General features: G+C 37.4%; 3 protein-coding genes and 2 pseudogenes across 3 annotated transcripts; 3 read left to right on the top strand and 2 right to left on the bottom strand.

The window, feature by feature from the left end:
• The first annotated feature begins 22,286 nt into the window (after positions 1-22,286).
• On the top strand, positions 22,287-28,927 carry LOC120195232 (annotated as a pseudogene).
• LOC120195234 (zinc finger protein ZAT10-like) lies at positions 26,563-43,271 on the bottom strand. The gene is made up of 2 exons (XM_039197302.1): positions 42,433-43,271; positions 26,563-26,582 (listed from the first exon to the last, which is right to left on the bottom strand). The coding sequence occupies exon 1, from the start codon at positions 43,189-43,191 to the stop codon at positions 42,493-42,495; it is 699 nt and encodes a 232-aa protein (XP_039053233.1). The 5' UTR covers positions 43,192-43,271; the 3' UTR covers positions 26,563-26,582; positions 42,433-42,492.
• Positions 30,531-32,737, top strand: LOC120195233 (annotated as a pseudogene).
• A 2,298-nt stretch (positions 43,272-45,569) lies between the features above and the next one.
• LOC120195239 (activating signal cointegrator 1 complex subunit 2-like) lies at positions 45,570-55,355 on the top strand. Its single transcript, XM_039197308.1, has 9 exons — positions 45,570-46,109; positions 46,201-46,360; positions 46,439-46,500; positions 46,636-46,730; positions 47,389-47,502; positions 47,665-47,730; positions 48,141-48,238; positions 48,537-48,955; positions 54,043-55,355. Exons 1-9 carry the CDS (start codon positions 45,671-45,673, stop codon positions 55,239-55,241), a joined length of 2,652 nt encoding a protein of 883 aa, XP_039053239.1. The 5' UTR covers positions 45,570-45,670; the 3' UTR covers positions 55,242-55,355.
• A 15,317-nt stretch (positions 55,356-70,672) lies between these two features.
• LOC120195198 (tryptophan aminotransferase-related protein 4-like) lies at positions 70,673-71,629 on the bottom strand. Its single transcript, XM_039197281.1, has 3 exons — positions 71,403-71,629; positions 71,019-71,310; positions 70,673-70,934 (listed from the first exon to the last, which is right to left on the bottom strand). Exons 1-3 carry the CDS (start codon positions 71,622-71,624, stop codon positions 70,924-70,926), a joined length of 525 nt encoding a protein of 174 aa, XP_039053212.1. The 5' UTR covers positions 71,625-71,629; the 3' UTR covers positions 70,673-70,923.
• Positions 71,630-72,089: the final 460 nt, after the last annotated feature.

Below are 72,089 nucleotides of genomic sequence, written 5' to 3'. Positions count from 1 at the left end.
CAATAATTATTAGTAGTAGTAGCAGCAGCTTTATTTGCTGAAATTTTATTTATAATGAATTAATTTTAATTCAGTTAGAATGGTTATTGTTGCTATATGTATTAGATGTTATGTTTTCAAAACTATTTAAACACAAAACCAACTTAATTAATTAAAAATATAATTATTTTATAGAATTAGTGATAACAGTGATTGTTTGCCCCAGTTTTTGTTTTACTCTTTATTATCTTTGTTCGGCTGATAATGGCATCAGTCGATGCATGTTATCGATGGTTGGACTTTCATTTTTATTCTTTTATGGTGTTTTTTAGTTTTAATAAAATTATCTTTGTAGTACAGTCTTTTGGTATATTTTTGATCTTATGTATCATTCGTCGTTATTCTCGTTTAATTTTCTCATGATTGGATTTATTATCATTTCTAAATTGGATTCGGATATACAATTTGTGTTTGGAAATAATTTTCTCACGATGCTTTATTTTGATTTACAATTGTCAATTGACTTTTAGTAGTTTGATATTATATTGTAGATTATTTATCGATGCAATCAAATCTGTTTGTAATTACATTTTGTTCGAGGGTTTTAGATGTATTCTTAACATTTTTCTTATATGATTTCAAATGATTAGTTTCTTACGTTAATTGTCATAAGAATTGTCTTATTTATATTTATGATTGTAAACCTTCATTTTAATTTTAAAATTTTTATATTTTTAATAAAATTAATGAATTTTTATTTATATAAAAATAATTAAAAGTATAAGAAAATTGTGTATAATTTACAAGTTTTTAAAATAAAACTACATTTTTTAAATAAAAAAATTAAGATACATCAAAGATAATACAATCGTAATGTAAAGAGCTCAAGGATGCGAAAAAAATAAAAATAAAACAAAAATATTTCCTTAAATATATGCTTATTTTTTATTAAAAAACTCTAAAAAAATTTCTCAATATAAATCTGATTATAATATATGATTATATAAACCATACATGATGAGATCGCTTGCTGTAGTAGCTTAAATATGGACAAATCCTTTTAAGAGTCCCAAGGAGTATTCGGATATCATCATCATTATTTATATTATCTTTATGTTATGGGCTGAAAAATTCAAAAAATAAATTAAGTTATTATAATTATTTATTTATTTATTTTTGAATGGGAAAGGAAGGCTAAAGCCTTAAGCTTCTACATGGGATCTGGTGTAGGGCAGACCCAAAACATCTCTTTCCAGCAGTGGAATGATTACATCAGGGGGTCGAGGAAAACTTGAAGTGCATCGGCAGGTGCTCCTTCTTAGCTATACTGTCGGCGACCATATTGCCCTCACGAAGGATCCAGATAAATTCAGTCATCCAGCGTCAGTTACGAATCGAGGGGATAGCTCGGACAATGGGAAGAACCTCACATGCGGCGTTCGCGTCATTTAGGAGGTGTATGTTGGAAATAAAACACTCACACAAACAACTTTTATTGAAACTCAAACAAATATTACAAGAGTACTCTCACTCAAAAACAAGAACTACAACTCACTCTTATAAGACTTTGCTTCTTCACTCACTTAGAAACTCTTAATTTTTCTTGATGCTTAAAACTAAAATGGGAAGGGGTATTTATACTACTCAAGAACAATCCTACACCACACAAATAAACTAATTTAAACCATTACAAATTCAACAAATATCTAACTCTCACCTAACTAAATTGATGTAAGCAATGACATCATTAATTAAATGATGTAAGCAATGACATCTTTAATTAAATGATGTAAGTAATGACATCAATTTAGTTTGGGTTTGGGTTTAGGCTCCCATAATGGATCAAGTTTATGATCCAACACCCTCCCTTAAACTTGATCTCGTGACCCCTAGTAGGTTCCTTAATCTTAAGAAGTCTTCGCTGGTCAGTGGCTTGGTAAAAATATCAGCAACTTGATCTTGTGACTTCACATATTCAACTTCCACATCTTTTCTTGCAACACACTCCCTTATATAGTGGTAGCGAATATCAATGTGCTTGCTTCGATCATGGAATACTGGATTCTTCGCTAAGGCAATGGCTGACTTGTTGTCGACACAAACCTTGGTAGGCTCTTCTTGTATCAAACCAATCTCCTTCAATAGATTTCTAAGCCAAATTGCATGACAAACACATGAGGTAGCAGCAACATATTCCGCTTCAGTGGACAATGTGACAATCGTTGTTTCTTTGACATCCATGTGAAGCAATATCTCCCATGAAAATACGAATCCAGTAGTGCTCCTTCGATTATCTATGTCTCCACCCCAATCACTGTCGCTATATCCAACAAGCTTGTAATCATTAGAAACTGAATAGAACAAGCCAAAGTCAATTGTACCTTTCAGATAGCGAAGAATTCTTTGCAGCTTTAAAATGGGTGGTTGTTGGGGATTCCATGTAGCGACTAACCAATCCAACGTGAAGAATATCGGGTCTCGCAAGTTAGATAGCGTAGACTTCCTACCAAACTTTTGAAGAATGTGGATCTACACTTTCGCCTTCTTCATGTTTGGTCATCTTGATCCCGTATTCTGCCGGTGTGCTTATGGCTTACAGTTCTCCATCTTGAACTTCTTCAGTATCTCCTTTGCATAGCTTTCCTGTGAAATGAAAATTCCATCATTTTGTTGCTTAACTTCAATGCCAAGGTAGTACGCCATGAGCCCCATGTCTGTCATCTCGAATTCTTTCATCATCGCATCCTTGAATTCATTAAACATGCTTGGGTTGCTTCCAGTGAAGATCAAATCGTCCACGTAGAGGCACACGATCAAAATATCTTCATCTTTGATCTTGATATATAAAGCATGCTCGTAGGGACATTTTTTGAAACCATTCTCTGGAAGTACTTGTCGATTCGGCTATTCCATGCCCTTGGTGCTGTTTAGCCCGTAAGAGCCTTCTTCAACTTCAACACCTTGTCTTCATGCCCTTTGACTTCATAGCCTGATGGTTGCTGAATGTAAAGTTCCTCTTCAAGAACTCCATTTAGGAAGACGGACTTTACATCCATCTGTATCTTCCACTTGTTTTGAGCTGCCAAAGAATGATTAGTCTGATAGTCTCCAATCGAGCAACAGGAGCAAATACCTCATCATAGTCAATTCCAGCCTTTTGACTATAGCCTTTAGCAACTAGCCTCGCCTTATGCCTTTCAATCTCTCCTTTGGCATTTTGCTTTGTTTTGTACACCCATTTGACACCTATCGCCTTATGTCCCTTGGGAAGTGAGATAAGTTCCCATGTGTCATTCTTCTCGATGGCCTTGATTTCTTCGTCCATCGCATCTCTCCATTTCTTTTCTTGTACCGCTTCTTGAAAGCTCACTGGTTCAAACCGGCAAAACAAACAAAATAAGTAAGATTATCTTGTCGTTCAGTTACCTCATAGAGATCTCTAAGGCTTCTTGTGCGTTGCACAACTCTTTCACTTTGAATCCCACTTGACGATGATGAAGGTAATGAGTCTCCTTGAGTGGTTGATGTTGGTGAAGTGGGTGGAGTTGCAAGCTCTTGTTGAGATTCATCTAGTTGGCTCCCTCATTGTCTGCTCATCTTCTTCAAACAGAGGAAAGAAATGAAGTCATCTGTATGAGTTAAAATCCCATTCTCCTTCTTCGTTGAAGACCACATCTCGACTAATCACAAACTTCTTATTGTCTGGATTGTACAACTTGTAGCCCTTCGAATTAGCATCATAGCCGATGAAGATAAAACTCTCGCTTTTATCATCAAGCTTCGTTCTTCTCTCGTCTGGTACGTGAACATGGGCTATACTTCCAAAGGTTCTCAAGTGGGAAATGCCAGGCTTTTTCACTCCAGCCTCTTACGGTCTTTCCCATACACTTCTTGTTGGAGATCGATTTGACAAGTAGACTGCATACGATACTGCTTCTGCCCAAAATTCTTTGGGTAGTTTCTTGCTTTTGAGCATGCTTCGTGCCATGTCGAGGATTGTTCTATTCTTTCTTTCTGCCACACCATTTTGATGGGGGGATCTAGGAACTGTCATTGGTCGACGAATTCCATTTGCTTCAGAACTCTTGAAACTCCCTGGAAGTAAATTCTCCACCTCGATCGGATCTCATGGCTTTGATCTTTCTACCGCTTTCTCTCTCCACTACTGCTTTGAACTTCTTGAAGACTTCAAACTTCTGACTTCTGTTTCAAGAAATATACCCAGGTTTTTCTTGAAAAATCATCAATGAAGAGAAGAAAATAGTTATTGTTACCGAGAGAGCTTGGCTTGATCGGTCCACACATCGGTAGGATGAGCTCAAGTGGCTTCTTAGCTCTTGTCTCTGACTCCTTTGGAAAGCTTTTCCTGAATTGTTTCCCGACTAGACACCCTTCACAGAGCTGGTCAGGATGGTTGAGTGAGGTAGTCCTTTCACCATCTCTTCTTAGATAATAGCTCTAGACCTCCAAAATTGAGATGCCCAAATCGAAGATGCCAAAGCCATGATGCATCTTTGTAGCAAGCTTTCAGGCACTTTACAACATCATTTTGTATGTTGATCAAGAACATTCTATTCTTTGACATCGGCACTTTAGCAATGAAGTTATTTTTATCATCTTTTATAGAAAGATTAAATATTTATATGAATATCATAACCTTTCTCTACCAGTTGCCCTAAACTTAAAATGTTACTTTTCATATTGGGCACATAGTAGACATTTGAAATAAATTGATGTCTCCCATCTTTCAAATGGATAAGAATGTTACCTCTCCCTTTCACTGCTATTGGAATCATCTCCAAACGAAACATTTCCACTTACTGATCGTCTAGCTCCACAAACATGTCTTTCCTTCCACATGTGATTGCTTGCACCACGTCAAGATACCAGGAATTTGCTTGGCCACCATCAGTTTCCTTTCGTGCTAGAAGAAGAGTTTCTTTGCCATCTGTCTTTTCCTCCACGTAATTGGCCTTCTCCTCAATTTTGTTGTTGGGAGCTCTACATTCTGAAGCATAATGCCCAAATTTTTGACAATTATAACATCGAATTTGAGATTTGTCATACTTTGAGTTTGGATTAATTCTTCCACGGCCTCGTGTTGAGCTTTCTCCTTTCTCATAGTTATTGTTGGAATTGTTATTGTTGTAATTCCAGCCTCGTCCACGACCTCGACTTCCACCTCGTCCATGGCCTCTACCTCTGCCTTGGCCACGTTGGTTTCTATCATTGCGTTGGCTCTCATGCATATCCTTGAGTTGCAGCTTGAGGAGTTGCTCAGTAAACTCATGCTTCTTTTTATGCTTCTCTTCGTATGCTTGCAATGATCCTTGGAGCTGTTCGATCTTCATTTCTTCCAAGTCTTTAGTTTCTTCAATCGTCACGACGATGTGCTCAAATTTGGGATCCAACGAACGGAGTATCTTCTCTATTATCCTCACATCGCCTAACTTTTCACCATTTCTTTTTAATTGATTAGAAACAGCTACTACTCTTGAGAAATAATCTGAAATAGACTCAGATGCTTTCATGTTTAAGGATTCGAATTCACCTCTTAATGTTTGGAGACGAACCTTCTTCACTTGCTCGGATCCTTTGTAAGAGGTTTACAGCTTCTCCCACGCTTCCTTGCTAGAGCTTGCACTTGAAATCTTTTCAAAACCATCATCATCTAATGCTTGATAGATGAGGTAGAGAGCCTTCTTGTCTCTCTTTCTTGAATCCTTCAAAGTTGTCTTTTGATCTGGTGTAAGAGTAGCAAAAGCATCATCATTCGTATGCTCGTTATAGCCTTTCTCTATGATATCCCACACATCTTGTGATCCAAGAAGTGCCTTCATTTTGATACTCCAATTGTCGTAGTTGTTGTTGTTGAGTGTCGGAACTTGGAATGGTGCCATACCATTTGCCATATCTCTCAATATAATGAGATTTTGTAAAATCCGATTGCACGGATGAATCCGGAACGATGAAAAAAAACTTTGGAGGGACTTGGACAACTCGGTCAAGGGCTCCAACTCGACTGACTCGACTCAACTCGGTGAGTCAACTCGATTTTCTGGCAGCAGTCTTCCGGCGGTGCGTGGCGGTGCGTCAGAACTCAGATTGAGAAAATTCTGGCGGCGTCGTATTCCTCTCGTCGAGACCTTCGATCTTTCCAACTCGCTCTGATACCACTTTGTTGGAAATAAAACACTCACACAAACAACTTTTATTGAAACTCAAACAAATATTACAAGAGTACTCTCACTCAAAAACAAGAACTACAACTCACTCTTATAAGACTTTGCTTCTTCACTCACTTAGAAGCTCTTACTTTTTCTTGATGCTTAAAACTAAAATGGGAAGGGGTATTTATACTACTCAAGAACAATCCTACACCACACAAATAAACTAATTTAAACCATTACAAATTCAACAAATATCTAACTCTCACCTAACTAAATTGATGTAAGCAATGACATCATTAATTAAATGATGTAAGCAATGACATCTTTAATTAAATGATGTAAGTAATTACATCAATTTAGTTTGGGTTTGGGTTTAGGCTCCCATAATGGATCAAGTTTATGATCCAACAGTGTATTGCTTGACGATTATCGGACTGAACCTGGAGAAATTCAAAATCATGGCTCCAAGCTACTTGCAACCCCAAGTAAATTGCCCATAGCTCAACATGAAGAGAAGGAGCGATTCCAATTCGTTTATTGAAGCCAGTTAGCCAATCTCCTTCTTTGTTGCGCATTACTCCACTTGCAGAACTGAGGCTTGTATTTATGTCAACTATGGCATCAGTATTTAAGCAGACCCAATTGTCTGGAGATGGCTTCCACGTTATGGCTGTGCAGCAACGAGCTGGAGGACAGTTTGAATTCAGGCTAGTAGCGGCAACGTGGGAGGTGCAGGCGAGACTTTGATAAAGAACATCTTCCATCTGTAAAGAAATGTCCGAGAATAAAAAAGAATTTTGCGTTTCCAGATATATGCCATAAGAGGATGGGGAAGAGTAAGCCCCATGAGAAATCCATGCTCGGGACTTTATCTGACCACCCGAGGTTGTGGTGAATCCAGTACGTAAGCTCCCACGAGAAAAAACCTTCGACCCGTGAGGGCGACAGAATTTGTTTCCATATTGTCGAAACCACCTGACAGTTCCTTAAGACATGTATGCCTTATTGATGCAAATTGCAAAGGAGACATAAAGAGTTTGTAGACAGCCAACGAAGAACACGCTCCAAGCTTGTCATGAGATAGTTCCTGAGAATGAGCCAAAGGAAGACTCGGATCCGCTGAGGAATACATAGGCTCCAAACCCTCTGCCATGCAGGGTCGATTGCATCCCACTGAACTCCTGCCAAATGATTATAAGTAGTGCTAACTTGAAAGTTATGAACCGAATCCCATTTCCAAGCACATCGGTCTTCTTGGATCTCGTTAGATGGAGGAACGATGCATAGGATGTGGGGAGCGATACTAGAAGGGAGCAAGAAGTGAAGTGCTTCGATATCCCAATTACCATTGCTATCAAGAAAACTATCAAGTCTTGAGATGGCGTTTGCAGCATGGGTGTTGATAAATACTGCAAAATCACACCATTAGTACTGACGGAAAAAAAATTAAATATTTGATCAATCGAAACCGTGTCGTGGTAAAAACTACTGCCTTAGAAACGAATTTGCCCTGATGTGTATAATCGCTCCAATAGTCTGAGGTTAACAGGGTTGCTTCAAATTTTGTACACCCGAAATTGGAGTGGACTGCTGGTGGTACTGCTCCTCTGATCGCTGGTAATACTCAGAAGCTTAGAAAGTTTTGAGAGAGTTGAGAGATATTTGAGTGAATTGTGAGATGAGTTGAGAAGCAAAATAAGCTCCCTATTTATAGGCCAGATATAGGGGCCTTTTCATCCAACACAAATTAGAAATAAATATGATTTTATTTCCCGAAATTAACTATGTGTAACTGTTATCTTTAAACAAATGAGAATGTTAAATTAAATAGATGAATCTGGCTCTCAAAGCGTCTAGATACATTGTATAACTCACATACATTTGTAACTCCTGCAGTTACTTCTGTAACTTTCGTAACTGGCATAATTAATAGCTCAATTCTTATCTTGAACAGAGATGTAAAATCGGCCACGTTCATTCTAACGTTTACGGATTAATTTCATAAAAATGTATGTTTAAATTTTAAATTTCAAAAATCAATACAACTAATTAAACAATTATTACTCTCTACAAATATAAAATTCGTACAAACTTAGTAGCCTATAAATACCAGACAAATTCTTTCACATTTTTTCATTTGTTCTTTTAGAGGAAAATTCCTTACGAATTTTCTCTAAAAAGATGTCGAAGACACATATTGCCACGAGCCTCGACCACGTCCACGTCCATGAGCCGAGCTGAGACGAGACGAATGGACGACGAAGGCGGTGCACGAGAAGCCCCCTTGTTCTCTATCACTCAACGAGGGAGTGGAGAATGAAAACCTTAAATACCTAATCCCAATGTATTTCCCATTCTATGTGGGATTGAGCATTACTAACATTCTCCCACTAATGCGAAAAAATTCTTTAAGTTCATTATAAGTGAACCACCCAAACTCCGGGATAAGAAGTCATTAAGAATAAATATTTAACCTCTTTAGTCGGTGAATTCAATATGTCCTTCTCACTAGGACCATCCAAACTTTGGATTTGAATTCATTAAGAGTTTTTCATAAAACTCAACATTTTCTAGTGGTAAGTTCATCTTGTCCTTCTCAATTAGGACTATATACTCAACTCTGGGTTATGAACTTATTAAGAATATATATTCAGCCAAAATCGGTAAATTCATCAAATCTTTCTCACTAAGACCACCCAAAGCTTGGGCTATGAATTTATTAAGAGCAATTAATCTCAACCTAGGCATGTACATTATTCATCATAAGGATAGATTGATAAATATACACGATGAGTCTTTTCGTGGTTTTGTTTGACCACATTGAACTTAGATAATTAAGTTGGGTATCCACCACGAATTCCTCAACCAATGGGCTTTAGACCCATCCCCCTGACGAAACTAGGACCAGCTTCCAGCTTAACCCTTTGGTAAGCGGATCTGCTAGGTTCCTTTCCGACTTCACATACTCTAAGGAGAGTACTCCATTCCTTATCAAGTGTCTAACATATTCGTGCCTTATGCGAATGTGTCTTTTCTTACCATTGTAATCTTGGTTCTTTGCCACACATATCGCAGCTTGCGAATCACACAATAAGGAAAAAGAGGAGTCGGTCTTCCCCACAATAGAATTTCAACTAGTAAATTTTTGAGCCACTCGACTTCTTGACCAGCTAAGTCAAGAGCCATAAACTCTGACTCCATAGTGGAACGAGCATTACAAGTTTGCTTTGCAGATTTCCATAAGATTGTTACTCCACCCAAAGCAAAAACATACCCCGCTCGTAAAGCTTACCTCATCATTGTCTGAAACCCAGTTGGCATCACAATATCATTCATGTACCGCAAGATTGCCAACAAACTCAAGTTTCCAATCCATTGTACACTTAAGATACTTGAGTAAGCATCTGAGAGAAAACCAATGCTCACTACTTGAATTATGGGTATATCTACTAAGTATGCTCATAACATATGCAATATCAGGTCGAGTATAATTCATTAAGAACATTAGGCTCCCGATCATTTTAGCATATTCATTTTGGGAAATACTACTTCCTTTATTCTTAAAATAGATATATACTAGGGTCATAAGGAGTTCGAACAGGGACGATGTTAAAACTTTCAAATTTCTTCAACACTTTTTCAATATATTGTGCTTGACTCAAAGAAAATCCCTTTTCAGTTTTGGTAACTTTGACTCCGAAGATTACATGGACTTCTCCCAAATTTGTCATCTCAAACTTAGAGGACAAAAAATCTTTTTTTTGTTAATGGACTTAATGTTGTTACTGAAAATCAACATGTCATCAACATATAAACTTATGATAACGTAATCAGCCCCAAACATCCTCGAATACACACATCCATCTGAACCATTCACAACAAAACCAAAACTAAGAATAGTTATGTGAAATTTCTCATACCACTGTTTAGGAGCTTGCTTGAGGCCATGAAACAACTTTTTAAGTCTGCATATTTTGCCTTCCATGCGAGATGCCTCGAAACCAAGAGGTTGCTTCATATAGACCTCCTCATCTAAGTCTTCATTCAGAAATGCAATCTTTACATCCATTTGATGTACTTGCAACTTGTGAATGGATCCTAAAGCAAATAATGCCTAGATCGTTGAGATTTTCTTTACGTGAGAGTAAGTATCGAAAAAGGCTATACCAAATTTTTGAGTGAACCCTTTGACAACTAGTCTTGCCTTGTACCTCTGAATAGAACCATCTGGCCTCAGTTTCTTCCGGAAGACTCATTTGTTGTTGATAGTTCTAAATCCCCTAGGCAAGTCAACCAACATTTCGGGTTTTTGGGGATTTTTTTAACACCCCTAGTTACATCATTATTAAAAATGTCACACCATCAGTTTTGTTTATTATTAACAGCAAGTGACCAAAATAAAACCAAAATGTAATGTTAGGTATGATTTTAAAAATAAACCATGGATGACTAAAATGGAACAGAAGCTATAATATATATACTAAGCATGTAATTTACCCTATTTACTTTCTTACGCTGCTAGTTTTTGATACTTTTCTTTTCATGTTGCTGCTGGTTTTTGGGGATTTGTTTGGACATGTTTCTTGGTTTGCAGCCGATGGTCTTTGACATGTCAGCTCTTTCTTTCATTCTTTTCTCTTTGCTGAAGATTCTTCTGAGTGTGTGATTTTAATCGGTTGTGATTTCCGAACTCGATTCAATTCTATTGATGATATAAATATGAATTTACACATTACATCTTATCCGAATAACAATTTATTCTATGGTATTATGATATAAAAAAGGTAAACTATAAGTTTAGTACTTAAACTATTAATTTTGGTCTGTTTGGTACCTAAACTTTCAAAATTTTCAAAACCATACATAACATTTAGTTTTTGTTTCATTTTAGTACTCTCGTGAAAAACTTAACGTTAAATTTTGAAAAAAAAAATAAAAGTTTAGAGACTAAAACTAATAGTTTAAGAATTAAACACATTAAGTTTTTAACGAGTATTAAAATGAAACAAAATTAAACGTTTGGTATGTTTTGAAAATATTGAAACTTTAGGTACTAAAATAGACAAAAACTGGTAGTTTAGGTACTGAATGTATAGTTTACCCTATAAAAAATAATAAAATTTTGATTATTTCTAATAAAAAATATTTTTTATTAAAAAAAAATGCTTCTAGTGATCATTTAACTCTTTGATGAAAATAGAGAGGAAACAATTGCAAAACATGAGAAAATGGTTTTGTTTCAAGTTAATTTCACTATACAACCTCAACGTATAACCCTCTTTTTAATTTGATCCCTAGACTTAAATATTCCAATTTGATCCTCAAATAACAAACCTCATTCTAAATTAGAACTTGAATTTTAAACATTTATAATTCATCCATAATCTCCTTCCAAATTGATCTCCAAACATTTACGCATTCTAATAATGCCCCTTATATCATTCAAAACTTTGGGATGAAATTAGAATATTTAAAAGTTTGAGGATTGATGTAGAATGAAAGGGTCATAGTTTGGGGATGAATTAAGAATGTTCAATAGGTGACGGTCCAATTTAGAATGGAAGTCATAATCCGAGCATGAAATTAGAATGTTTAAAAGTTTAAGGACTAATTTAAAATGATATTTATAGTTTGGGGATGTGTATTGCAATTAACTCTTTTATTTATCTATTTAAAATTCTATCATTAATGCTTAAAGTAATTGGAAATTTTCTATTAATGATTAAAAGTTGATGGTGACAGGAATAAAACTTTCTTTAATCCCATTAATGAGAAACTTGAATTCATTCGCTTCTGATGCGATTGATAATACCAAACATTAACATGGTCTTCCCTTCTATAGTACCAAACACTAACGATTACACGTGATTTTACATGGGACTAGATTAGGGATGGCAACCGGGTGGGGTAGTGTGCATATCTCTTCTTCGTCTTTATATTCACTTAATATTTTTGTATTCACTATCTATTTAACATCTATAATGAGTAAAAATTTTAAATTTATACCGGTGAATGTGAGTATATTGTCACGGGGCTAGACTTCTGCTAGTCGATTCGTGTGACACTTAGACTATTTCTAGTTCGAAATGGCGCCTAAGTCAGCCTTATCCACGTCCTTGTGAGTCTCTGGCTAACTAAGCGACGAACAAACCCTCAAGGGTTAAACAACAATGCGGAAACAACACTTAATCGGGGCTAATCCAAGCCACCTAGGTTGAAGCGGATCTATGAAGCACGAGCACTGTGAGAACTTTCTAAGTCACCAAAACATGAATCACTTTGGCAATTTGAAAAAACTCGGAAAAGAACACTCTCAAGGCTATCTCAGCCCTCACGATCGGTAACAAAAGCCACAAAGGCTTAAACACAAAGGAGAATAAGCCGACAAGGCTAGAAAACTAGCAAGCTAGAAAGAATGAACTCAGAGAGAGTAAGAGTAAATGCCTGAGTTTTATTACTCTGAAGAGAATGAATGAAGTGAATGATTACAAATGAGGGGAGGAGCTCTCTATTTATAGTTGAGGCCCTCAAGATCCAACGGTCTAGATCAAAGTACATCGACGACTTACATTGAATCCTACCTTAACCAGAACTCTATCTCTAAGGTATTTGAATTCAAATAAAACATTATCCATAATTAATTCCTTAATTAGTGGATAATATTATCCTTTCTGGAATCTTCCAAGGAACAGGCCAGGTCTGATGGTTCTGGGCAAGCCCAACACTCTGTATTATTCTTATACAGAAATCTGCACATACATGTCTCGGTCCGAATCCACGAGCCTCGACAAAATTGCCCCCATCGAACATGTAACACCCTCGTCGCTTCTCTCGGACGCCTCAGACTTGATCCTTCATGAACTCGAGCCTTTACGGACTAGTAAGCATTCTCCAAGAACCATGCCAAGTCGCCATGCCCAACAAGCCCAAAGTCTGCGCAATAGAACCCCTTCTGTGAACCTTTACGCCAATATCCATGGACCCAAAAGTTTAGTGTGTGACAATCTCCCCCACATGATCTAGCGACGCCCTCGTCGCTAGGTGAGAACACTTTGTCTTGATCACCTTGGACACTTTATCAAAATACCTTGGCTTCCTCGCCTTGGTTAACATCGTCATGTCTTATCACCATCTAGGACACCGTGGCATTCATCTCGAACGTAGGAAATTCATCATATCCGTTTGCATTCACCCAAACAAGGATACTTTTTATCCAGTGACAAAGAATTGGATACTTCGGCAACATACAACACGACAACTCAAAATTCATCGACATCACTCGCTTGTCCCTAAGAACTCTGAAAGTCTCAGATGTCCCTTCCAACCTTTGATAACTCCGCAAAAAGATGGTTAGGTCCTCGACCTATGCTCATCAATGATGGTGAATCAAACTCAACACTTGGAATGTGTTTGAGATGTCCCTCGATTTCCCTCAGCACATTTACTCTATGTGTCAGCCTTTCTTACTCCACGAAGTCTGGCACTCTACACACCAACACTTTTATCCGGAAGTCTGGTGTTTCTACTCACATCGACACTTCCTCCCTTGAAGTCCGGTACGACTTCCACCCTCTTACATGGGTGGAAAACTCTCGCTCATCATGTCTCTGGAAAGCTTGGACTTCATCAACCTCTTCTCGGTTGTCTCTTTGATGGTAGTCCCCAAAACAATATTCCTCTCACTTAGAACCTCTTCAGAATTACAGTCTTGCTCGCCCCCTTCGATGGTTCGGCTTTCAAACCAAGATTGTCGACATCCTTTTTTGACATGAATGAATAAATCAATTGATCCTGTATCTACTAAGGCAACTACCAATGGTTTGGCAACGTTGATGTTCACACACATCAATCCATTCTGCTTTCGGCCTCTACTTGCCTTGGCAGAACTCAAGTTCATTGAGCCAAGTCTTGTAGCCTCACTGACCTTGTCTTCACCCATGTCCATGGGTAACTCGATACTGGGCTTCTCCATCTTCTCGGACCACTCGGATTTATCCAGGCAAGCTTGCAACTCTTGTGACCCCTTACTTCAGTGACCCTTCGTCTGCTCCTTTCTTGCCCTTAGCGTAAGGCACTTGATCGCTTTACTTGTGCCAACATCATACATGTCTTTTCTAGACAAGTGCTCACCACTTGAACGATCAGTGCTTAAATGCTCACCATTCGAACAAACTTCACTCGAACAAGCATCACTCGAAGAGCCTTGCTCCTCATCATTGTTGGACTGACCCTCATCTCAGATACTTTTACCATTACCCCCAGCTTTCAACTTTGGCTTGGACGTCTTCTTGACTCCAAGTTCTATGATGGACTCGGTGCCTATCAAGGCTTTAGACAACTCCTTGATTCCCCTTCTCTCCATTGTCGCCTTTGCCCATGGCTTCAATCCATCTGTGAAGGTGAAGAATGCATCTTCTTCAGTTAACTCTAGGACTTGGAGCATGAGTTCATCGAACTGACTCGCATACTCCTTCAACATCCCATCATGTCTAAGATTCATCAGCTTAGACCATGCCTCACTCTCAGCATGCACTGAGCTCGATTGCTCTTGAAATGTCTCGGACTCTTTTGGTCCTTTGCCAACTCCAGCTTCCACAGTAACGACTACCTCCTCGACATTCTTGGCAATTTCCTTGGCAAAATTGGGTTTGGACAACCCGTTCTGCTTCTGGATCTAACTAACCTTGGCAGAAGTAAACACTATTGAACCAAGCTTGGCATGCTCGCTACTCTCGGCCTTGTCCTTTCCCTTGGACTGCTTGATTTGGTTTGGGCATTCCTGCACTATGTGTGGACCTTTACACCGGAAACACTCTAGTTGCTCTTGTTTCTTTACCCTTGACTTTCACACCGAGCTTTACTTCATTGGTGCAATCTCGTACCTTGTGTTTTCCTCCACACTAGAAACACTTCAATGGCTTTCGCTTCTTTACCCTTGGCTTCCCAGCTTCGCCACTTGCATTGGCACCGAGCTTTTCTACATTTTGGCAACTCCTGGCCCTATGTGCTCCTTGACATAGGAAACACTTCAGTGGATCTCGCTTGTTTAACCTCGGCTTTCCTGCACCACTAGCATTCGCACCAAGCCTTGCTCCTGGCTTGATTGCTTTGACTCCCGCAATCGCACCATCTTTGGCTACTTCCCCTTCTGACTTATCTTCTCCTCTGACAATGGCAGCAAGATGATTCTTCTCGGGACATCCTCTTATCATGTGAGGACCATCACAGAAGTAGCATTTAAGAGGCTTGCTACTCACCTTCTTCTTTGACACGTACTTGACCTTGCCATGATTCCCCGATGGCTTTATCCGACCACGATCAGTCGATGCCACTTCTTGGCTACTCGAAGAGTTTTCTCTGCCATCTATCCACTGTCCCTTATCATGGTCTCCCCCATTTTCACCACTATCTTCGGGCATGGGTCTAGATGACTCATATTTGGTTGGCTTGGCTCCTGCAAGCTCGCACATTGACTCGGTTACAACTCCGGCTTCTGAACAACTCTGGGTATCACCTTGCTCACTGGCAAGCATCACCCCTGGTCTAAGTCATTCGACGAAGGTATTGCACGCACCACCATCACTCATTGATGTTTTGCACATGAGTATCTCACTCTTGAGCCCATCCATCTCTTCCCTCAAGGCCATCAACTCGACCCTGAACGCATTACTCATCTCTATCAATGTCCAACCATGGAGTCTCTGTTGCGTCACATCCTTAAACCCATCCCTCATGGATTCTAACTGTTCAAGACGAGACTCCACAACTCCTTGGACCTCCTTGGATTCTTCTGCGAAACTCTTAAGGTTCTTGATCCTCACCTCCAACGATCCTGGGGTAACTCCCACACTTTGTTTCTATAGCTTAATCCCAACACCATGACTCTCCGCGCCATTCTCTGTGGGAACAACTCCTTTTTTGCTGTACCATCTCGTTTCCTTTCCACAACCTGTCTGGAACACTCGTTGAATCCACAACGGATTCTATCAACTCGCTAAAATGCTTCTTGTCACAAGACAAGCTTGGATCACTGTTGTATCCACAACACCTACACTCCGACTTGTTTTGACTCGCTTCCACCAACCACGTACAAAACTATCATCTGCCTCCAACGATTCGCTCTGTCACTTCTAGTAGCGAGGCTACGTACTTCGTCTATGCAACACGCTCTGATACCACCTGTCACGGGGATAGACTTCTTCTAGTCGATTCGTGCGACACTTAGACTATTTCTAGGTCGAAATGGCGCCTAAGTCAGCCTTATCCACGTCCTTGTGAGTCTCTGGCTCACTAAGCGACGAATAAACCCTCAAGGGTTAAACAAAAATGCGGAAACAACACTTAATCGAGGCTAATCCAAGCCACATGGGTTGAAGCGGATCTCTGAAGCACGAGAACTGTGGGAACTTTCTAAGTCACCAAAACTTGAATCACTTTGGCACTTTGAAAGAACTCGGAAAAGAATACTCTCGAGGCTATCTCAGCCCTCACGATCGGCAACACAAGCCACAAAGGCTTAAACACAAAGGAGAACAAGCCGACAAGGCTATAAAGCTAGCAAGCTAGAAAGAATGAACCCAGAGAGAGTAAGAGTAAATGCCTGAGTTTTATTACTCTGAAGAGAATGAATGAAGTGAATGATTACAAATGAGGGGAGGAGCTCTCTATTTATAGTTGAGGCCCTCAAGATCCAACGGTCTAGATCAAAGTACATCGACGGCTTACATTGAATCCTACCTTAACCAGAACTCTATCTCTAAGGTATTTGAATTCAAATAAAACATTATCCATAATTAATTCCTTAATTAGTGGATAATATTATCCTTTCTGGAATCTTCCAAGGAACAGGCCAGGTCTGATGGTTCTGGGCAAGCCCAACACTCTGTATTATTCTTCTACAGAAATATGCGCACACATGTCTCGGTCCGAATCCACGAGCCTCGACAAAATTGCCCCATCGAACATGTAACACCCTCATCGCTTCTCTCGGACGCCTCGGACTTGATCCTTCACGAACTCGAGCCTTTACGGACTCGTAAGCATTCTCCAAGAACCAGGCCAACTCGCCATGCCCAAAGTCTGCGCAATAGAACCCCTTCTATGAACCTTTGCGCCAATGTCCATGGACCCAAAAGTTTAGTCCGTGACAATATTCTTAAATTCACCTCATACCCACTATCCAATTGATTACACATCACCCATTTTGTACTCACATGTACTTGTTCATACTCGTTTGCCAACAACCTCACAAATTATATAAGCGACAGTCTTCGATTCAAAAAAAATGTAATACCCTAATATTTGGTTAGTTACAAGGGACTTTTGTTTGGACTAACGATCTGTATATGGACAGCTGCATATATAGCATTCATTGTTTATCTCATTTTACATGGCGATGCTTTTCCTTCCACTTGGTTCAACAGAGAACTATCCAAGCGATATTCCATCCCCGGAAGTTAGAAGAGCAAGGGAAAAGACGCAATCATGGCTACAAGCAACAATGAATTCTCTGAATCATAGAGCTTACATAGGCCTCCAAATACCTCAATAGAAAATTTTCGATACTTCGAATAGCGAAGCATTCTTTTGAACACCTATGAGCTTGTATACACGTATCCGAACCATAACACGCAGTTGGTCAAACCATCCGAGATATACATTCATGCGTTTCAAAGCTGCACAGAGTTATCTTTTATCTCATAAACCATGCAAGGATAACATTTCTAGAAATTCCCTTTATTTCTTGATGTAAGTTAGATCATGAAACTGCTTTGTTCTATATTAACAGCTTCCTGTGTACCATAAACTGCCATAGTTGCTTCCCTGAAGGGACCATACCATACACCAGGAAACGAATTTTACGATTATCATGTTGTTGGATATGTATCATACTCTATTCCAGAGTTTTGTTCTCTGCTGTCTGTTCTTTTGTTGTTTATTAAGTTGTAATCGGATGAAGACAAAAACAGAAAGAAGAAAGAAATTGAAGAAGGCAGAACGCATAGATTGAGGAAGCAGAAAATTTTCAGAAGTTCGTTCGTTTAAACATGCCCTAACACAATTTAGGGATTTAACCCCTAAAATCAAAAGGTTAAACTACACATTTAACACCTAAATTATCAATTTTGGTCTTTAGTACTTAAATTCTCATTTTTTTTCTTCAAAACCATATTTAACGTTTAATTATTGTTTCATTTTAATACCCTACCGTTAAAAATTTAATGCGTTTAGTACTTAAATTATCAGTTTTGATCTATTTTAATACTTAAACTTTTAATTTTTTTAAAATCATACTTAAAGGTTAGGATTACATCATACTTAAACACATCATATTTTCACGCTCGTTCTACAAACCGGTGCAAACACAATTATGTTAAGGGACTTTATTCCAATTCTAGGTTGATGAGTTGGAAGACATTCACGCAACGGCAATGAGTTCTTTTTCAACCCTTTATTTGTCATCCAACCTGCCATATTCGGATCCCATTCTCTCCATGCTCACCCCAGTTGTTACCGAAGAGATGAATAATCGAATGCCACAGGAATTTACAAAGGAAGAGATTCATACGACATTTCTTCAGATACACCCTCAGAAGGCTCCGCGAGTTGATGGTTTATTGGGAAGTTTTTATCGGTCTTTTTGCCCTTAACTTTTGTTTAGATCTGTTTAACTGTCATCATTCTATGGCCGATGTAAATTGCACCGTGTTGGTGCTCATTCCTAAAGTTGTTGAACCCGAGCAGATGTCGCAATTTCGCCCGATTGCACTTTGTAATGGTATTTACAAAATTGTTGTTAAAGTTCTTGTTAATCGTTTGCGCCCACTACTAACTGATTACATTGATGATAATCAGAGTGCATTTATTCCGGATAGATTAATTATGGATAACGTACTCATTGCTCACGAGTTGTTTCATTTCTTAAAGCACGACAATGGTGGTGCTTCCCGTGGTGCCGCATTAAAGCTTGACATGGAAAAGGCGTACGAAAGGGTAGAATGGTCTTTCCCTCAAGTCATGCTTCTTCGACTGGGGTTCGCGGAACAGTGGTTTACATTGATAATTTCATGCGGATGATTGTTTGTTTTCTTACGAAATTTCGATTCTGAATTCGCTCGTGTCCGCGATATCCTGGTTTTACATGAGCAGCTCTCCGGTCAGAAAGTCAATTTCACAAAGTCCAACATATATCTCTCACCTGCTACATCTCCCGAACGGCAAACACAACTTTGTTCATTAGTCGACATATCTTCTGTAGCTGATCTGGGTATATATCTTCAGATGCCTTTAATCGTCGGCCGAAATAAGAATCAGTCGTTTGGTTTTCTTTGTGATAAGGTTGCTGCGAGAGTACGAAGCTGGACCAAGAATCTAATTAACTATGGGGGTCGTGTTGTTTATATAAAAGTCGTGGGTCAAGCGATTCCAACATACATTATGGGCTGCTATTTGATCCGGATTGGGTGCTATCTGACATCACTGCTGGACGATCGTATTTCTGGACAGGTGACACCTCTTCTCGGGGATGGCCTATAGTTTCATGGCAAACGCTGTGTCAACCGAAGCGATTGGGATGACTTGGCTTCCATGATTTCCCTTCCTTTAATGTGGTGATGTTGGGCAAGTAACTGTGGGGGATAATCCAGCACCCTAATAGTTTAGTGGCTCGTATGCTTGCTGCGAAGTATTTTCCAACGGGTCATATTCTTCAAGCTTCACTTGGCAATCATCCATCTTTTTCTTGGAGAAGCTTATTTGCAGCAATCCAACATCTGAGCACATGTTTCCATTGGAGAAGTGGTATTAATAGTACCACTCCGATGTATCAAGTTCAATGGGGGGACCTATCCCGTCTACTTCCGATCATCATACGTTGATAGCACCTTGCATCCCATTTTTTGTGGTGATTTTATGATCCCTGCTACCCCACGATGGAATACCCATCTAGTTGAACGGGTTTTCACGGTTGAAGATGCCCAAACCATTCTTCATTTCCATATCTCGCCGGTCCACCATGATGAGCTTCTTTGGAGTGGATATTCTTCGGGTAATTATTCGGTGCGATCAGGGTATAAATGGCTCATACAGAAGATCATGCCCGAGGCTCAAGAATCGCGATTGTGGATCTATCTTTCGAGGCTACCTACACTACCACAGGTCCGTATGTTTGGGTGGAGAGCAGCTCATGAGCCCCTTCTAGTGGGTTATCGACTTGCTCAAGTTGGTGCTCCCGGTGTTTAGTGTTGATTGTGTGGTTCGGCTGAGGAGATTGTTGCACATGCTTTGCATGATTGTCCATTAGTCGCTCCAATTCTCTCTGAAGCAGGCTTTTAGGGACGATTTGCTTTCTAGTGCGTTTTCTTCTTTCGGTACATGGTTGGAGCATATGATGTTGTCGCTTCCTGTGCATCGTTTTATTACTCTTCTAGTCCTGCTTTGGAAGATTTGGAACCGTCGAAATCTGCTCTATCATGAAGGTCGTTTGCTCCCAGGTTGGCAACTGTTACTCTCGGCTGCTGATCTTCAATCAGCTTACAACACTGCTGTACCATCTTTGGCATCCTCAACTGCTTCCATGGTTGTCGGTCTTGTTCTTCCACGTTGGCTGAAACCACCCCGAGGTACATTCAAGATCAATGTTGACGGCGGTTGTCGACGACCACCTGCTACGTCAGCTATTGGTGTCATTCTTCGGGACAGATTCGGTGGGGTTTTTGTTGGTCGAGCTATCGCAGTTCCGCATTCGCGTCATTCTGGCATCATCGAAGCATTGGCCATCTGTCATGATATTCGTATGGCTGTGGAGATGGGTTTATCAGCAATGGTGGTTGAAAGTGGTTCCATGAATACGGTGCAACATCTTGAAAATATGTCTACTAATCGGTCAGTTTTTAGGTTTTATCTTCTTGTAGGCAGACAACTTCTTGATGATCATCCTAACATTAGTGTCTGATTCATTCGCAGGGAGGCCAATGGATCGGCTCACGCTTTAGTCGATTATACTACTATTTCTGTTGTACCTTTACGTTTTCAATCTGTAACCCCAGATTGTACTGCATCGTCGTTGCTTCTGATACTAGTTTCAGTTAATGAATGCCGTTATATAAAAAATAATAATAAAAAAATTAAATAGGATTGAATTTTTTTTAATTTATTAAAAGTGTGATTAATTTAAGAAAATATGTAAATAACATAAACTAAATATGTGATTATATCAAAATATTTAATTACTTGCCACCTAATCTATTAACTGTTAAAGACAGTTTACTCATGGTGACCACATCTTAATTAAATAAAAAAAGAAAATGGCCATATTTTAATTAACAAAAATGAAAAATGACAATATATTATTTTTTGAAATTTGTGAGAAAAAGTAGACAAAATACAAACTTAAATGATCAATAATATAATTAACCCTAAAAACAACACTTATCCTAATCTTTTCTTTATTTCCCTTGATATATTGAACAAATACAGCCCTTATTTGTGTGGTGTTGGAGCAATATTATATAAATTTTGAGAGGTTAATAAGTTATTTATTGCATAGATTTGGAGATATTAATGTATTCAAATATATTTGTGTTGTGCCTAATACCTTTAGATTTGGAGCAATATTACAATATTGTAATGATTTTTAAAGTTAAAAATTTGATCTATTATTGTGAACATTTTATGAATGGTAATTAAATATATATTTAATATTAATAAATAAAAAAATAAAATGAGTAAAATTTTTAACTCTAAAGGTGAGATTAAAATATTGTTACGTCCTTAATTGATATTTAAAAACAATAAATAAATAAGATATACAATAATTCTTTGACCTTATTAAATTAAAAATACGATTATGAAGTTGATATATTAAATGATAATCTTTTTAATATTTAATTCATATAAAATAATTTTTTTAATTTTAATTTGTGTAAAAAATTAAAAGAAATTGATTTATACAAAATCTTATAATTGTAAATCTACTTTTTTAGTATACCTTCATAATAAAATTTACTGTTTGAGTAAACATACGTGGTTAAGTGGATTTTTGTGATTGGATAGAACTATAACAAGAATAATAGTAGTGAGCATATTTCCCATTTTGAAAGGGGGGTGCAATCTATGTATCGGGTCATTTGTTTACTTACAGTGGTCTGTCGTCGTTGACCCCATTCCATAACTCGCCATGGCTCCAACCTTTCTTCACCTAACATCCTCCTTTCTATTTCTCAACGCCGTGATCTGCTTCAGTCTCTTCTCCGTCGATGCAAAACATCACCACCGACGGCCGATGCTCCTCCCTCTACAACTATCCTCACGCAATCATTCACAGCAACGGCACTTGGGCAACATCCGCCGTCATCTCCTGCAATCGGGACTCTCTCCTTCCACTCCAAACGCTCTTATGAGACTCTACGATGATCTCCTCTCCAACGGGTCCCTCTCCTATAAATTAAATTATTTGTTCTTTTCTTTTCCTTTTTGCATTATCGAAATATTTGAGTTTTCTTTTTCTTTTTGGTGATTTGCAGTTATTATACTACTCGATTGTGGATTGGAACGCCTCCTCAGGAATTCGCTCTTATTGTCGACAACGGTAGTACTGTAACTTACGTTCCTTGCTCCAGTTGTGCACATTGCGGCAAGCATCAGGTTCGGTTCCGTATCGAAGTCGTGAAGTTCAACTTTCCTAATTTTCGATTGTAACTATTTGAAATTAGCAAGTTATTAGTTTAGTAGAATTACGGCGATTTTGAGGCTTAGATTTTTATCGTGTCCTCATAAGGAAGTGAGTTTTGCCTTTTTCTAATTTCTTTATTTACGGATCTGTTGGTTAGAAATTAATTTGGGGAACTGGTGGTTTTTTTTTGGCAATATTAATATCTTTTTGGAATCCAGGATCCAAGGTTCCAACCGGATTTGTCTAGCACTTATCAACCTGTAAAATGCAATCCGAGTTGTAATTGTGATGATGAGAAAAAGCAATGCACTTATGATAGACGCTATGCTGAGATGAGTTCCAGCAGTGGTGTGCTTGGGGAGGATGTTATTTCTTTTGGGCATGAAAGTGAACTTGTTCCACAGCGTGCTGTTTTTGGTTGTGAAAATAGGGAAACGGGTACCTATACAGCCAAAGGGCTGATGGTATAATGGGCTTGGGTCGGGGGCAGCTTAGTATCATGGATCAACTAGTTGGCAAGAATGCTATTGGTGATTCATTTTCTTTGTGTTACGGTGGGATGGATGTTGGTGGAGGTGCAATGGTTCTCGGAAATTTCACTCCTCCCCCTGAAATGGTGTTCTCCCATTCAGACCCTTTCCGCAAGTACACTTCTCTTGCAGTATTGTAGTTGTGGATGCATTTTTCCTAAGACTTCATCTGTTTCTTCTTATTCATTTACTGTAGTTTTTGAATCTCAACAGCCTTTACTATAACATTGAGCTAAAGGAAATGCATGTTGCCGGAAAGAGACTGAAGTTACCAGCTGGTGTCTTTGATGGAAGGCATGGAACAGTCTTGGACAGTGGCACAACATATGCTTACTTACCAGAAGATGCTTTTGTTGCATCTCGATCTGCTGTAAGATCTAATTGCTTTGAGCTTCATTCTATGTGTAGTTTATTTGCTAGTCAAGTTCTCCTTTTTATTCTATGATTAATATTGCTTTACAGAAACCATGATTATTGTTTGAGGTTTAGAAAAAGTTTTTGATTTTGCATGGGAGATTTAGAAGCATGGGGTTTTGTTGCATTTACATGTTCTTTAATAAATGAATAACTACTCATTTTTTTCATTTGTTTTAATCTTTGTTACTTCAAGAAGATAGAGTTGGAAATTTATATATTTACCATATAGGAGTTATATGACAAGGGATCTGTGTAGGGACCAAGTACATATACGTATTAATATATCTGAGTTACAATGTCATATAAACTGGCCATCATATGAAAACTACTTTATTTATTTATTTATTTATTTCCAACTACTTGGAGATGTTACTTCTTAAATATTGGTACGATCTGTGTAATCATCCAATTTCTGGAACTTTTCGTTTACGGGTCCTGTTCCTTTCTGAAGTTTGAAGCATGTCTATTCTGCATGATTATTTCCTTAAGCATGTATGGTCCGCTTTTCAAATTGTTGTTGGAAACTGGCCATTACATTTTGTCTAGGAAAAATAACATACTACTAGTAACCTATTAAGTGAATTTGTGTAATTTGCATTTGTTAAGTTATTGTAGCAGCCCTGAATAATTAACATGTTCTATGACTATTGGAGATTGATTGTGTGATCTAGCCATTTAGGGTCTAGTATTCCATCAACTGTTGCTTGGTCTATGCCTCCATCTTGAAAAACATTGTGGCAGCTGCCATTGTTAAATCTTTTTTTTTTTGAAAATACTTAATGTCGGTGTGTTCTATACTTGCTGCTGTAACTCAAAATATTCCGATACTGAATTTATTTGTAATCGTCTTTAATTTGTAAGCTTAACCTTTATTAACATAAATATCAGCATCTACGTATCTGAATGCTAATGTTCAGACCTGTTCTGCATGTTTACTCGGCTTTGTTAATGCAGATCCTAAGAGAAGTTCATTTTCTCAAAAGGGTTCGTGGTCCTGACCCTAATTTTGATGATACATGTGTTTCTGGTGCTGGAAGGTGTTGCCAATGACCTTTTCGTTGAATGCTGAAATTTATTGTATTCCATTTCATCTCAATGGTTTTTCTTGAAATGTAATGCAGGGATGTTTCCCAGCTATCAAAAATTTTCCCAGAGGTTGAGTTGGTATTTAACAATGGAAATAAGTTATTACTGTCTCCAGAAAACTACCTGTTCCGGGTAATTACTTTAATTTCTTGAAGACCAAAATGGGTCCCTGGTTGGTGGCAAAGCTAATTTAAGTGATTATAAGACATTTTTGAATTTCCTATTCTGTGCTAGCTTTTCTAATTGCTATCTAACACATATCTCTTTTGTTTCTGTCTCTTAAATGGCATGCTTTGTAGCACAGAAAGCTTAGTGGTGCATATTGCTTGGGAATATTCCCAAATACTGAATCGACCACTCTTTTAGGAGGTATGTTCCTTCATTCGTGAAACAAAAAGCTTCCTCTCCCTCTATGTCTGTGTGTAGCATAGTAAGTCATAGTTTTGAAAAGTCCAAGGTTCTTGCAGTATACATGGGCCTGTCTGGATTTTACGCTTTTCCAACTCAATATATCTTGCTTCTTTGCATGACTGCAGTAATAATCTGTTACTTTTGTAACTTTATTTTGCGGCAGGAATTGTTGTCCGGAACACCTTAGTGACCTATGATCGGGGTAATGACAGTATAGGCTTTTTGAAAAATAATTGTTCTGAACTGTGGAGGAGAGTGCCTTCATCTGATGCCCCTGCACCAGCTCTTTTGGTCTCTCAAAGCAATGACAGTAACGGGGAAATTACTCCGGCACCAACCCCAAGTGGATCACCACCAAATGTTCTTCCAGGTGCATGGCATATTACTTGCTTCCTCACAATGTTTCCCATGTTCCCTGGTTTCTTCCCTTGCACCATTCCATGAATTGATGTATCATGATCACAATTTATGTACTTTCTTCTATATAGGTTAGTAGCTCTTTTCTCGTGAACATAAAATTAAGGCAGACAAAAAATTACAAAAATTAAACAGAGATGCTGTATACTTTCTTCTATATAGGTTAGTAGCTCTTGTCTCGTGAACATAAAATTAAGGCAGACAAAAAATTACAAAAATTAAACAGAGATGCTGTACTTGGTTGGAAACTTCTGCTAGTGCAGAACATTGATGGAAATTAGAAACATAAAATAAGGATCTTGTTGGTATTTGCAAAACGGTACCATATTTATAATAGACCTCCAAGAAGTCTGTAAACTTTAACTGCTAATTAGACCCACCCAGTTTTTCAGTCACCTTGATGGGTAGTTGAATGAATTCTCTTTCTTTTTATTTATTTTCTTTCTTAAAAGAAGTTTCCTCTTGTGAGGAGGCTATGACTCTTTTGCTTTGTAATCTTGATAAAATTTGTTATTCATTGAAAGATATTATAGTTACTGATAAGCATAAAATTGCTTTGTAGATTAACAAGGGCTTATAGTTACTGATAAATAGCATTAATGCAGCCCCAAGGATATTATATGTTTGAGAAGTTATCTAATACACTTCCAGTGGAGTATTTAGACTCTTGAAGCAGGGTTGGAAGGATGAAAGATATCCCTCGGGGTATTATTAAAAGAATTAATAAATAAATAAGTGGGGCATGTGGCAGCCTTTTAACCCCACTCGTAGTATTAAGAAGATCCATTGCAAGGTATCCAAGATAAACCCTGACAGAATATACATGTTTCTCATTTATAATCTGGTTTCTAGTTGGATACAAATTTTGTGCTTGCATTTAAAGCTTATTTTAGTTGAGATGGCCTAATTTTGGATCACATCCTTTTTTTCCAATCTTGTTTAGCCTGTGATCATCGTTTTGTACTAGCGGATTGAGCTTATTGATTGCTTTATAATAATGGTGTTTGCATGATGCGGTGCTTTTTTTTTAATTGTTCGACACTTAGACTGGTGATAGTCTTAGTACTTTTAGTGATAATGATGCAAGCATTTATACAAATTGATCTTGTAAATGTACATTTCCTCTGATGATATTGTCTCCCCAAACATGATAATCAGGTTCTTTTCATGTTGGATTTATAACATTTGATATGTCAATTAGCACAAATGATTCCAAATCGAAGCTCAACTTCAAGGAGCTTGGAGAATTGATTTCCAAGGAACTGGAAGTGGATAATTCACAGTTGCTGCTGAATTTCCTTGACTCTAACCAGGTCTTTTAGGCCTTGTGGGAATTAGATTTGAGGATGTGCATTGGAGTGTTTTTAAAATATTTTATTTATTGCTTCACTTCTTTTAGGAAGAAATGTCATTTTTTATTATTGATGCAATGTAATCTAAATCATATTTCTAAGCATGATGTCATATATATTGAATCACTGTTGGAATCTTGTAGTTTTGTCAATACGTGTTACTTGCAGATTTAAGTAGATGTGTTCACCTGTCAGGTAGTCTATTAGCCCACTCTAAATTTGGATGGGCTGGACTAAGGTAGAAAAGGTAGGCCCCGATAAAAAAAACCATCCAGGTCCAGACGAAGATTTATTTCTGGCCTGAGCTCTAGATTTTATGCATAAAGCCACCTTGAACCCAACTCTAATTAGGCCCTGAACATATCTAGTATTTAACTTTAAACTTGGAATTATACTTTGTTCTTGTATGTAATTATGTGGGTTTCTTCTTGTGGGTACTGTTGAGTGGGCATATATTGATCCACTATGTGCACTTGGCCTAAGCACAAAGATAAAACTCCCAAGTGTCATTTTGTTTCTGTATGCATCTCTATGTTTGACAGTTAGCAATTAGCCTTCATCTATTTTTCCATATTTATGCTATTGGTTCGATGTTTCAGGTTCGCCTGCTGAATGTCACTTCCAAGGGGAATGAATACCTTGTTAGATGGGGCATTTTTCCTGCTTCATCTGCTAATTATATTTCTAATTCCACTGCATTGGTATGACCACTACTGAGAGATATACATATTTATGAGTTGAAATTCATTGTTTTCCATCTATTTACGACATCATGGATCTTATTTTCCTTTATCATGCGCAGAGCATTATCCTGCGCTTAAGGGATCGCCATATGCAGTTTCCCGAGAGATTTGGGAATTATAAATTAGTTGAATGGAATGCTGAACCTCAAAGGAAGTCGTATGTTCTCTTTTTCCATTCCGTCTTCATTATTCCTTGTATGCTTTTTACTACTTTGGATTAAATCGGCTAGGATTCTATTGTGATGAACAAATTTTTGGAGCCCCTGAAGTTAAGGTCGCAGTTGAATGGTAGGACTAGGATGCCAGAATGCTTTTGATTATAGAAAGATGAAGTGGGATGGCCATACAGTTGAAGTTGGGGCTCCCCATGCTTTCGCACCCCAGCGTCGGTAGGGACCCAGAGAGCTGCCTTCGCTTTTGGCGTTCCTTCGTAGATTTCGAGATTTCACCCAGATTAATAGGATTGAAAAAATTCCCCTTCCTTTGGTTGCGTACCCTCGTTCCTCTCTTTTCAGCCGTACTTCGTAACCTCGAGCCACACGCGAGAGGAGTTTAAGGCAGCTCGTCTGTTTTGAGAGGAACGGAGTCACGAGACCGATCTCATCGTAATGGGCGCCCTATAGAAAGAAGAAAGTCAAGTTCACTTTCACTCCCGTCCCGAGCAAACGCAATCACATTAATTCTGTATAAATACGAATCTGTACTTCCGTACGGATTGAGAGCAATGCAGCTCGAGTCTTTCTTTTTTTTTTTCTTTTTGAGAATGTTTCTTACCTATGATATTTACTGTTTCTAATGGTATAGTTTCAAAACTAACATCGGGCTCTTACGGGAGTTTTCACAGGTCATGGTGGCGACATCACTATCTAGCCGTGGTACTCGGGTTTATCGCAACTCTTAGTTTGTCAGCTATTGGGATATGGTTGGTTCTTCGATTCAGACGGCAATCGATCACAGCTTATGAGCCCGTTGCTTCTCCTGTCCAGGAGCAAGAGCTTCAGTCTCTTCAATCTTAACTCAGGAACATTTGATACAAAGTTTTCATGTATACTATATCTTTGCATAGAATGCATGCTTCTGGAGTTACTCAGAACGAGAACGATGGTCCATTCCAGTCAGATCGATACAAGGCGGTGAAACATTTTAACCCATGATGTTGTAAAAAAGAATATATGATTTGACAAAATGATAATATATGTATTCTTCACTGTGATGTATGTCGATATGTGGAATAAATATTTGGTTCAAAGCTTCCAATTTGGAGGTGAAATATGGGAAATGAAAAATAAAAAGGACACCTAAAATGAGTCTTTTAGTTTATCCAAACTCAGATCTCAATCTTTCATGTTTCTTCCTCTTAGTTGCCAATTACCGTCCTCGTTTGCTGACATAATTAAATTTGCATTAGTTTTAAAATTAATAAGATTACATTATTCTTTAAATTTCATTTCTTTCTATTTTAAAAATTAAATTAAAATTTAAGTTATTATTATTTTATTTATAATTACTCTCCCTTTTTTGAGATTAAATTTGGTATATAATTATCAACGGGGTTGATTCAAGTGAAATATAGCTTGATATATAGCTTGATATCGCTTAAGTAAGTCTCAAGTTCGAGCCATTGTATATGCAGAAAATTTTTACTAGGAGACTTACTCACCAAAATCATATATGCGACGTGGATCAATCTGTATTAGTCAGGGTAAAACGCCGGAAAAAATTGATATATAATTAAACTTTCAATGTGAATATATATATATATATATATATATATATATATATATTCACATTATTTTATTTGATAAGTTACATTTATATATTACTAATTAATATAGAAAAGTATGTATATATATAATAATAATCTATTACTATTGAATTTTCAAAGAAAACAATGTTAAAACATTAAGTACAGTTAAATGATTAAATATATAAACAAATACTGAATTCTTTGTACATCTCATTTTGACTCTATTTTTAAATGTTTCATAGATATTTAGATTAAAATTATATAAATATGAATTAATTTGAGCTTATCTCTACAACGCACGATACTTTGTTTTTTTCAATATTTCTACTAGTCTCTTATTTTTCACACGAATTAAAATTACCTTAGATGTCATTGATTTTAATTGTTGATTTTTATCTTCTTTCTTTATCAAGTTGAAGATGTTGTTTTACAACAGAGATACTTGACATCCTTCATTTCATATTGTACCACATCCTATTTCAAACATTATGACACGCTTAGCATGCTATTATTATTATTATTATTATTATTAATCCCTTTTCTTCATAGTTTTAATAATTTGTCAGGCCCTTCACAATTTCATTATCAGAAAAATACAAAATCAATTAAAATCTGACATGAAACACAATTACATTACAAGTAATACATACAAATAATACCAATACACTCATCAAATTTTTAATAATTATCAAAAGACAAACTGTAATTATTAAAGGGATATCTACGAAAAAATCGAATTGTTTCTCAAAATTCAATTTGAGTCACAATTATTAAATTTAATTAACTTAAAATATATATAAAATTTAGAAATTTTTCACTATCATAATTCATATATAAATATATTTGTACGTGAATCATTGATTTGAATCGTAAACCGCGGCGTGACAGGCCTACCTAACTCAGCCTTGACTCGCGGGAATAATTAGTTTTATTATTAACGTCATTCTCTCGTTTTTTTTCTTTTCATTTACGAACTATATATTTTTTACCTCTCAGTATCGTTAGCTGCTTTTTTCATTGTACAATTCTTGTCCCTGTTCCCATATCTTTCTTCTTCTGCTGCTTCCCTTTTTATACTTTTGGACTATCACTTGGCACGCTTTAATACCAGAAAAGGGGAAAACGGTGGCCAAGCTTAACGATAAACTCTTACGATTTTGGGTTTCCGACGTCGAAATGGAGAGAAAACAGGGGTTGTCCCCAGGTCGGTCGCGAGCTAAAAGTCCGGCGAGGAATGCATCGCCAAAGTCGAGCTTATTGCGGCGGAGGAGGAAGAACTACATCCTCCACTCAAAGCCGTTTTTCTTTAGGTCGGGGGGCTTGAGGTCGGCGGAAGCTTTGTCGCCGTTGAGAGAAGGTCCCGATCCGGATGGAACGGACGGCGAAGACTCTAGGACAGAAGGTAGGTGGGCCCAGTGGATGAAAGGTCATCTGTCACGCGGTCCTTCCGCTTCGTCTTCGACGTGTAAACGCTCCGATCTGAGGTTGTTGCTTGGAGTCTTAGGTGCGCCGCTCGCGCCGGTGCATGTTAGTGCGTTGGAGTCATTTCCCCACCTCAGCATTAAAAACACCCCTATTGTGAGCCTTCTCTCTCTCTCTCTCTCTCTCTCTCTCTCTCTCTTCCCTAATGCTGCATTTTATTCCTTTGATTTTAAAAGCCTCATTTATAATTTTTTAAAGTCAGGTGCAATTTTCAGATAATGTGCTAAAAAATTTAATGAAATCAATGAGATAATTTCATTTGCATAGTGTTTGATCAAGGAAAAGAAAGGTGGGATTTTGATGGATTATAATATGGCTGTCTACATGGGGTTGTGTTTTTTCAATCTAGATCTGCTATCGAGTTTTGTAAGCATGCCAGGGGTGGTTATTTTAACAGAAATAATGCTAAATTCAAGAATTGGACTAGTTGCTCTAGATTTCCATGGAAGGAATTTTCTGTAATTTGTTTTACGTTCTAATTTTTTCAGGAATCTTCATCTGCTCAGTACATATTACAGCAGTATACTGCTGCTTCAGGTGGGCAAAAGCTTCAAAACTCCATCCACAATGCTTATGCTATGGGTAGGGTGAGAATGGTAGCTTCTGAGTTTGAGACGGCTAACAAGGTCACCAAAAACCGGAATTCTTCAAAAGTAGCAGAATCCGGTGGGTTTGTCTTGTGGCAAATGAATCCAGACATGTGGTATGTCGAGCTTGCCCTTGGTGCTAGCAAGGTCCAGGCAGGTTGCAATGGGAAACTTGTGTGGCGGCACACTCCTTGGCTCGGTTCACATGCTGCTAGAGGGCCTGTTAGGCCACTCCGTCGAGCACTTCAAGTAACTTCAATGTCTTTACTTGTTTACTTTTACCTCATCTAAATTTATTTCTCACTGTGCATAGTCATTCATCCAATGTTATAAAATTGTATTCCTTGTCCAGGGTCTTGATCCGAGAACAACTGCAAGCATGTTTACAAATGCAAGATGTTGTGGTGAAAAGAGTATCAATGGGGAGGACTGTTTCATCCTCAAGCTTTGTGCCGATCCTGCAACGTTGAAGGCCAGGAGTGAAGGACCTGCTGAGATCGTTAGACATGTTTTTATTCGGCTACTTCAGCCAGAAAACAGGCCTTCTTGTGCACTTGGAAGACTCGCATTTAACCCGGATGCAAAACAATGGTGGAGACGCTGTGCACTGGGAGACTACAATCAATTCATTTCTCGAGGACTACAGACCTGTTGAAGGAATAATGATTGCTCACTCGGGTCGCTCTGTGGTGACCATGTTCCGGTTCGGTGATACTGCAATGAGCCACACTCGCACCAGGATGGAAGAAGCATGGGTAATTGAAGAAGTGGAATTCAACGTTCCGGGTCTTTCCGCGGACTGTTTCATACCTCCAGATGAAATAAGATTGGCTTCAATGGCTGAAGCATGTGAATTTTCTCAGGGTCCGGGGGTAAAAACTACCGTGGCTGCTGCACCATATCGAGCCAAACTGGGTAAACTAGATAAAAGCTCCAGACATGATTTATCTTGATGATAGAGATTTAAAGAAGAGGGCTTTTGGCAAAGTCCAACAAAACTTTTGACTAGCCGTAATAGTTTTACTTGACTGACTAATTAGAAGGTAAAATCGAAACTGTAGTGGTCTGAAAGAATTTTGGTATTGGATAATGTCGCCATCAATTTGTAAATACAGCAGGATTATCTTCGTATTTTTCGTAGGATGAAATGTCTTAGTTTCTGTATTTTTCTTTATGGTAAATTATAGTCCCTTAACTATAGGTGACTATAGGTTGTTCGAATCAAAAACCAGATTCCCTAATTACTAAGCATATCTTAGAATATAAAGCTTAGTGCTGTTAGGTTCACTGCGTGCACAGTTTTTATAGTTCGAGGCTCGAATCGATTTCATGAAAACAACATAACCTGCTACCCTACCAATCAATATGACAGTGCCATCTAATGTGCCACGGAATGCATGATAAACTTTACAACCATTTAAATATGAACCAAAAGATCTAGCCATGAACCCAGCTTACCAGATGCAGGACGACTGACAGGGCCCCTCTTCTCCAATTCTTGATCGTCCCTTGTATTCTTTTCCGGTGCAGATAGAGGTCTGCGGTTCACATCTATACCTGCTTGACAACCAGATGCTGAATCCTTTCCCCCCTAGTGTTTCTGCCAGGCTTGCTCAGCCATAAGTTGCCATTTTGGCAGCATGACCCTCCAACTGCAGCCCATACGGCGACATGTGCAGCAATGTCCCTCATCTTGTCATCCTTTTTTTATAAAATAAGGTGGGGCCTCATTGAAAACCCCTTCATAATTGACATTGAATCGAAGATCAAACGACGAAAAGCGGAAGGGATCCTCCTCCTTGTCTACCTGGACATTACCTGCCCCATTATTAGGATGATCAAAGAACATAAAATAGTCGGAACCATCGATAATACCTTGACTACTTTTATTCGGCCATCAAAGAACAGCTGACTTGATAAGTGTCTAGTGCCTAGACTTGTCAACATCAACAAGCTAGAAGAGATTCATTCCAAATTAGAAAGCTATAAAAGAGAAAACTCATGTTAATTGAGAGGAACTGAGGCTGACCTGTCTGATTAAATTGGATAGCAGTCCATGCATTCTTTGCTCCACACAGTAGAGATTCAGATACAAGAGGACATATATAAAATGCATTATAAAGAAAAAGGGCTAAGAAGCTAGCCTATCACCAGGGACAAGCATCGTTCAACATCATTGCTTATATTTTTCAAACCACTTCTGGCCACTGCACTAAGACATGGAATAGCAAGAAAGATACACCTCGATTCACCTGACTATTTGGCTGCTCTGTTCCACTGCCCTCTTGATTACCCATCTTCTATAATTTCTCATACTCTTGAATATCGGTTTTCTCCAGTCAAAATACACATGATTGGAAACCCTCAAATTTCAGCAAAGTAGAAATTGGACAATATACTTGATTACTGAATTTAACCCTCTTGTTACTATTCGTGAAATCAAACTCAGATTCTGTGCATTTCGATTCGGGAGACAAATTCCAGCAAAACAAAAAGGAAAACCAAACAATTCTAAAAAAATGATAACGGTATTTAAATCAGGTGGCTGAGAAGTGGATGCATCGCCTTCAATATCTCGACTCAAGGTGGCCTGGAACTCCTCAACGTCAGCTCCAGAATGCATTGGCTCGTCCTATTATCAGTTTCCAATTAATAAAAAAAAAGAAAAAGAAAAAACAGAAGATATAATGAATAATCTTAAGTTATTACGAATTCCATAAACATTGATAGAAAATAATAAAGAGAAACTTCATCTTCTTCGGAGAACTTTACTATGGAAGGATCCATTACAATTGATTTAGTCCTGTGAACGGTGGAATCCTTCAGCTCGCAGTGTCAGAAATATATATATATATATATATATATATATATACACACACACACAATAATTCAATATAAGATTTAAAAAAACAACACTGAGAAGAAAACGATCGAAATTAAAGAATGAGAGAGGGAGGGAAGTAAGTCGAGAAAACAGGAAGTGGTTCACAGACAGGAATAAATTAACTTTCTGATCAACGGTCGACCCCGTTTACAATTGTTATTTATATTTTCGATTTACCCCGATTTTGATCGCCAATTCAATTTTTTTTTTAATTCCTTATACTATAGTCTATTTGCTTTAGTTCTTTATCCATTAACTCATGTTAATATCCGACCTCGTGTGACTTAAGTAAAGAAGAGCACCCACAATACTACAATAAAGCTGAGGGTCATCAAGAATAGGACCAGCATCATGCAGGAGCTTAGGAGTAGAAACCATAGGAGTAGGAGTTGCTCGAGCTCGCACCATATCTACACGCTCAAGAAGCTCTCGGGTATACTTACGTTGACTCAAAAATAATTTCATCATGTCGTTCGACTTCAAGTCCCAAAAAATAACTTCAGTCACCTAGATCTTTTAACGAGAACTCACGACTAAGAGTAGACACCACCTCTTCAATCACGTCATTAGAAGTCCCTGTAATAACAATATCATCAACGTACACCAAAACATACAAGCATTAAGCACCATCACATCGAATGAACATCGAAGCATCTGCTTGTGTCTCCATAAAACTAATGCTTAACAAAAAAGATTGAAGCTTAGAGTACCGGTTTCTAGGTGTCTGCTTCATCTTATACAATGTCTTTTCCAATTTACACATTAGTGGAACACCATCGGACGATTCTTGCTCAAAACCCGGTGTTTGTACCATAAACACCTCCTCAACGAGATCACCATTAAGAAACACATTCTTAACATCAACCTAACTAATCTGTCAATTATTCTGAACAACCAATGAGAGAACCACATTCATCATTGAAGACTTCACAACTGGACTGAAAGTGACACAAAAATCATGCCTCAGAACCTGAGAATATCCTTTGGCAACAAGTCGGGCCTTATATCGAACAATCGAGCCATTCAGATGCTTCTTAATATGAAATAACCATTTACACCCAATGAGAACATGACCAATAGGAAGTAGAACTAGAGTCCATGATCCATTCAGAATAAGTGCATCATACTCAGCATGAACAACCTTTCTCCAGTTAGGTGAAGATAATATTTGACGATTTGTTAGGCTCAACTTCAGTATCTTCTATCAATATTACATGAAATAGCCGAGCTCAAAATCCTCCAATTTACTTTTTTGACCATAGGATGTTGGTTAGAAGAAGACGTAGAACCACCTAGAGGTCTCTAAGAGCCATCCCCTGTCTGTACAACGAAACTTGACTTTGTGCAGGAACAGTCAAATCCATCACGTGCTCAACGAGATAGTCATGGACAATAGAAATATGATTATCACATGCTCTGATACTATGTTAGCTTTTCACGTTTTTCCTCACATTTTTTCAGAAATGATGCGAGTATTCTATTTTATTTGGTGTGTAAAAACAAGAATTTATAGTAGAGGAATTAAACAAATAACCACTAGAAAAGTGTCAGCTCACCTACAACTATCACGCACCAATATAACAAATAAAAAAAGTTAACAAAAATCTAACCCACGGTCCCATTTATTTCCTAAGATCCAACGTGATCTCATGTCCATTTATTTTGTATGTACCATGCATGCATAAGTCATCAATTCATAAGCCATCGGAATATAATCTTTACATAAACTTAACTAGTTAATTGATCAATTAAGAAGAAATTTAGGAATGTAACCTGCAATATGAAAGATATGTTAAATCCAAAGTCATGATCAAATCTAATGTAGAAAGGATTCACATTTGTTTTTTAATTTACCTTGTATAGTGGAATACAAATACAATGAAACAAATATTTAAAGAGTAAGAATCGACTCCATCGATACAAGATGTTGAATGACAACTTTAATGGCGGAAGAAGATGAGGAGGAGAAGAAAACATGTAACATGTAATTTTTTATAGCCTTTAATTGTCACGTAACACTTCTGTTAAGGGGTTTACGAGAGTTGATTTACAGAAGCTAAGAGCTAATGAATTAAAACTGAACCAACCAATAACATAAAGACTAAAATTATTTTTTTTAAACCAATAATCAAAATAGACCAGATTAAAAATACAATGATTATTCACATAGTTTACCTTAATAAATATGAGTTGATGGCCCAATTCTACCTTTTATTTTATTCTTCTTTTATAAATTTACTTTGAATATGTCTTCGGTCGTCAAACACGACCGTAAGGTTAAATACTGAAATACAATAAAGTTAGAGGAAAAATGAAGATTGGTAAAATGTTTTAACATGACACGCCGTCAGCTCACACTCGTCATTATCATATATAATTCATACCCATTATCATTAATCAATCAAATTATGTTTGAATTTCAAATTAGATACATAGAATCAATACCTAACTAGTTAGTTATATATGGAAGACAACGAACAAGAAATTGACCTTCTTGGCTTTCAAATTAGATACGTAAATCAATACCTAACTATTTAATTATGATGTTTGGGGTGAATATAGAGGAGAGTGTGGTTAAGGAGTGGGCAAAAATTATTGGGTGTGTGGCTAGAAAATTCCCTGCTATATATTTAGGCATTCCTCTTAGGGCAAGTCGAAATTCGGCTAGGTTATGGGCTTTGGTGATTGATAAAGTTGAGCACAGACTTTCTGGATGGAAATCTATCTCTCTATCTTTTAGAGGTAGAATTGGTTTGGTTAAATCGGTTTTGTCTAACCTCCCCATGTATTTTCTGTCTCTGTTTAAGATACTAGTTTCGGTTTACAAGAAACTCAATGGGTTGTTTTCCAGTTTTTTATGGAGTGATTCTCAAACAAATAAGCCCATTCATTAGCTGAGTTGAGCTGAAGTGTTCAAACCTATGAATGTCGGAGGCCTAGGCTTTGTGGATCTCAAACAGAAAAATTTTGGTCTTCTTGGAAAAGGTGTTGGAGGTTTTGTTCCGAGCATAATAGCCCATGGAAATTAGTTTCAATTATGATCTATAATCTTAACAAGGAGGTTATTATTCCGCCCTCTTCGCATCCTCGATGAGCTTCTTGGGTTTGGCATGGAATCTTTTCTACTTTCATTGGGAAGGAAGTGAGGAAGAGCATTCAGGGGCTTTTCTAACTTCAAGTCGGAGATGGGTAACAATTAAGTTTTAGCATGATAAGTGGATTGGTAATCACCCATTGAAAGAAATATTTCTGAGAATTTTTGCATTGACATCGAAAAAAGAGGTCTAATTTCTGATTTCGGGGTTAAAAGTGAGGTGGGGTGGGTTTGGAACATTTTATTAAGAAGGGATGTCTTTGATTGGGAAAGACATCAATAGGAGGGTGTAATGCGTCTCCTTGATGGGTTTGTTAGTTTGTCTTTTTGCACGGATAGGGTTAAATGGTTGGGATCTAGTGATAGAGTTTTTTTCAATAAAATCTTCGTCTACTCTTGATTGGCTAAATGGGTAGGCTGGCTTTAATTGGAAAAGAAATGTTTGGTTGGGACTAGCTTCATTCAAAGTAGAAGCTTTCGTTTGGAGGTGCTTCGGAGAAGAGTCCTATTGAGAGTGGAACTTGAAAAGAGATGAGTTTTGGTGTCGGATTCCCTTTCCCGCTATGCTTGGCTTTCTCAGAATCAGTTGAACACTTGTTTTTCTCTTGCGTCGAAGTTTGGAGAGTATGGGGGAGTTTTTTTTTTTTTTTTTAACTTTATGAGGTGTTATTGCTGTTCTTTCAAATGTCTCTTTTTGTTTTATGCAAGCTTGGTGTGATTCTCCCCTGAGTAGATTATCGTATGGTTTGATTTGGGGATTATTGCCCATGGCGATGTTATGGTTTACATGGCTTCTATGGAATTAAATGGTTTTTAAGGGTAAGAAGTTTGATGGGTTGCAGTTGGCATTCGTAACCAAGTATCGTATAGCTTATTGGCTAATGGCTAAATTTCATTTAGTTTCTATTAGTGCGGATAGTTTGGCAGCCAATCTAACAATTGCAAAGGATTCTGCTCTCCTGTTGAGGGCTTCGAAAAATCATTTGGATTGGATTCCTCCTCCGAGTGGAACTTTGAAATTTTTGTAGATGTTTCTATAAGAGCTTATTGAAGCGGAAGAGGAATTGGTGGGATTCTTAGAGACTCAAATGGCTCTATTTTAGCATCATTTTTGATCCCAATTGGGGGAGGTTCTCCGGTACAAGATGAAATCTTGGCATTAGTGTAACACTCCCAACCCGTATTTGACCCGGATATGGGTCCGAGGTGTCGCATTTACTTATCAAAACATTTTTCCTCATAAATTAATAAAATCTAAATCCAAAATTCGAGAAAGTAAATGATTTTCATTAGCTATAACCTTTAGTTTTACAAAGCCCACCAGAGCATATTCAATACAATTGATTGAGTACATGCCAACTACAATTAATATAACAATATACGTAGATTTCCACATACTTTTCTGATCTGAACTTTGTAAAGGAGATACTGACCTGTCTTGCCCTCTTAACTTTTCTCTTAGCTTTCCGGAACCTACGTGTGAAACACTCACACGCTAAGTCGATGACTTAGTGAGACAATAAATATATATAATGTAAACATTAACTAGTAATCATACATAAACAATTACTACTATCATTCCATATAACTCATATACTTTTACATGTAACAAATACATACATACACATATATGTCATTATTATTCATATCTCTTATCTCCTGTTCCTATGATTCCTTATGTCTATATTATATCTCTTATAGACTTGTTATTTTATCATCATGTTATGTAAAACATATATCCTATTATAAAACCCATACACACGAGCAACTATATCATCATCATTATTCTTATCACTATCATTGATTCCTTTTTATCATATGATCTTATAATTACCATTTGAAAAATCATATATCACACATATCATTTCACAAGAGAACAAACATATCATCATATAAAGTTTATTAATATTATCTCTTATTTAGCCCATGTACATTATTGAGAGCTAAAGATACGTGAGTACATAGAGGTTGTGCACTATATTGTCACCATAGCTCGTATAATTCCCACTAGGGGCGCGTAGAATTTGTCCCGTATGACCACTATGTCCTGAAGGACCACGTAGAACACAAATGTCCCGTAGGACCACTATGTCCCGAAGGACCACGTAGAACCCTTGACTCTTGGCATGCCAACTATATCTCTAGATCTCATAACACATAACATGGGCATTTTCTTTATATTATTTCACATATTCTTATCACATAGTCACGTGGTTCACTTACATATAATTCACATATCACATATACCTTTTCTCATATTCCTGTCATTCATAATCACATATACATGTGTTCATATCATTTCTCATTTAATCACATAGCTTATAACATTTCTTTTGTGTTCATATGTTTCCCATACATCACATATATCATATTCATATCACATAACATGTAAGCTCACTATTTTTATCCCTATCATGTCATTTCACATATGCACTTTTATATCATATATACTATATTCACATACTTCAATATCATTTGACTTATTTCAATTTATTACATTAAAAAGATATATCTATAGTCTTATGAGCCCTATCAACAGTATCTATTCATATAATCTCATTACTACGTATTCATTTCATTATTTATTTCCTTATCACATTTTTTATTTTATTTCTCATGTTCTTATGTATGCACATATATCATGTCTTGTTTACTTATGTTCATATGTATATCATATAGCTTATGTGACATATATATCACTTATATCAGTTCATATGTCTTATCACACTAATATATATTCATACAAATCATATCACACATACAATAACATATAACTCATAACAAATATGCTCATGTTCATGAATCCATACATAATACTATAGGAAATAGACTTGTCGCAAGTCTTATTTCCATTAAATATTATATAATATCTAATATGCACTCACATTGGCCTCACTAAGTTCTAATCCCCTTTTGATTTCTTTTCTTTCGATCGAATCTTAACTTGATAATCGTTCTGGAACTTATTCGTGCTCGATATATACACAATCATGTATTTATACTATCAGTATCCAATAGGTATACTATAATCTATCATTTCTTAGACTGAAAGAAATATTTATTCAATTTCTATTGCAGTGCATCGGTACATTCTACAATGTATCGATGCATCCCTTAACATGTGCATCGATGCACTACCCATGCATCGATACACAATTTACATTCGATGTTTCCATTTTAAGGGGATGCATCGATGCACTCCTTATGCATCGATGCACGAATTACATTCGATTACACATTGAAGATGCATCGATGCACACAACCCAGAAATTCCATTTTGAGCACGAAATGTCTTACTTTGCCTTTCAATTCTACTTATTAACCCCTCCTTATGCCTTAAAATTTATCTATACATATGTAAACCTTCTTATAACACTATAACTCTTCACCGTCTCTCATAATTCACCATAATTCTTGAATCAAAGAATTTCATCAAATTTTCCATGTGTTATAAATTCAATTCTATCACTTCTAACTTCTTAATTAACCCTTTGACAAGTCAAATCCATCTTTTAGAACTTCAAAAACCTTTCTATAACAAAAGTTCATTTCTACACCCTTCATATAATTTCCTTTTTAATTCTCTATTCTTGATGTTTAAAGCTTATATAAGTTTTCCTTAAGCTTATATAATACTCAAAGAATCAAAATCAACTTATAAATCCAAGAATTAGACAGCTGAAATTAAAACTCACCTTTAACAGAGGCTTACGGGGAGAAGAAGAAGCTAAAGAAGAAGACTATGGATACATTTCCTCATTTCCCACGTTTTTATATCCCTTAAAAAGAGAATAAAAAATCTTCTCTTATAAAAGGCCATAATACCCTTGTTACTTTCCAACTTTACTATTAAATCCAACATCAAAATTCTTCAATTAAATCCATGAACTTTTAACTTATTTTGAAATCGAGCACATAGTTTTCAAAATTTACAATTTAGTCACTGACCCTGATTTGAGATGTTACAAATAGAGTATGCGATTAATTTTTTTATTAGCTCAGTTTGGTATAAGTCTGCTATTCTTGTCGTTGAATGTGACTGCGAATCTGTTGTGAATTGGGTGAGGAATCCATTGTCTATTCTATCAGAACGGGGAAAGAAGCTCTAGCTGTTTGTTGAGTCTATTTATAGAGAAAATTTCGGTCTGAAGTACATTCCAAGGGGACGTAATGCGGTAGCAAATCAGTTGGCGAAAATTACTTCAGGCTTTCCCCCTAGCTGAAATGTTTCTTTGATTTTTGGTTGTTTAGCTGTTTTTCCTAGTTGTTGTGCATGGATGGATTTTTTTATGTTGATAGGGAACTGTTTAGAAGGGTTTCGTTGATTTTTATTGTAGTTGTTGGCTACGTTGTTCCACTGCTCGGGCTCATTATTTTTCATCCACTTAGAGTTAGGGAGGATTTTTAACGGGACCTTGAGTAGTATGATATTTCCTTTTATGAATAATAAAGTACTATTTTTCAAAAAAAAAATCAATTGACGTAAATATTATTATCTTTTTAGAATTCTAGAGTTCTAGAAGGACTTAGGCTCAAAATATCAATTTTAGATTAGCTAATAAATTAAATATTGAGGGAGAAATATAGAATTGAAAAAATTAATCAAATAAAAAAATGATGACTTGCGGAATCAAACTATTATAGTAGCACAGAGTATTAATTTTTTATTAAGATAAGGTGATAATAAAATAATATCTGTTTCAAATAATTTTAATCATTTGACTAGAGTGAATATTAATTAAATGAGTAAAAAATCAATTACATTGAATAGAATAAGAAGCCACTTTTTAATACTAATCGCTTCCCCACGTGAAAACGGCATAAAATGAAAGTAAAACAGACGGATCATAATGCATAAACTAATTGATGAATCGTCCATGAGCTATGTACAAAAAAGAATACATCGAATCTGGCCTAAAGCTTAGTTGACTTCAATTTTGGATGGCATCCGGATCAACAGACACGGTTTCTTAGTAGGGTGTGGGCTTTCCACTTCATCATCACCCCCGGAGCCAAAGAAATTAACCGGTGAGAATTCCGGAAAAGCCGGGAGGTTCAGATCAAAACCTCGTTGGCTGCCGTGGCTCACGGTATTTGTCGAGGTTGATCCCACTCCTTCAGATGTCGTCACGCCGCTACCGCTTTTCACAGCCCCGCCTTCATAGTGGCGTCGCTTGTGGCCTCCCAAGGCCTGGCCTGACGGGAATCTTTTGTGGCATATCGAACACTCATGGGACCTTCCACTCGGGTTCGACGCGGTCGAGTACGTAACTCCACCGGCAGGAGTAGATGTGGTCATTGACGTTGATAACTGCTCCTCGTTGGCGTTGCCTTTACGGTGGCTGGCTTTGTGGCCACCCAAAGCCTGGTAAGAATGAAACACCTTGTTGCAAACGCTGCAGTTGTAGGTATGTTTTTTGTCAGTCGAGACGGGCGCGGGAGCATGGTCGCGTGCTAGCATGATAAGGCAGAGAGCGAGGTATTCTTCCTCGGTGGGAACTCGCGGTCGCTTGGTACGTTTCCGTTTGGTGATGGAGTCCAGGCAGTGTAGATTGGTAGTATCCTGGAAGTGAAAAGGAGCAGTAGCAGTTGTTGGGGAATTAAGAGCCTCTAAACCCATTTGATTGGAACACTGAAAAAGGCAGAAACTTTCGAAGTATTGGATTGAATGAAGAGTGAGAGTGAGGAAGGGGGATTTAAAAGGGGAGCCAAAGGAAGCTGCTGTGAAAGCAAAGCTTTTAGTTGACTATATAATATTAGAGGAGTACAAGTAGTTGGAGTTGGGGCATTGGGCACGAGGGTGAAAAGAAGCAATAAAAAAGAAGCGACTTTGTTCAACTTTTCTAAGCGAATGGCGGCTAAGAGGCGTCGGTCAAAGAAACAAGGAAGACGGGAGACGGCTTCCTATTCAAAATACTAGTCTCCAAACCAAACACACTTGTCGATTTCTAAAGCTTATGGGGGTAGTATAGAGTCATTTAACACTACTTTTCCACATGTTTAATAACAAAGACATTTATTTGATCAAACAGAATGGCTGACACTTAACACTCAACATGCATATGCGTTACATTTGCTCTGTTCTAATCAATCTTTTCCCTTCTTTTCTCGCACAAGATGACTCCCCCACCTCTTTTTCTAATCAAACAAGCAATACGAGATGTTTCTAATCAAACATAAGATTACCCGAATCATAAAATCAAATCTGGAGCTTACGAATGTTTGAATGAAGCTCACAACACTCTAAAGATCAAAACTCTCCATAAACCTCTAAGCTTGCTCTACACCATCTTCCTTGGAAGATGTGAAGCCTATAATGAAGCTCTTGAATTTCTAGAGCTAAATCTTAACTTCCTCTTATATGATCCCCTCAACAAAACATAAAGCTCATACCTTTGGAGTTTAGCTTAAGGAAGAAAGGAAAAGAGTCGAGAGGAGGAAAAATAAATAAAGGGTGGTGAAAAGCATTCAATTTTAACCCCTTATTTTCACACCTGCATGACATAAGCACAAATTAAGATATATTTTTACCAATAGGATATTCACTCATATGGTCTCTCCTCATTTGGTCTTAACTCAAAATTCATTTTTATGATTATTCATGTCTAAAACTCGTTTGATTAGGCCCACCTCTTGTCAAACGATTTTAGCCATACACTCGTATTGGCTTATAGACCCCTTCAAGTATCATGTATTGACTTAAAAATTTGGGTCCCTATAATATTATTTACTAGCAGTGGAGATTTAAACCACTGACATCTCAAAGATGATGGGTCTGTTAATGTCAAACTCTTATTTACCAATATTGAACTACCACGTTTTTAAAACTATTGCCTCGAATTATCAAATTCGCAATTCTTAATATTTAAGCAACACATAAACTTATTAATAAATCAAACAAAGCTCAAAATGCAAGTTGGAGATGTATATTCAATAAATCTAAATGTTTAAACTTTAATGAACTAAAATAAGTAAAAAGATAACCTTAGGATAAAGAAAATAATTAGCTTGACAAAGAAGACTCATAAGTATTAATACCACATTTTAGATATCTACATTTGAAAATTCTAAAAATAAAATATAAATTCACGGTACTAATACTTCTATCTGAGTATCAATACTATCATAATATTGTCGATACTATTATATAAGTATCGATACTAGACTCTACGATCTTATCATGGTTTACAATATTTATATTAATCTTCAAGCATTACTCAGACAATATTAAACTACTCAAACATATCATAAACTTAAAATTAAAGCGTTAACAAAATAAAATATTGAAACACAATTCAGATGGTTACAAAGAACTTAAATACATGACTTCTTCCTATTAGTTTTACACAATTGAATGTCACAACAAGCATACATAAAAAAACAAATTCGGATTTGATTTTTCACACCGGTAAATCTAGGCCTAGAACTATTCAAAAGGCTAACCATATCAGATTTTCGTTTAAATTGGATCTTAAAGGACTTAATTATCATAATTAAAAAGTTTGGAGGATTCGTTTGAATTGAAATTAGAATAAATAAGGACTATATGAAATGAATTAAAGGTTTAGGGACCAAATTGGAAATTGAAGGATTAATTTGAACACAAAATAAAGTTGGAGAAAAAATCGTAAACCCTAGAAAGTCTAGGGTTATGCCTAATAATGTTCCCAAATAATAATTTACGCAAATCTATTTTCTCCTCTTATTTTTAGAAATTTTAGTCGTCGGTTATTTTTTCCCATCTTTTATAAAAAAAGGATTAAAGTGTAGTATTTATTTAATATTGATAATAGATTATATTATATAAAATAATTATTTGAATTCAAATGTTTCAAGATGATGTTTGTATTATTAAAACTACGAGTTCTATTATGAAATAAATAAATAAATGATTTTTTTTTTTTTTTGTCATTACGAATATGAATATGGTATGGAAATTGAAAAACTATAAATTCAGCAACACCTATAAATTGAAAAAAAATATGAGAAGTGTGCCTTTCTTTCTTCCTCCCCACCCCAACACTGAGATTATCTAAGCAAAAACGAAAATTAATTAATTTTCTTTTCTCTTTTCCTTTTTAAAGGGAAAACCCAAAGCCATGTCTCATGGGTATAATCACGGCAATAGGCAAGACGGCGAAATCAGAAACAATATCCAAAAATCCCACAAGAAATTCATCCCCAAAAATAAAAACCAAAACCCTAAACCGACATCCCTCTCAAATTCCATCAGGCAATCCCTTCCCGAACAGCATGATGCCCCCGCTTCCAGCACTACCGCAGCCGTACCCGGTGGCTCTACCAGCAACCGTGTTCGGATGGGAGAGAGTGGGGATTGGGTTCCAAACACAGCAACTCCATCCAGTCTCTCCAATGGGAATTTCGTAAATTACTTGCCTCAAGATGAAGCCGTGGCGGCGGGCCTCAGCGCGGGGGATGGAGGATTGGACCCAGTGGAATCACAGAAAGTAGTTGATCTCTTAAATAGGGAGTTGTCCCGCTTGCTCAAGTTCAGTCCCAGAGAATTCTGGAAACAAGGTATTTAAACTGATATTTGATGTTTTTGTTTTTTTAATGCACTTAACTTTCTCTTTTTCTGGAATTCCCATTTATTGTGCTTTCTTGTCAGTGGCTGGCGACACTTCTTTGCATGAATTTTTGGACAGTTTCTTGCAATTTAGGAGCAGGTGGTATGATTTTCCTCATCGCGCTGTCAAAGGAATCGTTGCGGGGGTTATCATTGGAGAGTTTGAGCTAAGCCGCCGTATCTTCATGCTGTTGTATCGAATGTGAGTTTGAAGTTTCATAACCCTCCTACATAAACACTCTTATATCTTGTTTGATGTGGAAATTTCTTGCAACTGTAGATCTTCAAATCGGGATCCTGGTGCTCGAGCTGCCGATAGTCTTAGTGCCAATGACCATGCCGGTAGGTTGTCTCTTAATGTATTTAGTTTGCACACATTTTGGTGTTGCTCAACCTTATATATCCCCAAATTTGTTGTTAAATTTTGATGCATAGGGTATTTTATATGCACATTTTATTCACTAATTCTTCCTGTAGTCATCTTGCAGGAGAAGAAGTTGCTTGACTTGCCGAAGTTGTTGGACATTTGTGCTATCTACGGTCATGAAAATGGTGATCTGACCAAATTGCTGGTAAGCATTCTTTTGTACAAGTGATTGGAGACTTGATTTCTTTTCTCCACGTATCTTTATCCTCTTTTAAAGCCTATAGGTGAGCTAGTATTTTGAAGCCTATCTGCTTTAGTTTCTGCTGCAAGTAACTCTTGTTAACTAAAGATTTACTGCTTCTTTTTCATTATAGTTAGATTTATGCTTGATAAGCTTCGAATCCATTATTGTCAAAGGTCACTCTAGAAGTCAAATTGCAATGAAACCTTAGCAGAGTCATATAAGGGCATAAGGCCAATCAAGAAGTTTCTCCTTGAAATGCCTCCAACGGTCACTCTAGAAGTCAAATTGCACTGAAACCTTAGCAGAGTTGGAGAAGGGCATAAGGCCAATCAAGAAGTTTCTTATAAAAATGACTTTCTATGGTTCCTAATTTATGTATCCTATTAAATAGCTAAAATGTTAATGGGCCGTGGACTTTTCCACCATAAATGCATTCTACTGGATGTATCAAGTGCTTCATCTTGATACCCTTCTATGTCAAATTAGTGTTTTGTGTCTCATAGTTGAGTAAGGTGAGAGATATCTTCTCCTATGCCTCAAGTGAACTGCCTTCCTGCCCCACCCCACCCCCCAAACACATACAAAGGGAAAAAAATTCTCACTCCTGATTTATTTTCAGGTTGCAAATGCTCTGAAAGCTCAACCTACAATCCATGATAATCTGACTGGGGTATTGTCTCATTTCTTGAGTATAGTTTACACAATGCATGAACGCTGCAGCACATCTTTGGAGGTACATTGTAAATTGCTTTGAATCTGATACAGTTTTTAAGTGTTTTCTTATCTGAGTGAAATGTTTGGCATTCTGCGCATTTCTGTTAGTATATCTGTAGTTTTTCTTAGTTATGACTTGACAATCATGGTTGCTTTTTGATTTGTTGCTAATACTGGATAGGTCCTTCAGTCTTCTGGAAATCATGGAGATCGTGGATTTGATCGACTTCATTATGACTTTTTAGAGGTTTGTTATTGTTTTTGCCAGTGGTTTTGTTTTGTAGGTGCCAGTGTGGAGCAGTGTTTGAAAGGTTCTTTGATCTCTATCACACACTGAACGAATGGTTGGAAGATACTATGCCATTGTATTTCAGTTTTAGGGATGATTTTCACCTAAAAAAGGAATTGCAGTGTGTGTATTTTTTAGGAAATGTTTTTCGCTTTATCAGAATATGAACAATGTGAATAAATAAACAGATAAATACAGAGTATAAAAGACCTGTGTCAAGAGGTGGTGGGGGTTAGTTAGCCAAAGCAGGAATTTGTAATTGTAGCATAGTAGGATGACCTCCTAAATCATTGGCTTAGTGCTATCTCAAGTTAAATTTCTTTGCTGCAAGAGAAGCCTAAGAATTATTCAATTACTTCTTTGGACAGGTGATGGACTTTATTAATGATGCCATTGTAGCCATGGATGCTTTTGTTACTGCATACCGACCTGCAGCTGTTTTTTTCTCTTGCCCTGTTGAAATGAGGTACCTTTTTCATTATGGAACTTCTATTCTATATGAATTAGTATTAAGTACACACTTGTCATTCATGCAATAAGAACCCTGGGTGTTCCATGAAGTTTTATGGTGTTGAGTAGATGGTTGCACTGGGCTTAACCTAACTTATTGTGGATCATAACTACTTTATGTTGTTTTAACCTTTTCAATTGTTAGTTGTGTGGGAGCTTTCTTTGTGGATGTGTCCCTTCTTTTCCTTTTCCCTCTCAAATTATATAGAAGTTACGCTACACTTTATTAAAAAAAAATCTCTTCATCTATGCAGTCATGGAAATGAAGAATTGCTCACAACTCTTTCACGTCTGCATGATAATTTACTTCCATCTTTGCAGCGGGGTTTTCGAAGAAGTTCTAAATCAGAAGAATTCACAAAGCTAACAGATATTGCAATAAGTTTGAAGATGTTATCTTTGAGAATAGTCAAATTTGGTTGGAAACTATTAGATATTTGCTATCTTAGTGATGAAGTGTTTTTGGATGCACATCCCATCCCAACTGTAACAAAGATGTTTCCGGTCACGGTTGAAGATCCATTTATAAGAGCAGATATTTTGGTTCAAACACTTAGGGAGATAAATGGAGTTTCACTGCAATGTCAGGAGAACGAGAAACAAGATTCTTTCCTTAAGAACCTTGAAAAGAATTGCAATCTAATGAGGAAACTTGAGAATTTGCAGAACACTGGTCAGTGCATTGATTAAAATCGCCCCTTAAAGATTATACTGCCTTTATAATCAATTTATATTTCATGGTGAATTTGTTTATATACTATGATGGGGAATATTGGGGGGGACTTAATATAGGCTTAGGTGGATATCCACGTAAGGCTGGTACCAACCTTGCTGAAGACCACTTAGCTGTCAACCTTTAAGGTGTATTTGGTGAATCAAACCACTTATATTTCCTCTGTGAATATGCCTAGTTTTATTAGAGAATTATTTATTTGATTTCTAATTTCTGTTATACCTTTTGCACTCTAGATGTAGTTTATATCTCTTGTTTTTTTTTTGATAGAAAGTAGGCCTCATTAAAAACCTCCTTCAAGCCCTGCCATGTTATGAAGGTAACATGAAGGAACAAAGAAGGAGGAAAAGAGTGCCAAGAAACTTTTATTCACAAGAGCCAAATTACAAAGACTGAACAAACTCCTAGACTTCCTACTGAAGAACATAAAACTTAAAACAAACCACCTAACAAACAGGAAAATACACTCCTGCTAATCAACACGATCAAATAACCCAAAAATCACCCTATCCCATCTTTAGCTAGTTTGTCAGCTTCCCAGTTTGCCGCCCTCAAAATATGCCTACATATAATATCTTTTCCAGTCAAAAGCGAAACTATATCCTTCACCAAGGATAGATGCAAAGGGGAGCTTAAACCTGGATTCTGAATCCACTTCAGAGCGATAGATGAGTTTGATTCCACGATAAATCTCTGATTTGGGACCAAATCCAACTCCTCCATAAGACAAATCCCTCTTTTAATTGACAACTCTGCCAAGATAGGAGGACCACCACCTACTGATTCAGAGAACCACTGTAGCAATAGTCCTCTGCTATTCTGAATCAGACCACCAATACCACCTTTTTCCCACACCGAAACCATCGCTCCATCAACGTTTAACTTTAGAAACCCATCCGGTGGAGGAACCCAGCAAGCTGATCGAGAGCAACCCCTTCCTGATCTGCCTGCCGAATCAGCAAGTTTCAAATCACCTACTAGAGAATCTAAAGGAATACCCACATCCTTAAAACGAGCACTAAACCAGGAAGCCACTCTAAATCTTACAATGAAAGATAATCTGACCAAATCCAGCTTTACTTTCTGAAAGATAATCTCATTTCTTCATTTCCAAACTGACCACATCACTGCCCTAAGAATTTTCAAATCAAAGAGTTAATCATAAAATCATCCCACAAAATTTAAAAATCCATGGAACACTTTGGAATCACCAATGAAACATCCCACATTTTCAAGAAGGAAGACCACAGACCCCACACAACCCTGCAATGCATAAATAAATGGGAAACTGATTCCACCTCCCGACCACACAAAACACAAAGCTGATCAACAATCTCTGCAACACCTCTCTTTGCTAACTCCTCTTTAACCGGTACTCTTTGCTGCACTAATTGCCAAACAAACATTTCCACCCTTGGAGTAGCTAACCCTATCCAAATAATCTTTTCCCAATTCACATGATTCTGCTCAAAACCACCTTGGTCAAAGAAAGAGTTTATACAAGACTCTGTTGTGAAAATTCCTTTACCATTCCCTAACCAAATCCAACAATCATCTTCCGCAGGAAAAAGGAAGGTATTATTCAACATAATGATCAACTGCAGCAACTGTTCAATTTCCCAGTTAGCCAAATTCCTTCTCATTTGGATGTCCCACACCCAACCCGAGGTATTATTCACCATAAACTCCATCACTTTACCCGCTTTATTATTTGATAGAACATAAAGTCTAGGAAACAAAATTTTCAAGGGAACATCACCCAACCATACATCATTCCAAAACTCCACAGCTTCCCCATTTCCTGCCTTCAAACGCATATTCCTTCTAAGACAATCTCCAAAATCATCATTGTTAAAGAAGTTTTTCACCACATCTTTCCAAATCCACGATGTACGAGCTGACCACGAATTCCCCATAATAATGGAATTCGGATCCAGATTGTAAACAGCACAAACCACTCTCTTCCACCAAGACTTCTTTTCAGAAGTAAACTTCCATATCCATTTCCCTAGTAAGGCTCGGTTCATTAGTGCTAGATTATGGACCCCTAGACCCCCCAGTTTTTTTGGTTTAGTAACCGACTTCCAGTTGACCCAATGGATTTTTTTCTTGTCAACCGAACCCCCCACAGAAATGAAGCAATGATAGAGTTAAGTTTAAGTAGCACAGCAACTGGAATTCTAAACATAGAAAGAAAATAGACCGGTAGAGAGCAAAGCACCGATTTGACCAATACTACCCTTCCCGCTATCGACAAAGAATTAGCTATCCAACCACTCAATTTAGCATGAAATCTCGCCACTATAGGATCCCACATAGCAGCTGAATTCCTCTTGTACCCCAGAGGCAGTCCTAAATATTCAGATGGAAGATATCCAACCGAGCAGCCAATAACGTCTGCCCAAGTAGTTAACTCCCCATCTTCAACATTTACTCCAAAAATCCTGCTTTTGCCTAGATTTAACTTCAACCCCACCAAAAGCTCATAAATAAGTAACACTCTTCTAACATTCCTCAACTCACGAATAGAGCCTTTACTGAAAATTATAAGATCATCCGCAAATTGAAGATATGACAGCTTGAATGCTCGGTCCTGCACTCCTAAATCAAACCCCGAAAACAGTCCCAAATCCACTGCTTTAGTTAACAACAAATGCAGCAACTCAGCAGCCAAATTGAAAAGCATAGGTGAAAGCGAACATCCTTATCTCAGACCCCTGGATGTATGAAATTTCTCCGTAGGAGACCAATTTACTAAAACTGAAATCTCAGCAGTTGACATGCATTGGTACATCCACGACCTCCACTTGTCACCAAACCCCATTTTGCTCATTATTTGTATCAAAATTTTCCAATCCACCGAGTCATAAGCTCTCTTAAAATCCACCTTGAAGACTGCTCCCTTCAGCCCCTCTCTTTCTCCAAAAATCAATACTCTCATTTGCAATAAAAGAGCAGTCCAAGATGTTCCTCCCCAGAATAAAAGCAAATTGGGACGGACTCATAATATCATTAATACACAAACTCAGCCTTCTAGCTAAGACCTTAGAAATAACTTTATATAGACCTCCCACTAGGCTAATTAGCCTAAAATCTTCCAACCCCTCCGGATTTGCCTTCTTTGGAATAAGAGAAATGAAGGAAAAATTCACCTTCGACTCCCACTCCTTCCCCACATAGAAATCCCTAAAAAACCGCATCATATCATCCTTCAAAATATTCCAGAACTTCTTAAAAAACCCTAAGTTCAGACCATCCGGACCCGGAGCTTTGTTGATATCCGAATGAACAATAACTTCCCAAACTTCCTCTTCAGAAAAAGGCTTCTCCAATGCTAAACACTGACCTTCCGAGAGCTTAAGAAAATCCAGATTTAAGTCCTCTGCCTCCAGGGTGTTTTTATGATTATACAACCTCTTGAAGAACTCCATCACTGAAGCTTTAACTGACCTAGGATATTCTATAACTTCACCATCAACTTTGAGGGCTTTAATGCAGTTTATCCTCCCTCTAATTGCTGCACTGTGATGGAAAAACCTTGTGTTCTTATCACCCTCCAATCTTCATTTCAATCTAGACTTTTGCACCCAAATTGATTCTTCCTTCTTTTGTAGCTCCCATAAATCTCTCTTTGCTTCAACAATAGAATTCATTGACACCAAGGAAGACCCTTGTTGCAATTTTATTTCCATATCCTGGATCGTAGACTCCAACGTTCTGATTTTACCTGGTAATTGAAGATAACCCTTACCAGACCAATTTTTTGCCACATCCTTCACCCGGTTAAGTGTTTTGGAAATGGACATCAAGTTTTCCTGTGCACCCAATTTGAGCAGCTCTTTTGTCAACAATTCGCTAAACCCTTCCTCCTCCAACATATAATTAAACAGTCTAAACGGCTTCGGCCCCCAATTACATTTCCTATTCTCCAGCAGAATAATGTTGTGATCAGAAATGGACTGAGGCTGCAAAGTTTGGCTGATCTTTGGGAATTGCGAGAAAAAACTATGATCAACTAAAAACCGATCCAATCTCTCAAAAGTGGGAACTTCCCTATTATTACACCACGTGAACTGACCTCCCACTAAAGGCAAATCAATTAAATTTGCCTTAGAAACAAAATCTCGAAAAGTATTCATCAAAACCAAATTCACAGCGCCACCCATTTTCTCTTCCTGAGTCAAAAGGGCATTGAAATCTCCACCTAAGCACACTGGACAGTCAACCTGTTCCAGAAATGAAGTTAATTCTCTGAAAAACAGCTCTTTATCAGCCTCCACACTTGGACCATAGACATTTATGAAACAACAAATGTTTGGTATACCATCCATCCATCCCTTTAATGCCACAAATCTAGTCTGGATGACCTTTTCCTTAACCACAAATACCTTCTGATTCCACATTGTTATTAGTCCACCATCCGAACCTAAAGCAGGCACAACAACCAAACCATTAAGGATTTTCCCTCCCATTTTCCTTCCTAACATAGTACTAACAACTTCTAATTTGGATTCTTGAAGAAATAAGATAGTCAGTTTTCTCTCCTCAACAAATCTCCGAATAGCTTGAGCTTTAACCTTCCTACCCAGACCCCTAACATTCCAACACATAATGGACCATTCTACCATCAAATTAATTTTATGACCATAACCCCTGAACCAACTACCGCCCCTCAATCATCTCTATCCTTCACCAAAGGAGCAACTTTGGTCACGAATTCTTTTTCTCCTCCTTTAAACTTTACCCCCAACAAATTGAATACTTTCCAACACTCCATTGCTTCTGTCCTCCCCTGTTTCTCATCTCTTGTTATTTGATTTGAGGGACAATCATTATCGTAATACATGGAGAGTGATGTATTAATTTATTGCTGTAATATTTGTGAAACTGAGTCTTCTTCAAAGCCATCTAATCATTGAACTTTTGCATTGGAGGATGTCAATAGCTCACCAATCTTTCATTATTCTTGTTCTTTGATAAATGTTCTGTTTTCGCACAGTAATTTGTATTCAACAACTTTCGCGCAGGGTGGATATTCATGGAGGATGAACAGTTTCAGTATCTATATGGGATTACAATGTATTCAACGAAGGGCATCGCTAAAGAGCAAACCCCTAAACCCCCCATACCAGCCTCTATGACAAGCAATAATGCGCAGATGGATGAAGATGCTGCAATTGTGCAATCAAAAATCAGCCAAGTTAAAGATATCTTTCCTGATTATGGTAAAGGCTTTATAGCTGTATGCCTAGAAGTTTATAACCAGAATCCAGAAGAGGTTATTCAGAGGATTCTTGAGGGTACTCTTCATGGAGATCTGCAGGCCTTGGACACTTCCCTGGAGACAATGCCGGAGCCCAAGTCTGCTTCAACCCTGACCAGGAATGATAAAGGGAAAGGGAAAATGGTTGACATTGTACCGGTATCTTCAACTACAAATGTACCAGTAGTTAACAGACAACCAGTTGAAGGTCCATCTATGTCATCCTCATCCACAGTTGGGAGGTTTATTAGGAAGTCCAAAGATGACTCACCTGATTCTGCTACTCTTGATGCCAGAGACAAGAATGATTCATTAAGAAAAGTTTCTTTGATTTCTCAGTACGAATATGAAGATGAATATGACGACTCTTTCGATGACCTAGGTCTAAGTGTTGCGGAGTCAGGGCTGGAGGAAAATGAGATGCTAAGCGACAAACTCAGCTTCAACTTTGGAAAGACCCAACCTGAAAGTTCTGGTCAATCTGCGCCTAATTCTAAGTGGGGCACAAGAAAGAAACCCCAATACTATGTGAAGGATGGTAAGAATTACAGTTATAAGGTTGCAGGTTCAGTTGCAGTTGCAAATGCTGATGAAGCTTCATTAGTAACCCAAGCTCAGGGGGAAATGATACATGGCCTTGGACGGGGTGGCAACCTTCCTCTTGGTGCAGTTAAGAAGCTGATGGGTCATGAGGAGCAAACCAACCAACCTGATGTTTCTGAGACGGGAGGGAGGGAACATACGAGGAACGCTAGGGGAAGGGGAAGAGGAAGAGGGGGTGGAGGAGGAAGACAAAGAGAGTCTCATGGTGAAAAAGATAACCTATCCGACAACACTGAATCCGAAGAGAGAGGAAATGCAGGAAATCAGAGGGGCAGGGGAAGAAGGGGTGGTGGAAGACATAATAATTACAGGAAGGATAGAGCCATGAATAAGCACTTCTCAGGATTGACTGGTTTATAGACACTCATGAGAGGGAGAGAGAGACCTTTTCCTTTTGAACCCTGTTTTATACAGAACTTCTCCAAAAATCTATTTCATCATGCAGTTGATAATACAATTTTCCATGCAAGATCACAGATTTCACTTTGGATAAGTTTTAGTTATTCACCTATCTAATTTCATCCTTTCAAGGTTGATTCAGATTTCGGACAATAGTTTTCCCGGCATTGCGGTTTCTGTATTTTAGTTTTATCGTGCTAGAGTATTTTGTCTAATAATGATTGTATTTAAAATATTTTTATAATTTTTATAAATCTTAATACATTATATTATTTATATTATAATTGAGTGACTTATAAAAACTTTTTTATGATTTAATAATATTTTTTTATCACGAAGGACATTTGATTTGTTCATATATTTTATCTTTTAAATATTTATATTTAATATTTATATTCAATTTATAACTTATCTTTTAAATATTTATATATAATATTTATATTCAATTTTGTTATACCTCTAGATCTGGATAGAGGTACAAACCAGATACAAATTCTTCTATCAAGACCATCTTCAAAGGATTCTCTCACAAAGAATTTTTCGGTCTACCATAAAATTTTGATAAGGTCCTTGATAAAAGAATTGTCTGAATTAAATATTGTGACTGATAATCACATCTATACACTTTATTGATCTATAAATAATAACGATGACTTTTTATTAAACCCTGAGACATAAACATATATAAGAAGTCAAGATATAAATTCATGAAAGAGAAGAAAAATAAGTCTGCTTCGAACACTTCCCTTTGATCTCTCTTTTTTTAACAACTTTTTTTCGTCTTTCCATTATCGATCATTCTTTGCTAAGTTATTATCATCTGATTTACGATCGTCCAACTATCTTTGTAACTCTTCATTCAGATTAAAAGGAAATAAACCGTTCACAACTTATATAATCATCTTGTTCTTATCAACAATTGATGTGATGAGCTTGATAAATCTCAGACTAAAAAATCTAATCATAATGAATTCCCAGAGCTATCTGAGAACAACCAGCCCAACTTACGGTTTCATCACAAAATCCACCCGACAAATCCAAGTACTCTGGCCAACAATAAAATAATTCTTACGATAAGGTATATTACGGATCGTGCCAAACTCAGTATGACGGGTATGATCAATCTGATCACCATTTTCCTCAACAATACTACTGACGATATGCATACGCTCATAATCAAAACCTGCTATAACTCCATGATCTATAGACTAACTTAGTTGAGAAGCCTAAAGCACAATTACAGGTCTCTTAGGGGACCCACTTACAGCTACAATAACAAAGTCAATAGCAACAAAAGTTATAAAAATCCTTGATCCACTCGAGAACTCGAACTTGACTAACAATAATTTAATTGAACCTGAGTTTATAAAATAGCATGTTGAACTCACGAGGAATCCAAGTGATAGACGCTGGGTCGAACGGACCAATGGTAAGGAGCTCGGGTTTGTTTTAGCGTTTTGGACAAGTTTGGTTGCTTCCAAACAATCAGAATGAACTATAATGAGTTCAAACCCTTTGACCGAGCCACCTGTAAACCAAGGAGGAGAGCCCAAAGTTCTACTTGGAGAATATTGACAATACCAACTTGTTTATGGAAGCCAACGAGCCAGACCCGAGGTTGGAGATATAGCTGCATCGACGTTTAGAGAGAACCATCCCTGGGGTGGTTGTTGCCATTGGAAGATCTTCTGCTCATAGGAGATCTCCTTAATCTTGGTTGTGTTACAACCATAAATGAGCTTTGCCCAATCTAAACTTTTGGGTAGGATAGCAGCAGGGACGCAGTGATTCTTGTTGAAGTTAAGGTGATTGCGACTTTTCCATATATTCCAGATTAAGGTAGCTAAAATGATATGTAGCTCCTAAATCCGACCTAGAGAAAAATTAGATCGGACCTCTAAAATCACATTAAAATTTGTCCCTCACGAAACCAATTTTAAATTTTGAAACTCTAAAATAATCATTTAATACTAGAAGACATCCGAATCTCCAAAACTAATAAATATTATTAAATAAATAACCCAAGAAAATTCGATAGGTCAAATAAGTATTAAAACATTCTTTGTAGTCTAAAATAATAAATTAATATCTAATGTGCCAAAATGTTTAAACATAATAAATATTTTTCATATAAAATACTGACAAAGTAATAACCATAAAGTCCGAGAAAATGCCATACTATATAAATAATGAAAACGAGAAGTGTTGAACTCCAAGTACCGGTTCACCTAGTTGAGAAGATTGAAATAAAAAACTAAGGAGAGTAAGCAATGAGTCTTAGTGTGTCTCTAAAGTACAAACACAAACAAGTAAAAATATAGTCCAAAGCATTCATAAAAATATATTCATACGACAAATAATCAATAGTAATAATAATTTAAATATTATGCAAATGCTCATAGAACCACTTGTACTCCAATCTCAATTAGAAGAATGAGTTCCCAGAACCACACTAAATTCAATCCACACACCATATAAATGGGCCGTCACAAAGGCGAAACGTCGATAATAAAGTAAAAAAAATAAACGAATAAGAAAAAGAGTGAAAAAGCGGTCGCACATTAGTTTTAAAACTTAGTTGAAATTGTGATAAAGAAGACGGGTTAATTATTAGGTCAGTCTTTGAATTCCTTAGGATTTTTAAAACAAATCAAAGCTTTTCTTCGTTTACAATATGCTCATTAATATTTTCGAGAATTCAATTTAATCCCTAAAATCAATTTTAGGGTTTTGAAGGAAAATTCCCAATCCTAGGATTTCGAATTTGGGGAAAATTCGGGGTGTTACACAATACACTAGGAAGCATCTGCAGAATGAAGAATGGAGGAAGTAGATATGTTAAACATGAGCTAAGTGCTCAAGTTAAAGGAGAAAAATTGAGAGCTAACGGTATTAAGAACGATACACCTCTAGAGGAAATGAGCGGTGGAACAATCACGGATAACGTGAAGAGTGGTGTCTTGTGCAGCGCCACAGTCAGAGCAGGAAGAATCGTTGGTGAAGCTACGCCGATGCCGTTTAACATTTGTCATGAGTTTGTCATGGCGCACCAACCAAAGGAAGAGTCGAAGACGTTGAGGAACTTGGAGATGCCAAAATTTCCTCCACTGAGGATGAGTATTGTCCCAATGAGGTTCGACTAGAATAGAGTAAGCCGAAGCAGTGCTGAATTTATAGTTTGAAGTCTATCGCCAAATGCAGGCATCCGCGTTGTCATCAGAAGATGAGGGGCGGATCCTGAGGATGTGGGGAATAGCATCATCGATGATGAGAGAGTTAAGGGTTTCAACATTCCAGTTACCATCAATGGTAATGACATCAAGAAGATGAATATCATTTTTGGCAACAGTTGGGGTTTTGGCATAATAGCGAAGGGGTCCAAGATTGTGTTAAAAGTTGGTGCAACTTGCATCGAAAGTTGCAAGTATTAATGCACTGAAAGGTGCAATTCAATAATCAAGCTTGATTTTATTGACATTTAGAAAGGGCAAAATACAAACTTTAGTCATTTTAATTTAGGGTATTTACAAATTAGTCCTTAAACTTCAACTATAAATACCCTAGCTCATTTAGCTTCAAAATCATCCCAAAGCATTCTAACTTTCTTATAATACTAGAGAAAATTTAGAGTTTCTTGAGAGTTGTTTTCTCCTTTTTATCAAGAGAGAATTACCATTATTTTCTCATTGGTCGATCGAGAGAAGTTGTAATACCTATTTTCTCATAGTGAAATTCTTCTACCGTTGCCTGTGGTTTTTACCCTATATTATTTAGGGGTTTTCCACGTAAAATTTGTGTCTTCTTTATTTTCATTTTTATTTTCTCAAATTATTAGTTGCAATTTTACTCTATCCGATAGCCGTCTTCCGTAACAATTGGTATCAGAGCCAGATTAAAGTGTGTAATATCTGCTTATTATCTTTGTGGTTGTCACCAAAAGGTGGATCCTCCAACATAAGAAAGTAAGAAGTTATTACCCATTCTTTGAAGGTTCTAGAGAACTATTCACGATAGTAAAATAGTGGGAGCTATCCGTAAAAGAATCTATGACAACGAAATTTGATATTGAAAAATTCAATGAGAGAAATTTCTCATTGTGGAAATTGAAGATGAATGCCATCCTGAGGAAAGATGGTTGTCTAGCAGCTATCAGTGAAAGGCCGCTGGATTTCACAGATGACAATAAATGGATCGAAATGGACGGAAATACTATGGCAAACTTTCATCTAGCATTAGCAAATGAAGTATTATCAAGCATCGAGGAGAATAAGACAACTAAGGAGATATGAGATCATCTCACCAAATTGTACGAGGCCACATCGCTGCACAATAAAATTTTCCTTAAGAGAAAATTTTACGCTCTCCGTATGACAGAATCTACTTCAGTGACGGAGCACTTAAATACACTGAACACTTTATTTTCTCAGCTTACATCCTTAAGCTGTAAAATAGGAGAACAAAAATGTGTTGAACTTCTACTTCAAAGTCTACCGGATTCGTATGATCAACTCATCATCAACTTGACAAACAGTAATGTCACCAGTCTAGTCTTTGATGACGCTGTAGCTGATATTCTACAAGAAGAAAATCGGCGCAAGAACAAGGAAGACAGACAAGTAAATCTGCAACAAGCAGAAGCATTGACAACGATGAGAGGGAGATCAACAGAACGTGGCCAAAACAACGGTCACAAACATGGTAGATCGAAGTCGAGAAGCAAGAAGAATTTAAAGTGCTACAACTGTGGAAAGAAGGGTCACTTAAAGAAGGATTGTTGGAGTCTAAATAAAAACTCCAATCCACAAGGCAATACCGCAAACACTTCAGATGATGGAGATGCTCTATGCTGTGAAGCGTCAACTACCGTGGAAGGTAGAAAAAGATATACAGATATATGGATCATTGATTCAGAAGCAAAATATCACATGACCTCAAGAAGAGAATGGTTCCATCATTATGAACCTATCTCAGGAGGATCTATGTATAGTTGCAATGATCATGCCTTAGAGATCGTTGGCATGGGAACCATCAAATTGAAGATGTATGATGGAACAATCAAAGTTGTTCGAGATGTGCGGCACGTGAAAGGCCTGAAGAAAAATTTATTATCCTATGGATTGTTGGATAATAATGCAAGCAAGATTGAAACACGAAAAAAAATCATGAAGGTGTTTCGTGGAGCGCTTGTGGTGTTTAAAGGCGAAAAAATAGCTGCAAACTTGTACATGCTGAAGGGAGAGACTTTGCTAGAAGAAGAAGCCTCTGTTGCCTCATGTAGTTCAGATTCTGCAATGTTATGGCATCAGAAACTTAGACACATGTCAGAACAAGGAATAAAAGTCCTTGTGGAGCAAAAGCTACTTCCAGGCTTAACAAAGGTATCACTTACTTTGTGTGAGCATTGTATAACAAGTAAGCAGCACCGGTTGAAATTTAACACATCAAATTCTAGAGGCAAAAGTGTTCTAGAATTGGTTCACTCTGACTTATAAAAAGCACCAGTTACATCCTTAGGCGGAGCAAAGTACTTTGTCTCATTTATTGATGACTACTCCAGGAGATGTTGGGTGTACCCTATTAAGAAGAAGTTAGATGTGTTTTCCACTTTCAAAAGCTTCAAAGCACGGGTGGAACTTGATTCTGGAAATAAGATCAAGTGTTTCAAAACAGATAATGGAGGAGAATACACAAGTGAAGAATTTGATGACTTTTGCAGAAAAGAAGGCATCAAAAGACAGTTCATAGTGGTGAACACTCCTCAACAAAATGGAGTGGCAGAGTGGATAAACAGAACCTTGTTAGAAAAAACAAGAGCAATGTTGAGGGATGCATGCCTAGAAAAATCATTCTGGGCAGAAGCAGTCAATACCGCTTGTCATTTGGTGAATCGAGCTCCATCAACTGCAATAGAGCTTAAGACACCAATGGAGATGTGGACAGGAAAACCAGCTGATTATTCAAACCTCCATGTATTTGAAAGTATAGTGTACGTGATGTACAACTCCCAAGAAATTTCAAAGCTGGATCCAAAATCCAGGAAATGCAAATTCTTGGGGTATGCTGATGGAGTAAAAGGGTATCGCTTATGGGATCCCACTACCCGCAAATTGATCATTAGCAGAGATATTATCTTTGTAGAAGATAAACTACAAAGAAAAAAAGACGATGATAGCACTGAAAAGTTAAAGACTACACAGATACATGTGGAAAAGGAGGTTGAACAAAGAGATTCTTCTGAAGCAGAACTAATACATGATGAACAAGAACCAGAGAGTTCTGAAGCTCCAACAACTCGTCAATCAGATCGTGTGAGAAGACGTCCCAATTGGCACTCAGATTATGTTATAGAAGGAAATATTGCATACTGCCTTTTAACATAGGACGATGAGCCATCAACATACCAGGATGCAATAAACAGCTCAGATGTTTCACTGTGGATAATGGCGATGCAAGAAGAAATCGAAGCCCTTCATAAAAATAATACATGGGACCTTGTGCCACTACCATAAGGAAGAAAGGCAATTGGTAACAAATGAGTCTTTAAAATCAAGCGAAATGGTGACAATCAAATTGAGAGGTATCGTACAAGACTGGTGGTCAAAGGATATGCTCAAAAAGAAGGTATTGATTTCAATGAAATATTTTCTCATGTGGTTCGACTAACAATAGTTCGAGTAGTTTTGGCAATGTGTGCTACATTGAACTTACATCTAGAGCAACTAGATGTTAAAACAACTTTTATTTATGGAAATCTTGAAGAAGAGATTTATATGTTCCAACCTGAAGGTTTTGAAGAAAAAGAAAAGAAGAACTTGGTTTGCAGGTTGAACAAATCTTTGTACGGTCTAAAGCAGGCGCCGAGGTGGGTATAAGAGATTTGATTCCTTCATTATGTGCCTTGGATACAACAAACTTAATGCAGACCCTTGTTCTTATTTCAAGAGGTTTGGTGATAATAATTTTGTTATTTTTGCTGTTGTATGTGGATGACATGTTGGTTGCAGGACCCAACAAAGATCATATTGAAGAATTGAAGGCATAACTGGCTAGGGAATTTGAAATGAAGGACTTGGGATCAGCAAACAAGATTCTAGGGATACAAATTCACCGAGACAGAAGTAATAGGAAGATTTGGCTTTCACAAAAGAATTACTTGAAGAAGATTTTGTCAAGATTCAACATGTAAGATAGTAAGCCAATTTCTACTCCTCTTCCTATTAACTTCAAATTATCCTCCAGTATGAGTCCTAATAGTGCAGAAGAGAGGATATAGATGTCTCGAGTATCGTATACATCAGCAGTGGGAAGTTTAATGTTCGCTATGATATGCACAAGACCAGACATTGCACAAGCAGTGGGAGTGGTTAGTCGGTACATGGCGAATCTAGGAAAAGAGCATTGGAATACAGTAAAGAGGATCCTGAGATAAATAAAATAGACCTCAAATGTTGCATTATGTTACGGAGGATCAAATTTACTAATCAATGGGTATGTAGATTCTGACTATGCAGGGGACTTGGATAAAAGCAAATCTACTACAGGATATGTGTTCAAAATTGCTGGTGGAGCTGTAAGTTGGGTTTCAAAATTGCAGTCAGTTGTGGCTACGTCCACAACAGAGGCAGAATATGTAGCAGCTACACAAGCCAGTAAAGAAGCAATTTGGTTGAAGATGCTATTGGAGGAGCTTGGGCACAATCAAGAGTATGTCTCTATGTTTTATGACAGTCAAAGCGCGTTGCATTTAGCAAGAAATCCAACATTTCATTCAATGACAAAGCGCATACGAGTTCAATACCATTTAATTCGTGAAAGGGTGGAAGAAGGGATGGTAGATATGCAGAAGATCCATACTAAATACAACATAGCAGATTTCATGACAAAGGCGATCAACGCTGATAAATTTACTTGGTGCCGATTCTCTTGTGGCCTGTCAGAGACGTAAGCAACATGATGGTACAAGGTAGAAAGAATGGTGTGAAGATATGATTGTTCTAATAAAATCTTTAAGTGGGAGATTGTTGAAAGTTGGTGCAACTTGCACCGAAAGTTGCAAGTATTAATGCACCGAAAGGTGTAATTAAATAATCAAGCTTGATTTTCTTGACATTTAGAAAGGGCAAAATACAAACTTTAGACATTGTAATTTAGGGTATTTACAAATTAGTCCTTAAACTTCAACTATAAATACTCTAGCTCATTTAGCTTCAAAATCATCCCAAAGCATTCTAGTTTTCTTCTAATACTAGAGAGAATTTAGAGAGTTTCTTGAGAGTTGTTTTCTCATTTTTATTAAGAGAGAATTATCATTGTTTTCTCCTTGGTCGATCGAGAGAAGTTGTAATTCCTATTTTCTCATAGTGAAATTCTTCTACCATTGCCCGTGGTTTTTACCCTATATTATTTAGGGGTTTTCCACGTAAAATTTGTGTCTTCTTTATTTTTATTTTCTCAAATTATTAGTTGCGATTTTACTCTATTCGATAGCCGTCTTTCGCAACAGATTGGGGACCCAAATATCATCCCATAAATTAATGTCAATACCGTTGCCAAGAGACCAAGCTATGTTTTATCGCAAGTCGGTCAAAATATTGGAGACAACGTGCCAAAGAGGAGAACATCTAGGTTTTTTGATGTCAAGAGGGCAAAGATCACGCATCATGTACTTTTCGCGAATAAGGGAGATCCAATATGCATTGGGGGTATTGACCAAGGCGTAGGCAATTTTCATGATGAAGGTTTCATTATAGTCATGGGTTCGGTGAATGCCGAGACCACCTCCATTGAGAGGTTGGAAAATCGGATCCCAATGGACAAGGGATGGCTTACGAGTCGTTGAGTTTGATCCTAGATAAATTTTCAAATGAGAGAATCGATTTCATTACAAACACGTTTTGGGAGTAAGCATGTTTGCATGAAATAAACAGGGATGGTTGCAAGAACAAAATTGGCTAAGGTTATGCGACCCACAATGGAGAGGGAACGAACAAACCCACCTGTTGAGTTTGGAATGCATCTTATCGAGAATAAAGTCATAGTCGGAGCATTGTATGCGTTTATGGATGATGGGCACGCCAAGGTATTTACCAAGGGTGTTGACCACTTGAAACCCAAGTTTTGCACTAATAGAGGAGTGGAGCTTTAGAGGAGTGTATGGGGAAAATAACAAGTGGGTTTTGCGTTTGTTAACACGATGGCCTGAAGAATTACTAAAGTTCAAAAGAATGCGGTCGATCACAGAAGCTTGGTCAAGGGAAGCTTTAGCGTAGAGGATGAGGTTGTCAGCGAAGAAGAGATGAGTGATGGGAGAACCGTTTCTTGACAGGCGAAAAGTGGTCCAGGCTTCGGTTTTTGTGGCATGATCGATATAGTGTCCTAAGCGTTCCACGATGAGGATGGAGAGGTAGGGAGAGAGAGGGTCTCCTTGTCTAACGACTCTTTCGGGTTTGAAAGTTGTTGAATATTCCCCATTCCATTGGATCATCAACGAAGATGAGGAGATAAAATGAGAAATGAGGTGGATCATGCCCGAGGGAAAACCGACACAATCAAAGGTTTCGATGAAAAAGTCCCACTGGATACAACCAAAAGCTTTTTCGAGATCGACTTTAATGGTCATTCAATCGCTGTGATTGAGAAAAGATTATTCTATGGTAATAATCTTTTCTGTGAACCAAACGTTAGAATGTAATTTCAAAAAATATTATTCCTTTGATAATAACTTTTTCTGCGAATCAAACTCGTCTTAGAGCTATTATGTTAGGTTGATGATTTAAAGTTACGCTAGATCTAATTAAAAAAAAGAAATACACAAGAAAATTAAAGAAATAATTTGTTGATCCATAAAATATAAAGTTAATTGCATTCTATGTCCTCAAACTAGGATCCTCATTTTAAATTGGTTCTTAAATATTTGAATATTTCAATTTTATCCTCAAATTATGACTCTCATTCTAAATTAGTCTTTAAACTTTTAAATATTCCAATTTCATCCTCAAACTATGACCTTTATTTTAAATTATCCCCAAATTTTGAATATTCCAATTTCACCCCCAAATTAATCCAAATATGTAATTAGTTTCAACCATAATTTAACCTAAATTTTAGTTTTAAAACAAATATAATTATATGACTTGCCTAACGATTTTATTAACAAGGGATGTAATTAGTATATACATATAGTTTAGGACGAAATTGAAATATTCAAAAAGTTTGGGGATTAATTTAGAATGAAAGTCATAGTTTGGGGATGGAATTGAAATGCTCAAAAGTTTGAAGACTGATTTAGAATGAAAGTCATAGTTTAAGGATGGAATTGGAATGTTTAAAAAAATTAGGGACTAATCTAGAATGTGGATCATAATTTGAGGACATGTGAAATATAATATGATATTTAAAAAATTATATACATTAAAAACAAATGATTATTGAGATAAATTAAAAAAAATAGGAGACTTCTGATCCAAGGGACTGCAAGAGGCCGAGTTTGAGATAATTTCGGATTGTAATTTCTAGTTCTAGACCTATATTACCTCTAGATATAAAATACAAGGAAGTTTTTTTTTATTTTTTAATTTTTATTCTTCTTTTTAAAAGTAGCGGTTAACTTGAACAAGGATTTGTATTATAATACAATTCCTACTATTTCTCATATACATAAAATCAAAATTTAATTAAATATTTATCTTATAATCATAACCTATCTTCCTCCTTTCTTTAGATTTTATTGGTTTCCTGTTCTTCAAGAAATCACATTTAGTTTTCTCTTCTTTGAAAAATCGGCCATGGACAACGAATCCTCAATGTTTGCAGTTGAAAGTGGTGAAGGATGTGAAGATGTTCTGAAATGGAACTACCATGGAGGTTCGGGTCGGCCGGAGAAGAACGCAGGTGAACTTTTATTGAGAGCTAAAAGATATCTTTCGGCTAAGGGATGGATTTTCCGGCATGTCGACGAAATTGGGAAAGAAGTGGTGCGATATCAGTCTCCCCATGGAGAAGTCTATAGTTCACTGAGAATGGCTTGCAAAAGTTATATTGATCAAGGCTTGGAAGAGGGACGGATTAGAAACGTGGAGCCCAAGAAACCTAGGAAAATAAAGTGTTTGAGTCTAGAGAATCAGTCAGTACCAAAATCTGTTCAATCCGAATCGCTGAGAAGAGGAAAAACTCTGAAGAAACAAGAGTGTTGTGAGGGTCTGGTTTCTAGTCGTAACCCTCGAACTGTTCTGTCTTGGTTGATAGATAATAATGTTGTTTCGGAACCGGGAAATGTGTATTATCGCAGTAAGACAGGGACTCCATTGATTAAAGGTCGTACCACTCGTGATGGGATTCAATGTAACTGCTGCTCCAAGGGTTTCACTCTAACAGCCTTTGAAGAACATGCTGGAAGTACCAATCACAGGCCAGCAGCTAACATAATCCTAGACGACGGCACTGGAAGGTCACTTTCTGATTGTCAAAGACAAGCTCGTGATTCTATGAGGGTCACCATATCAACTTCGAGTACTCATTCGAGTCGTAAAATTGTAAAAGCAGCCGATTCGTTTCAACACGAGAACGATGAAGTTTGCTCGGCCTGCTGCAGAGGAGGAGATTTAATTGGCTGTGAATATTGCCCTTCAGCATTTCATATGAAATGCCTTGGCTTAAAGGAAATCCCCAATTGCCAATGGTTTTGCCCTCATTGCTGCTGTGGAATTTGTGGCATCGGGTGTGTAAAGGATAAAACTTTTTTTTACTTGTCATCAATGCGAGCTTAAATTCCATGTCGATTGCTTGAATTCCAAGAAACCAAATGAGATGAAGATCGAGAAAAACAAGGTACTATTATTCAGCCAGAACTGTGAAAAGATCTTTTACGGCCTGAAAAAGCTTACAGGAAATCGAATTCCAGAGGGGAACAATCTGACTTGGATATTGCTGAAATCTGATATTCGAGCTCATGGTTATGGCATGAAGTCATCTGCAGTGAAAGAGAATCAGAGTAAGTTGAGAGCTGCACTTGATGTGATGCATGAGTGTTTCGAGCCAAGCGAATCTGTCGATAGTCGACACGGGGAGAGATTTAGTCGAAGATGTGATATTCAGCCGAGTCTCAAAGCTTAAACGGTTGAATTTCAAAGGATTCTATACCGTGGTTCTGGAAGAAAATGCTGATCTGGTTTCAGTGGCCACTCTGAGGGTGTACGATAATAGGGTGGCTGAAATGCTCCTTGTTGCCACGACGTGCAGACACCGTCGCCGTGGAATGTGTCGAGTTTTGGTGGATGAGATCGAAAGGAATCTGATGAAACTAGGAGTGGAGAAGCTGGTTTTGCCATCACTGCCGACCACAGTCGAGACGTGGACTAATTGTTGGAAATATGGACTGCAAAATAACACCGTTAGCACTGACAGGAAAAATAAATAATAATTTAAAAGAAACATATTGATAAAACGTGTCGTGGTAAAACCACTGCCTTAGAAACAAATTCGCCCCGATGTGTGTAATCGCTGCAGTAGGCGGACCGTTCCCCCGAGGTTAACACGGCTCTCCAAGAATTCGTACACCCGAAAACTGGAGTGAACTTGGTGGTATTGCTCTTCTCTTAACTCAAACAATACTTAAAAGAGAGGAATGTTTTCAAAGCAAATGTTTTGCTTGGGATATATCAAAATGAATGAAATTACTCTCTATTTATAGGCTAAATAGTGAAGGTAAAATTGTCATTTCCAATACTAGTGGAATAACCTAATTTTAGCATTATCATTATCAAAATTGAGTATTATCAAGAAATGACAATTTACAATGCTAGTTGAATTAGCATTATCAAAAAATGACAATTTACAATGCTAGTTGAATTAGCATTATCAAGAAATGACAATTTACAATGCTAGTTGAATTAGCATTATCAAGAAATGAAAATTTACAATGCTAGTTGAATGAGCATTATACAATACTCAATTTGAGTATTATCAACACTAATAACTTCGGGTTTTGGCGCATGACAGATGAAGAAAGAGCAAAGCTTTGGAAGTATACTTTACTAGGCTTCCAGGGGACTATAATTTGCCAAAAACTCTTAAGATAGAAGAAGCATTACTTCCGCGGTGATTTCAGTTGAAAGCAGTGAAGGATGTGAAGAAGATGTTACGAAATGGTACTACCGTGGAGGTTTGGGTCAACCAGGAGAAGAACGCGGGTGAACTTTTATCGAGAGCTAAAAGATATCTTTCGACTAAGGGATGGATTTTCTGGCATGTCGACGAAAATGGGAAACACGTGCTGCGATATCAGTTTCCTCATGGAGAAGTCTATAGTTCACTGAGAATGGCTTGCAAAAGTTATATTGAAAGGTTTGGGAGAGAGACGGATCAGAAACGTGGACCCCAAGCAACCTAGGAAAAGAAAGTGTTCGAGTTCGGAGAATCAGTCATTACCGAAATCTCTTCAATCCGAATTGCTGAAAAGAGGAAAACTCTGAAGAAACAAGAGAATCAAATGGTAAAATGTTGTGAGGGTCCGGTCTCTAGTCGTAACCCTCGAACTGTTCTGTCTTGGTTGATAGATAATAATGTTGTTTCGGAACTGGGAAACGTGTATTACCGCAGTAAAACAGGAACTCCATTGACAAAAGGTCGGATCACTCGTGATGGGATTCAATGCAACTGTTGCTCCAAGTGTTTCACTCTCACAGCCTTTGAAGCACATGCTGGAAGTACCAATCACAGGCCAGCAGCTAACATAATCCTGGAGAACGGCACTGGAAGGTCACTTTCCAATTGTCAAAGACAAGCTCATGATTCTATGAAGGTCACCGCATCAACTTCGAGGACTCATTCAAGTCCTAAAACTGTAAGGCACCCAATTCGTTTCAACATGAGAACGATGAAGTTTGCTCTGCTTCCTGTTGTGGGGAAATTTAATTGGCTGTGAATATTGCCCTTCAGCATTCCATATGAAATGCCTTGGCTTAAAGGAAATCCCCAATGGTCCATGGTTTTTCCATCCTTGCTGCTGAGGAATTTGTGGCATCGGGTGTGTAAAGGATAGAACTTTTTTTACTAGTCATCAATGCGAGCTTAAATTCCATGTCGATTGCTTGAAGTCCAAGAAACCAAATGAGATGAAGATCGAGAAAAACAAGGTACTATTATGTAGCCAGAACTGTGAAAAGATCTTTTACGGGCCTGAAAAACCTTACAGAGAAGCCAATTCCAGTGGGGAATAATCTGACTTGGACAATTCTCAAATCTGATCAACGAGTTCGTGTGCAAAGCATGAAGTCATCTGCACAGAAAGAGAATCAGAGTAAGTTGAGAGCTGCACTTGATGTGATGCATGAGTGTTTTGAGCCAAGCGAATCTGTCGAGACCGGGAGGGATTTAGTCAAAGACGTGTTATTCAGCCGAGTCTCAAAGCTAAACGATTGAATTTCAGACGATTCTATGCTGTGGTTCTGGAGGAAAATGAGGATCTGGTTTCAGTGGTCACTCTGTGAGTGTACGATAACAGGCTGAAATACCTCTTGTTGCCACAACGTTTGGGCACCGCCACCGGGGAATGTGTTGAGTTTTGGTGGATAAGATCGAAAGGAATCTGGTGAAATTAGGGGTGGAGAAGCTGGTTTTGCCATCACTGCCCACCACAGTCGAGACATGGACTAATTACTTGGGATTTTCCCACATGCCAGATGATGAAAGATTAAAGCTTCTGCAGTATACTCTACTAGACTTCCAGGGGACCATAATTTGCCAAAAACTCTTTAAGATAGAATAGAAGCATTACTTATTATTTACTAAAACGAATGTAGAAACAAGGATTTTTTTTCCAATTTTCTTTTTTGGATATTTATGTAACTTGTAAGATAAGGTATCTCAATACATCCCAATTCCCATGCACCATGACTAGATTTAGTAGATTTATATATTGAAGTATTGGATAATTGCATATGCATGTATGCATGTATAAGGTCGATGACCTGCATGACCTCTATCCATGTTTCTGTAAACAAGCAATTATTTTTGAAGTGATGGAATGGAAGCTCTTGATCAACAAACGTTGATCTCATTCTTCACATAGTTCTGGATTGGTCTTCCTCAGAGACTAATTTTTGTAAACGTTCTATCAATATATCGAAATCATCTTGGCTTCGGACAAGGCTGAGTCAAACATAGTGATCTTCTGAACCAAGCATATTTCCTTGCCCACCAATGATATTAGCTGCCTTGAGAACTGCATAACAGTCTTTATCTTCTTCTCGCTCACATTTTAACCATGCATAAGCTGCCATAAACATAATAAGGTTAAAGACATTCTATTCTTTATGGTTTCATAGCAAAGATAATAAAGACTTAAATAAAATGTCTAAATTGAGGTTGATAGAAGTAGTTGGAGAAAACTCTCTGACTTCAGTGTAAAAAGAGCAGTATTGCGGATCGATTTTCTGAAGAGAGAAGCGGTTCGACGAGGATAACGTTGTGGCCAATCTTTCCTATCTGATCTTCATCTTCCGGTATGTGAAGTTAAATATTCCAGTTCCTTCTTCTAGGACTGCTTTCAAAAGCTTAAATGCTCTTAACTGAGCATCTTTTGAAACACCCATGGAATTTATTTGCATGTGTGTTACCATTCTGTTAAACACAGTTTCATCTTTTATCACTGCCCACCTTTGTATATAACACAGAAAATATGTTAATTGCTTCATGCAAATATGCTATTTACTTTCATAAATGGAAGCTAATCTTATTTGCCCAAATCTGCTACCAGCATGACCAGTAAGTTTGGAAAGTGTAAACACCATGAGATCTTCATCTGCCGGAGCCAGAATCGTGTAAAATGCGGCCAGTAATCAGATAGGTCGTAAATTGTTTTCACATTAGGGCCATCAAGAATCGCTTTGTTTAACCGTCCATCATGGTTGTTTGGTGCAGTTACAAACAAAATCACATCTGCACTACCATCTGATCTATTCCTACATGTATAAGCATCTCCTTCGAACTTGAACTTTTCCGAATTGAAATATTCAACTTGGTACTTGTAGAACTGTCAAAATTATGTTCGGATGCAAATAAGTGACAACAGTAATGACAAAAATGAGTTAAAAGTACAAAATAAGTGCTGGTTCCGGAATAAACTGTGTAGTAGGGGATTGAAGCAACAACTCGTGTAGGCGACTGTGAGGAAGCATTTTGAAGAGACAATGCATAAGCAGCCTCACCAAGGACTTGGGTTGAACCTCCACCGAAAACAATGTATCTGTTTCGTGTGATTGCATTCCCGACGAATGAGTGTAGTTTGCGGATGAGGCTTTCGAGTTCTTGCGAGAAGAAAGTGCTATCACAATAGGTATAACTCATTCGATTCCACCCGATAGTACCGGTGCACTACTAGTTGAGTGCTGCACCCAAAAGGGTTAAAGAAACAATGGATCTCCACTGCATACACATGATAATTTCTCAAAAACAAAATAGAGCAATAACAATAACTTGTCGTCCAAGAATCAAATATGAACCCTAAATTAAAAGATCAAACTTGACAGATAAAAAATAGAAGGCATAAAGAGTTTGTGATCATATTGTCACGCCCTCATAACCTTCAAGCCCAAACTGTCGCAATATCATAGTTAAAGTCTGACGGGTCGTGCGGCCTTAGATGCTTTTTGACACTTCTGGGATTTCTATGCAACTAAGTAAGCCTTATCTAAGACTAGTGAGCATGCAAACTCACCAAGGTTGAAACCAAACCCTCAAGACTTATAGGATCCAGAAACTTTAACACCAACGTGACTACTCCAAGCCACCAAGGTTGGACTATAATGTGGA

This window comes from Hibiscus syriacus, unplaced genomic scaffold (genome assembly GCF_006381635.1).
Source record: "Hibiscus syriacus cultivar Baekdansim isolate YM2019G1 unplaced genomic scaffold, ASM638163v2 tig00117010_pilon, whole genome shotgun sequence".
In the NCBI taxonomy this organism is placed as follows: domain Eukaryota; kingdom Viridiplantae; phylum Streptophyta; class Magnoliopsida; order Malvales; family Malvaceae; genus Hibiscus; species Hibiscus syriacus.
This window is presented reverse-complemented; position numbering and strand designations above follow the sequence as displayed.

Excerpts from the sequence above, each read along its gene's own strand:
- LOC120195234 (XM_039197302.1), bottom strand. The coding sequence starts at position 43,191 with ATGGGTTTAGAGGCTCTTAATTCCCCAACAACTGCTACTGCTCCTTTT.
- LOC120195239 (XM_039197308.1), top strand. The coding sequence starts at position 45,671 with ATGTCTCATGGGTATAATCACGGCAATAGGCAAGACGGCGAAATCAGA. Across the intron at positions 46,731-47,388 it reads GTGATCTGACCAAATTGCTG|GTTGCAAATGCTCTGAAAGC; the intron begins GTAAGCATTCTT and ends ATTTATTTTCAG. Across the intron at positions 47,503-47,664 it reads GCTGCAGCACATCTTTGGAG|GTCCTTCAGTCTTCTGGAAA; the intron begins GTACATTGTAAA and ends AATACTGGATAG.
- LOC120195198 (XM_039197281.1), bottom strand. The coding sequence starts at position 71,624 with ATGAGTTATACCTATTGTGATAGCACTTTCTTCTCGCAAGAACTCGAA. Across the intron at positions 71,311-71,402 it reads CTTCAATCCCCTACTACACA|TTCTACAAGTACCAAGTTGA; the intron begins GTTTATTCCGGA and ends TAATTTTGACAG.